General features: G+C 60.9%; 1 protein-coding gene across 2 annotated transcripts; it reads left to right on the top strand.

The window, feature by feature from the left end:
• The first annotated feature begins 31,227 nt into the window (after nt 1-31,227).
• On the top strand, nt 31,228-58,505 carry NKD2 (NKD inhibitor of WNT signaling pathway 2). 2 transcript variants are annotated; one of them, XM_072951659.1, is made up of 10 exons: nt 31,228-31,445; nt 31,544-31,579; nt 31,908-31,980; nt 53,246-53,306; nt 54,352-54,479; nt 54,863-54,958; nt 55,644-55,791; nt 56,173-56,257; nt 56,730-56,857; nt 56,990-58,505. In XM_072951659.1, the coding sequence occupies exons 3-10, from the start codon at nt 31,924-31,926 to the stop codon at nt 57,550-57,552; spliced, it is 1,266 nt and encodes a 421-aa protein (XP_072807760.1). In that variant the 5' UTR covers nt 31,228-31,445; nt 31,544-31,579; nt 31,908-31,923; the 3' UTR covers nt 57,553-58,505. The 2 variants fall into 2 exon arrangements, with proteins under 2 accessions (XP_072807760.1, XP_072807756.1); XM_072951655.1 differs by having other exon boundaries at nt 31,880-31,980.
• The last annotated feature ends 939 nt before the right edge of the window (nt 58,506-59,444 follow it).

Below are 59,444 nucleotides of genomic sequence, written 5' to 3'. Positions count from 1 at the left end.
AGCTCGTGTGCCCTTGTCCCCGTGAGCTTGCAAGTCGGGTCGCCAGGCTCGGGGCAGAGCCCTCTGGAAGCTGGCGGGTCTCACTGCCCCCCCAGACCCGCCGGGAGCTCCCCAGCCTGGCGACCTCCCCCGGAGCTCAGGCCTTGCTCACGTCTCAGCAAAGCTTGCAGCTTTCTCCTCAGGTCCCCTTCGTCTTCTGCTGGTTTTCACACCTCTAGCATGTCTGCTCCGGGGGACAGAAGTGCAGTTGGTCCTGCATGCTGGGTTTGCATCCAGCGCACTGGCTGCCCCTGGCTACGTCTGATGAGCGCGTGCACGTCACTCTGAAGCTGCTACCCTCAGTCTTTTACTTCTTGTCTTACTTCTTTCTCATTTTCCCTAGTTTCTGTAATACCACTTGTGAAAAATCTGTTTTTCCTTCCAACCATCTCTCTCTCCCTCTGTCTCTCTGACTCTCTGTCTCCCTCTGTCTGGCTGTGTGTGTCTGTCTCCCCCGTCTTGCTCCCTCACGAATGATGTGACCCACGCCGCTCTCAGGACGGTAGGAACCAGTGCTTTCGGGAGGCATCCTTATCGTTCCTGCTCTTAAGGGGAACACTTTCTGTTTAACCATTTAGTGTTACACTTGCTGAAGGTTTTTGGAAGACGCTTCACCCAGCGAAGGAAATGCCTTTCTGTTTCTAGTCTACTGAGAGCTGTTGTGGACGACGATGGCGAGCTCGCAGATGTTACTCTACAAGCCAACCACGTGGCTGCTCTTCTTTACTTGTTAGCGTAGCTCTAGGAACTGGAATTTTGTCTGTCTGGGCACTGCAGCACGCCCACTGCCTAGAGCAGGAGCCAGGGACAAAGTACCTCAGCCTCCCCATCTGGAAGATGGGTCCATCTCAGGCACCTAGGACCGGAAATCTGGCTTCTGGGGCAGACTGTGGCCACGTCACGGCAGCACCGGCTGGGCCCAGGGCTTGGGCCAGTGGCCGGCGTGGGCCGTCGGCGGCTGTCAGACAGGACGGTCATCCAGCTCCGCCCACTCTCCTGGCTCAGGCCACAGCCCAGGACGTGGGGGCCTATCACTTCAGCTCCTCTGGGGTCTCAAACTGGAGAGGTGGCCTTCGGAGGACTGCTCCAGCACGAAGGGGCCACGGGGTCCTTGGACTTGCCTATGAAGCCCCTGGTCCTGGGGGTCAACTCCACCGCACCCCAGGGCAGCCAGATGAGGAGGACTCAGGCGCTGGGGCTCCCGGAGGGACTAGCACGCAGAGGGGGCAAGGCAGAGAGGCCCCTTGGATTTGTCTGGGGCCCAGTGAGCAAACGTGGCCACTCGCAGCTCCCCCAGCCCGTGAGCGCCAGCAAGCCCTGCCACCCCCATTCTGACACTCTGGTCACAGCTGCTGCATGGGGCTCCCCCTGCCCAGTCTCCTGGGCCGGGCAGCCAGCACCCGCGTGCGTGCGTGGTGGCACAAATGGCCTGCCCGGAGCTTCGTGACAGGGACGGGCTCTCCATGCTGTCATTTTGTGGTTTGTCGACCATGCACCTGCCCACCTCTCAGTGTCAGTGCCCTGAGAGGCCGACCTCACGAGCACCTGGGCCGTGTGGCCTCTGTCTGTCTTCTCTTCCCTGGGCCCTGCACACCCCTCTGCCCCAAAGCCCATGTTCAAGGCGCCTCCAAGACGCCTCTAAGCACGAAAATGGGTCAGTGTGCCTGCGATCTCATCTCAAACCCAGCAATGCGTTCTCCGCCAGCTTTACAATAAAACGCCATCCCTGCTGCTCTGAGAATGGCCATTAGGCAGGGGTTTTCCTTTCTCCATCGCTTTTACCCAGTCCTCCCCGACGGCGACTCAGAGTCTCTGCTGAAACCGGAGAGGGGACATGGGTGGCAGAGCTCACTGCAACGGAAATCTCAGCCACGCCCACGGTGGCTGAGGGGCGAGTCTGGTGACGCGTGGAGACGTGCTGCTGCTCTCTGGGATGGGGCCCAGCTGACGTGCCGTCAGCACCTGGGGCCCCGGGGTCCGGGTGACCTGCCGCGCGGCCAGAGCCAGAAGCCACTCACAGCAGGTCCCTGCCTCACTCCTTTCTCCAGGGAAAGCAGGTTAAGCTCGGGCGAGGACAGAACATGTGCAGGACTTGGGGAAGTTTCACCACAAATGTCAGCTCGCTGTGGTTCTTTGTCACAATGTGTAATCACCGCCAGCAGTCAAAATTGTCAAAAACGTGTCAATCCAGTTACAGTTACGGGATGGCTCCAAACAAGGAGAGGAGAGCTTCCATGTTTCCAGGGGTGAAGGTACAACAGGAGTTTAAGGGGCACAAAAATATTGTTGCTAAACCAAACTTGGGCTCTCCTGCCCACGTTTATTGCAGGCGCCAAACAAGGAGTCTGGGTGCCGAATGTGTAAAAGACCCGAACACCCCACGGCTCTCAGGGGAGGGTTTTAAAGACGGGGGGGAGGGGCTGCGGGGGGCGTGGTCAGCTCGTGGACGCTGTTCTGAGTGGTCGGTGGGAGGTCACTGGGCGTCAGCATCATCCACCTTCTGGCTCCAGCTGATCTGGGTCCACGTGTGGGGGGCAGCACGCAGTCAGCCTCTTCCCCCTGGCGGGGCCTCAGTGTCTGCAGAGCAGCTCAAAGGACGAGGCTCAGAGCATTACCCACCGCCCTCGAGGAGCAACTAAAGGTCCTTGACTTTGTTTAGCGGCTGAACTATGACTAGTTTGTCTGGCTTGACTGTTTTCTTTCTGCATTTTCTCACTTCACTGATTACATTTGCTCTTTGGATCTTGGGGAAGCCTGGGAGGCTGAAGCTTTTCTGCAGACAAGAGGGCGGACACGGCGGGGCCCTACTTGGTCTCACTGTGAGGTTGCAGACAAACTGCAGACCCTTTTCAATTCTTTTTCAAAGAGGTTGACGTGAAAGCCGACTGGAGCCCCTGGCCCTGGGGGCAGGAACGCCGCCGGGAGGGGGGACGCGGTGACCTGACTGCTTGTGAGCTGTCGCGGCAGAGCCACGTCAGACTCTACGCTCACTTCAGCGTTCTCTCCTCATAAACAAGATCCACGGCAAACGCGGGGAACGTATGTTAGTAACAACAGTCGCTGAGCGCTGTGCACGCAGGAACTGTCTTCCAGTCAGCCCACGTGCGTCAGAACAGCCCGGCCCTCAGCGCTGTGAGGGGCGCCGCCTCCTTCCCGTTTACAGGCCTGGACACAGCACCCTCGGGGGCGCCCGCCGGGACGGGCACATCCAGGCAGCTCGTTCCGGATGAGGGGCTCCCTGCGTTCAGGGCCCCAGACGTGGAGAGCAGGAGTTACCCCACGGCAGGACGGGAGAAGTTCCAGGTGCCAGGGAGCCGAGGCCGCCGTCTGCTGCTGGCAGATCCAGTCCTGGGGGACAAGGGGGCCCGTGGGGCTTCCTCCTTCCAGAAGCACCGGAATTCAGAACCTGTCAGCAGCGGTTTCCTCCGGGCGTGGAGTGAAGGCGAGGTGCGGGCTGTCACTTTGCAGCTTTCTTTGAGCGCAGGCACCATATTTTTTGTAACTTGTTACTTTGGAAATAATTTTGGAATAGAGAGAAGTTGAGAAACAGTACAGAGAGTTCCCGTGTCCCTCAGGCCAGCATCTGGCGTAGCCTCGCCGCCATGCTGGGGCGGGGGCGGGGGCGGGAGCCGACGCGGGTGGAGCACAGTCAACCACACTGTGTCGGGTGCCAGCCTCCACGCGGGCCCCTCCCTGCCCCAGGTCCTGAAGAGGGCCCCGCTGCACTTCTGGGCCTGCTCTTGGTTTCCTCGCGACCATGACACCCACGAAGGTCAGGGGTTCGCCAGACGGCGCTCACCTTGAGCGACTATTACGCATCTCGACTCGACTGCGGTCACGTATCTTTGCAGGAAAACAACAGGAGCGCGGAGCCCCCAGTGCCACGTCGGGGCACAGGTGCCAGTGTGCTCTGACCTGGTGGCCCCGGGGAGGTGCGGTCTGCCAGGTTCCTCCGCTGAAGTGTCCCTCTTTCCTTTGTAGTCAATAAAGATCTTGGAGAGAAACTTTGAAACTGTGCAAGTATCCATTTCTCCTCAAAACGTTCAGCCTGCCTTGGTGGGTCTTTCTGCGACGACCAGCCCTGCAGTGCTGCACGGTGATTTTCTGTTTCCCCCACTCCTTCCGCATTTAAGACCAGGAGTCTCTCTGGAAGGAAGGGCCGTCCCTCTCCCTCGTTCACTGACACCAGTAAGGGCCACGGACGCTCACCGTCAGCCTCGGGTCCCGCCCCTGCACAGCCGGAGCGCGCCTGGCGGCTCAGACGCCCAGCTCTGGCGGGCAGGCTCGACCAGCTTGGCTCCTGTGACGTTCAACACACCCCGTCTCTTTCTAAGCACTGTCCTGCTTTCTGGCACAAAAGGATGCTCTGGGCTCATCCCACATTCTCCCCCAGCCCTGGAATCAGCCACTTCTCCAAGGAGCCCTGGTGCCTTTCACTGAACAGTGGTGTCAGAGGCCAGCATCTGGGCACTAGGTGTGCTCGTTGCTGTGGGCGCCATTGAGCAGAGAAATATTAAACAGCGAGCCAGCCTGTAATTAGTACTAAGTAAGTGTTTATTGAATAAACGAAAGAACGAATGAAGGAATTGATTCATCAAAATAGCGAAAAGATGTTTCTTTCTTATAAGAAATAATTTAAATGTAAATAAGCGTATGTTTTACTTGCATTGCTTTTGCTTCTCATCTCCCTCCTCCTTGCATTTGGAGAAAGAATTCATGCAGATGTTTTGACTAAATAAATCTGTAGCCCCTTCTCAGCTCCTTTCCAGCTATGAAAAGGCACCTCTCACTGTCCACAGGGATCCCTGGGGTCTTAGCAACATAAACGAACTTCTCAGCCGAAGCAGAGTGATCCCGACGGTGCTTCTTCTCCTAAAAGCAAATGCTTGCACGCTGCCAAGCAAAGGCAGGGAAGTGCGGACACAGCGTGGCCACGAGGCAGGGGCGCCAGCCCCGCTGGGCTCTCTGGAGTGGGGATTGTTCCAGGAGCGCTGGGTGCCCTGCACACCATCAGTGTCTTAGCTGGGGACACCTGCTCCTCCTTCTCGACCTGCATTTACGCTGGATTTCCTTTCCTTTGGTAGGTAGTTTATTCTAGGCGTATTTTCGCTGCATCCACAGCAATTACCCAAATCTTTCCGTCGCAGCTTTGCTCCGGGCAAGATCAGCTGCCTGTGGCCAGCATCGCCCTGCCCCCGCCGCGGCCAGACTTGACTCTGGGTGAGAGCGCTTGTCACACCACTGCCTGGCTTCCCGTTTCCATCGACCGTGGGTGCCGTGGGGGCTGGGGCCTCAGCCTCTGCCTGTGGGCGAGCGGCCGGGGGGCGTTGGAGAGTGAGGGGCACCCGCCACAAGCACACGGAATGCTGAGCGAAACGAAGTAAAAGCAGAATGAAGGCCTTAGGTGAGAAGCTGGGCTTACGAGAAGCGTTGCACTCAGAGAGCACCTGCCTCCCCACGAAGCCGGCAGGCGCAGTCAGCGTAGTCCAGGCCGCGCATTACACCACTTCTGTGGGCCGGGAACCACCCGGGTACAGAGACAGACAAGCAAGAGGGCCGCAGGCAGAAATGGCTGAGGTCGCCGCCAGGGGTAGGTGTCCCGGTGTTCTGATCCCCCCGCCCCGGGCCAGCCCACCGGGCTCCCATGTTGCAGTCGCCTGCCCTTCACCCTGAGGACGGACGCTCCGGAGACATGGCCGCAAGGGAGGGGGGCAGACCTTGGAATCCACCTGCATTGACTGTTTAAAATGATTAATTATCAAGGAGAGGATTAAAGCCAAAAGAAAATATAAAGAAGGAAGAACCAGCACGAAATACGAAAAATAAACAGGAAGAGTTTTTAAAAGAACAAAATAAAACTTTGATCAGTTCAACTGCTACAACAAAAATGCCACAGCCCAGAGCATCACGGGCAGACGTGGTCCTCACAGTCCCGGAGGCCAGGGTCTGGGATCAGCAGGGCCGTCCTGGGAGGACGCTGCTGGCCGGAGCCGGCCATGTTCTCTCAGAAAGGGCGTCGGAGCTCCGTGGGGCCCTGTCGTCAGCCCACCCACCAGGGGGACCCCGCCCTCACGGCCTCATCCCCTCCCAGAGGCGCCGCCTCCTCCACATGGCGCCAGGGTCAGGGGCTCAGCACGTTGCTTGGGGGACACAAAATTCAGTGCATAATGAACTTCCAAGACCAAAGCACGTTGTTATTTGAAATTAAACCACAAAGAAAGGGACCAGCAACAGAGCCATTGCAACAGAAAGTGACGCTTTGGAGAAATAAGACACAATGTTCGTTCAGAGAGAAAAGAGGCGGAGAGAGTGGACGAGAGGGTGAGACACATGGACGAGAGGGTGAAAGGTCCAGCTGGTTGTTCACGGGAGTTAGAGGAACAGAAAAGAAGCACCGTACGACTGTCAAGAAAGGGCAAGAGAAACAGAACCACCCAAAGAGACGCCGCGTCTTGCAGTGAGGATGCAAGACACGGGCGGTGAGAGCAGCTTCAGAGCGTTCTGAGAAACGGCGTGTTTCCTCCAGGCAGCGCAGCGACAGAGGGAGGCCCCCGGGGGCAGCAGCACCCGCGTGCACGTGCACACGCGGGCACGGGCGCGGGGGACCTGAGGTCCGCGTGCAGCGGTGGGGCGGGGGGCCAGACGTGCCCCCCGTCTCCAACGTGGTGATGGTTTCACAGCAACGTCTGTGGGTCGAAGCTCGCCGTGTTACACGCTTGAAATATAATCACTTTTTGTATTTTTGGAGATCAATTATTTCTCCCTAAAGTTGTAAAAACATTTTTTTAAGACAAGTCTTAACAGGCAGGTTTAAAAGCAGGTCAGACCGAGGAGCAGAGAGGATGGGGAGGCTTGACAGGGAGGTGTAGAAACACCTGCACTGAAGACCAGAGAGAAAGCGGCGAACACGCGAGCTCCAGCACGTGTGAGAGGCGACAGTGGCGGGATGGAAGTGGCTAGCACCGTGTGCACTGCAGCCCCAGCCGTGGAGTCGCGGCGCACGGCCACTCCAGCACCAAGGTGGGCGCCCAGGAACCCAGCAGTGCCAGGTCACAGGAGAATCGCTGGAAACCAGGGGCAAAGGGGCATTTTAAAAGCCAGAGGGAAAGCAGAAATACACTCCACAAGGAGCAATAAAGTAACAGACTCAGGAAAGGGCCCTGACGTCTTCGTGCCCTGAGAGAAAGAGAGCACGTGCTCTTACGCCCACAGCGCAGCCTTCACAGCGCAGGTGGGACGGGCCGCTCCAGAATGAGGACCAGGCGGCTGTGGCCAGGGACTGGCCGGACGGAGACACCGGCGGGGTCACCCCGGTGGGAGGTGTGTCCCGGGTGGAGGCACGAGGGTGCGGGTGATGTGAAGACAGCGGAGAGGGCGACCCACCCCAGCACATCCGAACGGGTGTCGTGAGGACTCAGAGCTGCAGGCTCACAGCACCTCCCGTGGGGGGCCGTGTCCCGGGCTCTGATGGTCACCCTACCTGGTGACGTCGAAGTTAACAACCAAAGGTCCCCGTGGGTGGGTCCACAGTCACCACGGGACCTTAGCACACGCTTATTAGCAAATGTAATCAACTGCCAGAAGACAAAGATTCGCAAAACATACTTACGTGATTGACAAATCAGGGAATTCAATGCATGAAACAAAATTTCAAGAGTACGCAGGCCATTTAAAGCATTGACCACAAGCTGGTGTGAAGCGAGTCTCCCGGAGCTTAGACGACCGAGGGCCTCGAGTGCATCTTCTCGCCGCGGTGGAGAACAGAACAGGATGTCAGAAGCCCTCAAGTGTTTGGAATTAAGCAAGACCCTTTCGGATAATCTGCGGGTCAAAGTGAATCACAGTGGAGATCAGATCGTATTTGAACTGAATGGTGAAAACACACAAACGTGAACTGCGGCACGCAGAGATTTTACAGCCTTAAATGAACGTTTGGGGGGAAAGAATTTAAGGACGGTGGCCCGATGGCCCACTCTGTGGAACTAAAGAAGACGGAAGGAAGGAACAGCCAGCGAGAGGAGCGGGCAGGGCAGGGCAGGCGCTCACGGAGGGCAGACGCACAGTAAGGTTGCTTTCAAAAAGGTGGCTCTGTGAAAAGACCTGCAGCGCTGATGAAGCCCCACAGCAGGGGTGGACAGGAGAGCAGGCCTCGAGGGCGCGCCGCCGCCGCCGGCGGGCGGCAGAGGCTGTGAGAGATCACTTGCGGACATTTCTGCCGCTGCATTTGAAAACACAGAGGACATGGACGAGTTCCCAGATAAACACGATTTTCCGAAACTGACTCAGGAGAAGGAGAAATTTGAATCCCTCGATGAAGTCGATCTGTAATTAGAAGTCTGCCCCAGAGAGAGTTCGGCCTCGGCTGCTTTCCTCGTGAACACTTTCAAACTGGAGGACGCAGACCTGGGAGGCCGCCGCGCTGCCCTCACCCGCCTTCCCCACCCCCGGGGCCTGGCCCAGGCGGGAACGGCCGTGTGCGGGGTCACGGCCTCCCTGCAGCCCCAGCAAGGCCACGACGAGCTGGCTGGGGCCCCTGGAGACCCACCCACTCCTGGCGCCGCGCTTCCTGCGCTGCAGTGGTTTTGGCCGGAGTAAGCGGAGCCTGTGGCCCAGCTTCTGCAGTCCCACCCCGAGCGGTCACGCTGCGAGTCTGCGCCAGCCCCACCCCAGCGGCCCTTCCCTTGGACCAGGGCTCCTGGACCAATGGGCTCTGCCCTAATGCTGAAGGGCCTGCATCTCTGGGTGAAGACAGCCCAACCCTGCGGCCACACAGGGTCCCTCGACCCCATGGCTGCCCCGGCGAGGTAGGCTATTAGACTGTGTCCACGTGCACACACTCACGCGCGCTCGCTCGCTCGCTCACTCACACAGGGACTCCTGCCTGCAGCCACCTGCACGGCTGGTGCCGTCTCACAGCCAAGCATCGCGTGTCCTCACCAGCGTCTCGTTGGGACAGTGTCTGACACAGGCAGACATCACGGGACCATAGTCTCATGTATGTGCCCTCACAGAACTCGCCTCTCACCCTCCACGGCGCCCAAGGGGACCTGCACGAACCACGAAGCCCCCGGCAGAGCGGCATCGGCTCCAGCAGTGGGGGTCGTTCAGCCCACGGGACGTCCGCACAGGACGCGCTGTGGCAGGGACCCCGCTTCAGCTGCTTCGCACCGGGTGCTCCCCGGGAGTGGAGCAGCATTTGCTGAATTTGCCTCTGGTCCCGTTTTCATGACTTAGTGTCAGTTCTACCAAGATGGCCCTGAGCCCGGCTGCGAGGACCCCGGCCCCAGATCTGTCTGGAGAAGCGTCCAGACGGGCAGGGAGCGGGGACTCTGGGGAAGACGAGTCTCCAGCGCCCGCTCCACCGCGCCGGAGACGCCGCAGGGGAGACCCCAGGAGCCAGGGCGGCCATGGCACAGGGTCACCCTCCCTCCCACAGGGCCGCCACCCTGGAACCTGCAGATACAGTCAGGGCAGTGCCCTCCCCTCTTGGGAGTTGTACCTCCCTCCCTCCCGGCTTCCAGGCCTTCCACAGCGGGACCCGACTTCCCTGACGTCCACGTGCCACCTGGCCAACGCTGGTGGAGGGGACAGAAGGACAGTCAGGGACGGGGTCCGGGAGCCTGGGCCTTGCACGAGCTCCCCCCACCGTGGGCACAGCGGGCTTGGAGCAGACTCGCAGGGCCGCGGGCGTCTGCGAGGGGCCGGAGACGGCTGGGCCTGGGTCACGTGGGCAGGCGACGTCGCCCGCCTCCGGGCCGGGTGGCGGCACCTGTGACTCTGGGTTGGCCGAGGAGGCTTCTAGGAGCAAAACGCCATCTCCTGAGCACTAATGAAAACGGGAAGAGAAACACCAGTCTAAACGATTCAAAGGAATGCGGGCTGAGACAGAATGTCTGGGGCCGCAGTGACGTCAAGGCATCCGGCCAGCTCAGCCCCTGTGGACAGAACTCGGGGACCAGGGCCTCCATTTGTGCCTTAACTGACCTAATGTACTGGTGCCATGGAGACCCTGCAAAGAGTGACTTCCTCGGGGGAGGCGCGAGGCAGAGGTCCTGGGTTCGATCCCCCGTACCGCCCCTGGAAATAAACCTGCTCACCCCCTCAACCAGAGTGAAAAGGAACTGATAACACGGGAACGCATACACATGGAGAGAGGGGCTTCTGACGGGACTTTCAGGAGAGAGCGGGTCCCCAGGGAGGCCTGCGGTGGGCTCCTCCCCGGAGCTCGGCGCCTCGGGCTGGGTCTGCGCGGACGGATGCGGGAAGGCGCTCTGGGAGCCCTCAGCCTGGGAGGCGCAGCCCCCTGGGCCGCCCACCTTGCTGAAAGAAACGCAGCATCTACGTGCACGCTTTAAAGGGCCTTCGTGCCTTCCCGAGTCACCACGAGCTCGCGTCCCGCGGTGGCGGGTCCCTGCGACAAACACTGAGAGGAGCCTGTGTGTTTGGACGCGAGCTGAGGACGGGCCCTCATCGTCTTCACAGACGGGCTTTCGGTTAACCCTCCTCCTGTCTCCTGTTTCCAAAGGCGTTTGGGGAGGCAAGTGTGTTGGCAGCAAGGCCCTGAGCCGAACTTGCCAGAAAAGGGGGTTTTTCCCAAAAGTCAGGTTCCCTAAAGCAGACGTTCGTTCGAGTGCCGCCTGGCCGGACGCCGGGAAGCGCGTGAGCGCGGCCCGGCCTCCGGACGGCGGCTCCCCGCGTCCACGGGCGCCCTGCGCGTGTCTCCCCGGAGCACCGAGGACAGGCCGTCCCTCTGGGCCCGAGGCTGTGTCGAGCCTGTGGGGCGGAGTGGGCAGGACCGGCCCTCGTTCCAAAGTGTTTCGCAAGCCTCTTCCTCAAGATTAGACCCTGGGCCACTGGTAGGGTTTCAAATCTGAACTGGAAACAGATTTGTTGTTTCTGCTTTGATGAAGTTCTGCTGTTTTGTGGGGCTTTGGGGTTTATTCATTGTCCTCAAATTGCATTAATTATTTTTGAGCTCTGTGCTTCTGTCCTTGCCTTTAAGGCTTTGCAAAGGGCCCGACGTACCTGTAGAGTCAGACAACTCAGAGGAGCGGGTCCAACGGTCACTTTTAATTGGCAGCAGAATGTGGTGTCAGCTTTTGACGAACTCGCACGCTATGGTTTAGAGCTAATTTAACCTCCCCTTGAAGCTGGAGGTCAAAGCCTCGCTCACGCTTGACGTGGCATTTTCCGAGGAGAACGTCTGATTCCTAGTTTGAGACAAGAGCCTGGGTCTTGAGCGAGGCCCCGTGTTACTTCCATATGAAGGGGCAGAACTGGAAGGACGGGGCTTCGGACTCCCGGCAGGGCCGGCCCTGGTTTTCCAAGACCAGTGACAGCTGTCTTTGGTTTGTGTCCTCTCCGACTGCCACCTGGCCGGGGGCGTGTGCAGAGCACGCCCCTCACCCGGGTCACAGGGTGGCCATAATGGCAGCCCCCCACCCCAGCGGGGCCGGGTCGGAGCCCAGTCCCCCCGCCGCCCTCACTGCGGACGCCTCCCGGGTCTGCACAGAGCAGCCCTCTCGCCCGCTCACTCCTCTGTCTGGCTCCTTTCTTTGCTCCTCTCTCAGCGGTTCCTGGGGCGCCTGCTTGGGGGTGCTTCTTCCAGGCCCTGAGGGCCCAGCAGGCAGATAAAGGCCCTGCCCTCAAGAGTGGCCGTCCTCCGGGGGACACAGTGAGCGCAGACCGCATCCTGGGTGCTGGCCGAGGCCCACGTGGGCTGGAGGAGGGGAGCAGGGGGTGATCCCCCCACGCAGACCCCAGGACATACAGGACGCATCTGGGAGGCGGCCCCCGGAAGCAGCAGGGGTCTGGGTGTCCCAGCAAGGACAGGAGGGGGTCTTCATCGTCTCTGCCCTGGGGCCGCTGACCTGCACTGTGGGGCCACGCTGCCCTGGGCCGGGGCACAGCTGTCTGGCGATGCTGAGCATGCCTACGTGTGCAGCGTCTGTGCAGCGGCCGGGAAAGCAGGGCCCAGGGGAGGGGGTGCATCCGCATTACAGCCCCTGAGCAGAAACCGAAGGCCTGTGGGACCCGGCCCGTGGGCTTCTTGGGCAGAGAAGCCCTGTCCTGAGCAGGACCGGCTGGGTGGGCTGGAGGGAGCTGGGGCGGGTGGGCGGCGAGCCAGGGCTGCGAGCCCAGGCTCCAGCTCTTACTGGGAGCGGGGAGGAGCCTCGGGGTTTGGTCGGGGGTGTCTGGGCCTGGCTCTCAGTTTCAAGGCCCCTTGGCTCCTGTGGAAGACACCCTGTGTGGGGGCGTAAGAGCCCAGGGCAGCTGTCGGGGCCTGGAGGGGGCTGCAGTGAGGGGCCCGGGCCCGGCGGGCTTCGAAGGCAGAGCTGAAAGGACTGTCGACAGCTTGGACGGAGCGTGAGGGGACGGCCAGGACGAATCCCAGGACGTCGTCTGGAGGGGGAGGCTGCTGCCGCGGGCAGGGAGACGCGGTGGTGGACGTGCTGGGGGGACACCAGGGCGGGTGTCCTGGGAACTCACGTCTGTGGTCCCAGCAAGAGGAGCCAGGGGTGTCACGTGACCTGTGGGCCAGGAGGATGGCACCTGTCCCTGGACCCACCCCCCACAACCCCAGAGCAAAGGCCTGGGCATGCGGGCGCTGCGGCTGGGGACAAGGAGTAGCAGTCAGCAAGGAGGAGGGGAGCGAGAAGAGGGGCGTCCAGCCAGCCCGGGGGCCCGCACCCATCAGCTCCTCAGGTCTTCAGAGACTTCCAATGTGTCAGGATGCGTCCTGGCGCCTCTCGGTCGTCCGCTCGCTCCGCCCTCCCCTGCCGCGTCCTTGTGTCTGCCTGCGCTCGCGCGGACAGACACACTCAGCCTGGGCCGACCCTGGTCTGCCCGGCCCGGCCCCCTGTCGACGGCACTGGAGTTTTACCCTGTGTACGTGTGTGTGTGTTTCTTTTCTTGGCCTTAGTGTTTTCTTAAGACAACAACAAACTTTATCAAGATACAGCTTAAGTCTTTCTTTTCTCTCTTCATATGTCACACCTTTTCTGGGGTTTGTTCCTTTTTATTCTGAGGTTTTCGTTGTGGGTTTTGGGGGCAAATCTTTTGAAACCTTGTAAGAGCAGTTCGCTCTTTCAGCCGCTGTGCACCCGCTAGCTCTGCTTTCTCCTTGTTGCTTCTTTTCCCTGCTGGCGATGTCTTCCCTTAATCTGAAGGGCGGCTGCCGTGTTTATTTCAACTACCTTGTCTCCGCTAACACCTCTGCCTCAGGTGCTACAAGTGCCCTAGCTTGTGGCTTTTTCTTTGGTGATTTTTAAACTTTCTGGCGTTTAGATTCCTTGACTCAGAGCTTGCCTCCCCCGAGAAGTGAAATAAGCAGGCTCTGGAGGGAAACATGCCATCGAAAGCCTCAGTCTCCACGCACGGCATCCAGAACGCACTCAGAATTTCCAAGAAACAAAGAGGCCGTGTAGACAGAGTCAGACGTGAGCAGACATCGAGCTCCCCAGGCATGGGTGTTAAATGAACTGCTCTCAGGCCTTCTCTGCCAGTTTTTAACAATTAAATTAACTGGTAATATGTACACAGAAATGTGACAAGATGGACAATTCCACAGGAGAACTAAAAAGATTCTTCAACTCAGTGGAAACACTAGAACTAAAATCTGCGTCAACTGAGGCTAAGCCCTTGACGGATGGGTTTGGGGACGGGTCAGGGCGCAGAGCAGAGGCCAGGGGACCAGCAGAGTCAGCAGAAAACACCGCGAACAGCGGGGTGAGCGCTGAAAGGACGGAAACGGGGTACCTGCGCAGAGGGCGCAGGGGACACGGTGCGAAGCTGTGGCACAAGGGAGCCCCAGAGAGGAGAGCGTGCGGGGCGAGCAGTGCTGGAGGAAGCACTTGCCGAGAAGCTTCCCAAGCCAGGAAAGGGCATCAGACTGTCTGTTCGTGAAAATCTACAAACGTGAAGCAAAACAGACACAAAGGAAACGGCACCTGGGCGCACCGGCGCCCAAGGGTCGAAAATAAAAGCTGAGGAAAATCGTGAACTACGTGACATGCAGCTGACTTCCCCGCAGAAATGATGGGAGCTGGGAGACAACTGAAGGATCTTTTTTTTTTCCATTGTTTGGGGGGTTGGTCATTAATTTTATTCATCTACTTATTTAATGGAGGTAGCAGGACTTGATGGCAGGACCTCCTGCATGCCAGGCATGCACTCCACCACTGAGCTATACCCCCCACCCCAGTGGATTTATTTAAAATCCTGGGGAAATAACAGCTCACCTAGAATTCTCTGTCCAGTTAAAGTGCTTTTGGAAAGTAAACATGAAGTCAGGTTGTATTCAAATGAACAAAAAAGTGGGAGCATTTGTCAACAGCGATTTTCACCAAAATAAATGTGAGAGAAAACTTTTCAGGCAGAAGATAAATCTTGGTTTTTTAAAGCAAGAAAGTGAGGAAACTGGGGGAAGAAAAATAGACAGGGAGAAGTGAGTGGAGAAACCCAGATGGCTACTGACTGCAGCAGCAACAATAACGCCTCTTACAGAACTCACTGCACCTGAAGCCGGGCTGCAGAGCCACGGCACAGGCCGGTGGGCTCGAGGGCTGACGCCTGCTTGCCTTACCCCACCTGCGAGTGAGCACTGACGCTCCTGTACCAAAGGCGCGTGAGGAGAGGTGTTAAGAGAATAACAGAAAACAGCTTTGGGGGAAATCATAAGAGATAGCTGATGAGTCAAAGTCAAGCAGAGAGAGGTTTTAGAGGAATAGAGGAGACCACTGGAAAGCCAAGTGTAGCGTGGTAAGTTTGACACAAGTGAGCCATAAGCTACACCAGAATAATGTCCTCGTGATTTCGTTAAGTCAGTACAGTGTAGTAATTCTCTAATTAGAAGATGAAGGTTTCAGGCTGAGTTACACACAAAAATCAAACCAACGTTCCTCCAAATGACACACACATGCTCACACACAAACGTGAAAGGACGGGGAACGCTGTACCACGCAGAGACAAAACCCGGCAGAAATGCTGAGGATTTGAAAAACACGATAAATAGATTTGAGCTGAGTGGCAGGCACAGACCCTGCTTCTAACAGGCGGCTGCAGTGGGTACTCTGTTACAAGTGCACAAAACTGTGACAAAAAGATACATGGGGGAAATTTCCAAATGCTTGAAAACAAAGTCGTAAACTTACAAGTGATCCATTAGTCCAGGAGATGTCTCAGTGGAAATTAGGAAGTGCTTTGAATTGGATGATGATGAGAATATGAAGTATAAACACTTGTGTGACGTGGTTACAGCTGCACTGAGAAGGAAATGCGTGAGTTTCAGTACAAATATTAGGGGAAATACTGAATATCAAAGAGCTAAGTACTTGACTCAAGAATCTGGAAAAAGGACAGAAAATTAAACAAGTACACTCAATAAATTAGAATGAAGTCATGATAAAATCAGTCATTAATAAACCGTAAAGCATACACGAGAAAAAAATCAATAGCCAACGGCTATTTGTTTGAAATGGAATAATAAAAATAAAATAATAAATTCCTAGAAAGTTTGATCAAGTGGACTATCGGGAGGCACAATTAACAACGTCACAAATGAGGCTGAGACATCACTAGGGACCCCACAGACACCCATTCATGGAAGGATACGCTGAACAATTTCTGCCAATAATGGTGACAACTTAGACGCACTGAGCAAATTCTGAAAAATGCAACTTGCCAAAACTAATACAGGAAAAAATTTAAGTCTGAATAGCCCTACTAAACACGTTCCCACAAAAACTCCACATCCAGTTGACTTTGCCAGAAAATTCTTCCAAATGTTGTGGAAGAAATGACATCGGTCCTACATACTCTCTTCCGGGGGAGAAGAAAGGAGGTGAGGCTTCACAGCATGATTTAAGAGAACAGAATGGCCCCAGCACCGACCTCTGTAAGCAGGTGACAGGGCGGCAGTCTCTGACACGAGCGCGGACACGGATGTGTGCGTGAACTCGGGAGGGCACAATCAACAGGGTGGAGAAAGACACTCGAGACTCGCAAGACAGCAAAGCATCGACGAGTAAACCAGCATAGGCCATGGGCAATCGGATACAAGCAAGACACGCTGCACGCGGGCAAGCCCTGAGGACATCATGCCGACACCGTGTGGTCACGCTGACACGAGCTGCGCAGGGCGTCAGAGCCCTGGAGACAGAAGGCAGGAGGGGGTGTCGGGGCCCACGGGAGGGGACGGGGACTTACTATGCAATGGAGTTGGGTGTCAGCTTCGCAGGCGGAGGAGAGTTATGGAGATGGATGGTGGTGACTGTTGCCAGCATTTGGCATATACTTAATGCCACTAAACATACACTTGATGTTGCTGATGGTAAATTTTGTTATGTGTATTTTACCACAATATTTTTAATCGGAAAAAATAAGGGGAAATAGCTATGGAAGGAGAGGAAATACGTAAAAATCAGGCTTGATTCCTTTTCCATCTAAATCAGTGTAAGCCTCTGTCACATGGAAACCTTTATAGGAAAGAGTACTTTACCCAAAGGAAATTGAAGACATATAAACTTTAAATAGACTGCTTTCCATAGAAAAATTAGTGGAATTTGTCAAAGACCTGCATCTGAAAAAGGTCACCAGACCTGCTCTTTAAATGGTTTCAGAGCGAGACTAGGAATAGAAAATTCTGGATTCTCTTTATGAATTGCTTAGAACATCAATGCCAAAACCCAGAATGCACCAAACACAAAGGAATAGGCCAACCTCGCACCATGAATGCTGATGCGGAAGTCTGTCTAACATCTGGGGTGACAGGATCCAACAGCACGTCGGAGAGCGACAGCTGCCGGCCAGACAGGGCTTTCTCCCCGACGACCGGACGTCAGGGCCTGTAAACGCCGCCACACGTGCTCAAGGGCTGGAACCCCGTCTGGCATCTTTCAGGGACAACTTGTCTTTTTTGTAAAAATGGGGGCAGACTTGTGTTTCCTCATATGTGACTGAGAAGGACCCCCCCCCACCCGGAAGCACACGCCTGTCGCCTCTAGAAGGCGTGGGCCTGGGAGAGACCAGGGTGGGGGGGGGTTCCACTCTACACCTCTCTGTATATTTGCTAAACCACACGGACATGTTACTTACTCAAAATTGTTACCTAAACAAATAATAGCCACACCAACCTCTGCCGCCTGTGCAGCTGAGAAAGCGGAGGTTAGACGCCAACACGCTCAAGAACTGAAGTAGAAGAGGGACGTTCCTGGAAAACTAGGGGACGCCAAAATCAGTGCAAGAAGGCACAGGGAACGGAATCACCCGGGACTCGCCGAGAGCTGGAGCCCTGCAGCCCCAGCCCACCGCCCGGATCAAGTGCCTCTTCTGTGGGACGCCGCACAGAGGCCGCGTGCTCCCGCGGGACCAGGAGGAAAGGCAGGCGGCCCCCATCCCCGCCTGGTGTCGAACGGGCTTTGCAGGGTCCTGCCCGCAAAGAGCAGGGCAAGCCGTTGGGAGTGTGTGGACGTAGAATCGTCTGCAGAGACACCTCGGGGTCAGTCGACAAGCTGGCCTCGCCCAGGCCAAAGTCAGGCTGACGGTGTGGCCCGCCACGCCAGCACCAGCCTTCCATACACGAGAGAGAGCAGGGAAAAACTGCCCGAACGGACCGGAAGAGGGGTGTCCTCGCTGACACCGCCCCCCGCGGCCAGGCGCGGCCCGAGGACAGGGAGGTGGTTTGCGTGGATGGGCAGGGAGGCCAGGCCGTGGCCCCAGGCCGGGGACCAGCCATGTGCCAGAAGGGGGGCGCTGGGCCCCGGGAGCCGTGTGCGAGCTGCTCGGCCTGTCGGTGCCCTCACAGCACTGCAAAGAGGGCCGCGGGGCGAGGTCTGCAGGCGCGCGCACGGTCCTTACAGCTAACACCCCTGAGGGCAAGCTGTGCCTTCTTGCTCTTCCTTTCTAGGGCTTCCCTGGCTACTACTGGATTCTCTTTTCCAGATAAACTAAAGAATTATGTTTTCACAAGTTTCCAGAAATGACCGCTGGGACTTACTTTATGGACCAGCTTGAAGGATGCTCAGCTGGACAAAGTGCTCCACCCTCTCCTGTGGCCTCGGAGCATTTGTCGTGTTTGTCTTACTGAACGGTTTATAAAGCTGGGCACCGTGAGCCTTCAGAGCCCTTATGACAGGGTCTTCGCTGCACGTCTGACAAGTCACATTCCCCCAGGACCTCATCACACACAAGCGAAGGCCTGTGCGTTTCACACTGCGAGGTGTTCGGGGCATCACATCTCTTCGAGACTCTTTGTCCATGAGGTCCCTGGGCCAAGGGCAGGAGGGGACACCAAACTCTCGCTCAGGTTGGCTGGGCACCTGGGTGGTGGTGAGAGGGACTCAGACTCAGAAATGAGGAGCCCACACTCCCCTCTCGGGAGGCACCTGTCGGTTGCAGGGACCAGGTGTAGCTGTCGGGGCCCCAGCGTGGGGCAGAAGCACCCTCCCGGGTGGCCAGGCCGAGGCCACAGGCAAAGTTGGCTCAGCTCAGCCGCCCACTCCTGGTGGACAACGTGGACCAGGTAACAGGCTGCAGGGCCAGACGCCATGGACCCGCCGGGTCCCAGGGCCCACGGGGCCCCACGGGCGGCTCCCGGGCAGACTTCTCTCCCGCACTTGCTTATTGCTCACGCAGTCATCAAAGGGCAGGCGCTGCCTCCCGCAGCGAGTGTGACAGACGCACGGCTCCGACCGTCGTCCACTTCCCCCGAATGTCTGTCTGCAAGGCGCTGGGGGCGCCTGGCCTGCACGTCTAGCCTCTGCTCTGTGTGGGTGCGGCCTCGGTGCTGCAGGGCCCCGGCCGCCCCTGAAGACGAGATGAGCTGAACGGTCCCGTTTCCTTGACGTGTTTCCTTTTCCTCTTGACTTTTGTAGGAACCGTTTCTCGTGACTGCAGTCGAGATCTAATAAACACCCTCAGCCAAGGGAAAGGCTGCTGCTCCCGTGGGGCTGCGGCTCTGGGGAGGGAGGTCGCGCCGGACGCATCTGCAGGAGCAGCGGAGTCGGGAACGTCTTCGAATAGAGGATTCGATTGTGTCTCATTTATTTCTCTTGTGCTGCCTTGGCTGGTGAGCCTCGTCAAACGCTTTCCTGGAAAACAATGCATTCTTCTCTCCCAGAGCACTCCGGACGTCCCCGTGGCTCAGAAAGGGCCCTCTGTGGAGCCTGTGGGTGGGGGCGGGGGCGGGAGGCCCGTGGGAGGGGCAGCCGCCGGGCCCAGTCTTCCCGGGCTCTCTCACAGAGCCTGCCGGCCCGTGTGTCTGGCCCTGACTCTCACTGCATGGTGGCTGGGTGGCCCGGGCCCTCGGGGCGGCCTCCAGGCCCCGGCACCTTCGGCTCTGCCCGCCTGGGTGGCTGCGGCCGGGCAGCAGGGACAGTGACCCAGAACAGAGCGCATGAGGTCTGCAGATAGTGGAGACTTTCCAGTAGCTGGTGCGAATGGTCCCCGGAGTACCCACGTGGGAGGGAACGGGAACCCTGACCCGCGCTGCTGTCAGAAACAAAAATTTACAGTGGACCACAGGCCTACATGGGACTCGAGAAACAGACCTCTGGAGGAAACAGGGACGTGTCCTCATGACCCGGAGGCAGACTTCTCAACCAGGGCAGAGGAGCTGTGTTCATGAAAGAAGGGAGGGGTCAACCGGGCCTCAGTGAGGTTGAGAGCGTCTGTCTGTCCATCCGAGGCACCAGGGGAATGTCCAGCCCCAGCCCGGGAGACGCGGCAGGGACACGCGGGCACGACGTGGGGCGGTGCCCGGGGCTACCAGGGACGCTCGCTCCAGAGCTGGGCAGACGGATGCTGGAAACCGGGCCAAGGGCCCGAACCAGCACTTCCCAAGGGGGCTTTCCAGCGACAGGAAGGGGCTCAGTGGGCTGATAAGCAGGGACACACAGCTCAACCTGTGACAGCCGACTCTGCAGAGGCCGCGTGGCTGGGGGACCCAAGGGGCGAGGACGCAGGGCCGCAGGAGGGAGGCGGAGAGCCGCTCCAGCGGGAGGCTGCCTGGTGGCGTCTGCCCTGCTCCCTGCACGCCCTCCCCGCGGCCCTGCTCCCGCCCACGGCTGGCAGCCTCAGCGGGGAGTTCAGAGGGCGCCCTCAGACCGGCTCGCGGGGTCTGGAAGCAGCACTGACAACAGCGCCAGCCGGAAACTGGAGCAAGGATGCAGGGCACATGCAGGACGCATGCAAGACGCATGCAGGACGCGTGCGGGGGCAGCAGCACCAAATCTGCAGGGTGCCTGGGCCCCGAGGGGTCTAGTGGGCACTGGCTGGGAGGGGCCTCCGGGGTGGCTGGCACCGTGGTCCTTTTCAGTTTAATCAAACTGCAGTTGGAGCCCCCTTGCTTCTGAACGTTTACACTGCAGTTTCAAAGGATAAACAGACACACATTGTTTGCCGGTCCTTCTCCGAAGTGAGTAGCACGTCCACTCCCAGAGCCAAAACCACAGGTGTGTCTGGGTGAGGCCGGTGCCCCACGGAGGGCGTGGGCTGCTCCTGGCTCCGGTTCACTCCCTCGGGTTAAGAGAGATTGGGAAATAAAACACCAGGCGAAAACGTTCTCAGGGGCACACACTCAACTACCATTCCCAGATCTGGGCTTCAAGGGACGCAGGTGACCAAGTGACAGCCTGACCAGTGTGCCCAGGTGCCCCAGAGCTCCGTGCAGTGTCCCCGTGTCTGTGCTGAAGGAGCCTTCCGCCGAAGGATGGCTCAGCCCACACGGCTAGCCTGCAGTGGGCCCGCACTGGCCCTCGCCACTGTCTCGTCTCTCCCTCTGACTCTGTCGCTCTGTCTCTCTGTTGCTCTGTCTCTCTGTCACTCTGTCTCTGCCTCTCCCTCTGTCACTGTCTCTGACTCTGTCTCTCCAGGACCCACCTGACCCCTGACTCGCCACAGCCACTCACACGCCTTTCCGGAGACGCTGGGCAGGACTGACTGCTCCGGGATCCACAATGCAGGTGCGGGTGAGGTGAGAACGGGGATGAGGTCCAGCAGGAGGAGCCCCACCCAGGAGAGAGAGGTCTGCTCCCGGCTGATGTCCCAGCAGAGCCCCCTCCCCAGCTCCGTGCGTCTCGGGGGCAGCGCTGGAGCTGGGGCCCGGGTCCAGCCCCCAGCGGTCAGAGAAGCAGCCCAGCACTGGGGGTGCAGCTGCCAGACGGCGGGGTCGACCCGGTGCCCGGCACTGATGAGGAACACCAGCCCCAACCATCGGACTTCGGCGAAGAAGTCTGGTGCTCACTCCCTTTTACCTCTGAAGCTAAATGAGTGACCAAACCGCACCCCGCCCCCGCCCAGGCCACCCAGCTCAGCTTCCCGGACTAGTCTGCAAAGAACGAGGCCCCTCCCGGCAGCTCCCTAGTGCCCCTCTCCTCGGAGCCCCCCTTTCCTCTGCCCTCCCTGCTGGGGGCTGCCCGGTAGAGCTAGTCAGTTACCTTAGAACCAAAGCGTTGAGGACTAGTTAGCCAGCTAACCAGTCCTGGGAGTGAGACTCTGCTGCCAAGGGACTCTGGTCTGCAATCAACCCTAGGCTGATTTCTTGGAGCCAACGATCCCCGGGGGAGGGGTGCTACCATCCGCCTCCCCTTAAACTTGTACTTTTTAAAAATTTTTCCCATCTATTAAAAAACATGTGTTTATTGTAAAAAAATTTTTTTTTAAGTTCAGAACTGAAAAAAAGCCTCTCTCCTTCTTCTAATAGAAGTAACTTCTGTTAACAATTTAATATGCGTCTTTCCAGACACACCCCATGCAAATCAGATAGAATTACTTTTGTACAAATAGGATCATAGCAAAAATATGTTCTGAAACTGGCTACGTCTTTCTCTCAACAGTAAGTCTGGGGTGGGCGTTCTTCCTCCAAGTCTGCTCGGGTCCTGGCCGCTTGAAGGCTGCGCGGCGTCCCCCAGGCGGGAGTGGTGACTGTCCTCGTTCCCGCTGGGGGACGTGAGGCTGTTTCCAATGATTTTATCTATTTAAAAGCAGGGCTGTGATGAGGCCACAACCCCCACCATGTGCACACGTGCACACACTCGCACGCACACACAAATGTGCACACATGCACACATGTACACGTATGCGCACACACACACCTGTGCTCATCCCCGAGGCGTCTGCAGGAGAGGCTCCCATGAGCGGCACACCTGCCCCAGGGGACCAGCCCCGGCCTCTCTGTGTTGAGTCTTGGGCCTGACGAGGTCATCTGGGTCCCACTCAAACGTCCCCTGGGACAAGCCCGCCCACTGAGAGAAGTGGCCGCCGAGCCCAGGGCGCCTTCTTTCTCCTTCACATCTTGTCCGGCGCCAGCCCAAGGCTCCAGGCTTTGTTACCTGTCTATCTGTAGAGCTCGCTCCACAATCAACAAAGTGCCTGGGAGCGGGGCACTCAGCCTCACCCATCACCGGCATCCACGGTCGTCAGAGTTCAGAGCCAGGCTGAGGGCGCTGGTCTCCAAGAGGCAGGTGAGCGTGAGGCCCAGCCCGGCTCCAGCCAGGGCTCAGATCCCACGGGGCCGATGAGTTCGCGACGCCAGCCGTCGGACCTCAACCTGCTGGCCAAATTCCATGCAAGTTCATTCCGGGCAGCAGGTCCCAGTCTCCGTCAGGATGGCATGGTGACCACGATCACCCTGGCCTGGGATGGACCCAGCAGGTCTCAGGGGCAGGCCCTGGCCACACGGCCAGGTCAGGAGGCTTTGAAATGGGGAGGCTCAGGGCCCTCCGTGGGCCACGCACTGGGAGCTCCTCGAGGCGGTGCTGGCAGGACCCGTTCCTGTGACCATCCAGCAGCCCACGTGGCCTGCAGGGTGTGGAGCTGGGCCGCGGCCCGCGCGGACTAGACCGGGTGTCACTTGTCTCCCTGCTGCTCGCAGGAGGGAGGGGGCGGTTCCCGCAGCCTGCTTGCCAGGACGTTTTGGCCGCGCGGGAATCAGCGCGGCCACGCCAGCCTTGTGGTCATCCCTCCCTCTTTTCTGCCTCTATTTGCAAGTTCTTCCAGGGCAGCCTTGCCCAGTGGTTCCCAGAAACTGGCCCCCAGGCAGGGGGAGCCCATAACCAAGTTGTCCTCCATCTGCTGACGACGGGAAAAGGGCCCAGAGGAAGAAGGCTCCTTGTGAAGGTCCGAGGGCATCACGGAGATGCTGTCCCTCATTCTGAGACGGTTCTACTCTCTCCAGGGCACTGAGTGGCCGCAGCGACTCTGCACCGCACATGGGGGGGCGTCCCCGGGGCAGTCCAGGGCATGGGACCCCTGGAGCCTCCACCCACCACGGGGCGGCCCGTCCCTCCCCTTCAACACGGGCATCTGACAGCCTCAGAGGACAGAAGGCAGCACAGGGACCCGCCCGACCTCGGGGCCGGGCCAGGAAAGCCCCACTTCCCCCGGGACACGCCGAGAGCTTCCCCAAAACGTTCTGGTGTCCTGAGGAGGGGATGTGGCACTTGGAGCCCCCTCCCCCGGGTCCCTGTGCCGTCAGCCCCAATGGAGAAACTAGCACAGGAGGGCGTGGCTCTGGCCACCCCTTGTGTCTCCTGAGAGAACGCATCAGCCCGCGACTGTCAGAAGCACTTCCCACACGCCTCTCCTCCCCAGAGGCTGACGTCCACTTGCAAATCGCCCGACAGCTCCCTGACCTGACTCGAGTGAGCCCAACACGTCCAGTTCCCACCGGGCAGTCACGTGGGGGTATATTCATGATGCGGCAAAAACTCATCTTCTTAGAGGAGCCTCAGGTCTCCTTGGTCCAAGGCATCCCTGAGCATTTAAAATATTCAGTTCATGACTTTTCTATTGGCCACATGATATTGACTGAATGTTCCGTCCCCCCAAATTCGTACATTGAAGCCCTGCCCCACCGAGCAATGGCGTTTAGAGGTGATTCAGGAGAGTGGAGCCTTTGTCTGGGGTCAGTGCCTGTGTAAGAGTCACCAGGGCGCCGGCTCCCTTGGCTCTGCTCTCTGCCGGGGGCGGGCCCAGTGAGCAGGTGCCATCTGCACCCGGATGAGGCCTCTCCGGAACCCGCCCCAGCCGGCCTCCTGATTTCCGGCCTCCGGCCTTCAGGACTGTGAGAAATAAATGTCCGTCGTGTATAAACTGCCCGGTCTGTGGCTGAGACACACAACCTCCAAGGGTCCGTGTCAGTTCTGCAAAGAAGTGATTCTCTGGCTTTCATCTGCAAGGCAAGTTTAGGTGACTCCCCCTGAACTCCCGGGCACTTTTCATTCACTCATTCATCCACACAGCAAGTAATTTCTGAGCAACTGTCCTGTGCCGGGCAGTGGCCCAAGCACTCACATTCCCAGGCTCCACGGACCTTAGAGTGGCCAGAGGCCACGAACACACACACACAGGGGAGGACGGCCTCCCGGCGGCCACCTGAGCGAGGACGCAGGGCGGCCAGCATGTGAGCGGGATGTCCCGGGCCCCCTCGCAAGGCCGGGCCGGCTCGCCTTCCCTCTCCAGGACCTCTGTGTGGCAGCGTCCCATCTCTGGGGGAGGAAGAGGGAGCTTGAGCCCCCAGCCCACTCCCCGCCTGGGCCCAGGAAACCTCCTGCCTCCTTCACAGGGGTCCTTTGGGGTCAGGGAGCTGGCGGGCTCAGTTCCCACCAGGAGGGCCTGGAGGCTGTGGGGAGAAGCCCTCCCTTTGCGGGCTGCTCTGAGCAGAGATCCAGCCCACACTGCCCGCTTGAGGAGACGGGAATGAACACCTGTGCGCGTCCTGATGCGTGAGGGCAGCGAACGGCAGTTTCCCGTCCGGTTCCACGGGTTTTGGGAAAAAACCCATGTCGGCACTGACTCTGAAAGCCCTCAGACCTGCGACTGCCACTGAGGGCAGAGACTACGTGGACACTCCCTGGGGGCCCTGGGGGAGGCACAGGTTGGGGTGCTGGAAGGTGACAACTGGGGGGCCCCCAGGGCGAGGGCTGGGGTCCTCTCAGCACGTTGGCATCGAGACTTCACAGATGTGTGGCTTGGGGCTGCTGTCCACCGCGTGGCCTGCACAGGCCCTCGCAACCCGTCAGCGGGGTTCCTGGGAGCGGGTGTGACGAGGACAAGGTGCTTTCAGAGTCTGCAGGGCGCAGACTAGTGACTGAAGACGCGTCAACACAGCCCTTCTCCCTGAAAGTGCTGAGGACTGGCTTTATCAATAGCAAAGCTGTCCTGAAGGCTCCATGACCTGGAAGGGGCCCCCACGGGTCCCGCCTCCTGCTGCCTCTGCCCTCCCAGCTCCCTCGGGGCCACCTCGACGCCCAGACGTGCAGGGCGGCAGGAGCCTCCAGGCGGGGCTCAGGGCGCAGCTGCCGGGAGCCTGAGCCAGTCACAGTTTCCGGTAGGTCCCGGCTCCTCTACCTGCAGTGGACAGGGCACTGCCAGTGCTCCTGCCTGCACTGGCCCTCCCGGGGGACCAGGACACGGAGAGGGACTGAGCTCAGCAGAGGGAGAGGGGCCTCAGCAGGAAAGTCGAGTCCCGGGCAGAATACCCGCCTTGAAGGCAGGAGGCGAATGGCGTCCCACAAGGGCCGTGGCCAGGACACGCCAGCCGGTGCCAAGGGAGGGGCCACGCAGCCTCACAGGGTCACGTCGCAGCACAGCACTGATGCAGACAGACGCCCACTGCACAAGGCTGGTGACAGGGAGAGGCTGTCCAGAGAGCGGACTGTCCGGGACTGGAGTGTCACAGAGCACCCCCAGCCCATTCCCACCCACAAAATGACAAAGGGGCAAGGCCACGTTGCGTCGTGAGTGGTCACAGTGGGCTCCAGGCCCGAGTCTCTGGAGTGTGCAAGCCGGCGTCTCTGCGGGGCCTGGAGCTGGTGGCGACAGGGTCCAGAAGGCCCCCCTTGGAGGCTGGCCAGGGAGGGGAGGGTCCAGCAGGGATTGAGGTCGCTGCGTCCCTGGTCACTCTTGAGCTGGGATTGCAGGCGGGGTTGGGGAAGAGTCTGGACTCAGGTAGGGTGCCCATCTCCCAGGCCCAGGGATCCGGCCCCTCCCCTGGCAGGAGCACCCTTGTCTCTGGGGCCTGGGGAGGAGTGGGCTGGCTCTGGGTCAGAGCCCCACCCCTCCGCCCACTCTCGGGGGTTCCTTGCTCATGGGCACGCCCTCTTCAGGGGGAGGGGCCTTTACACCTCGGCAGTGTCGGGGTGTGGCCAGTGCTCAGTCAAAGCTGTGCCCCGCAGCGCTGGTCAGACCGGGCACTGCTGCTAACGTGTGTGTTGCAGCTGAGATCACAGGTGAGCATCACCAGGGAGCAACCCAAAGACTCTGAGCTTGGAGGTTCTTCCCGAGAAGTTAAGTGACTGCTGCAAGCTGGGAGCAGAGGACTTGCCTTTCCTGCGTCCGCGCTCCCCGCTCCCCAGGCGGCCGGATGGAGACAAGGCCAGCCGACAGGTGGGTGGAACTCAGCTCGGACCGGCTCCCGACAAAGGGCCCAGGCCCAGCCGGACGGTGGATGCAGCCTTGGCCCCCAGGGCACCGCGGGCACAGTTGCTCAAGCTGGCTGGGAGGGGTGGACCCAGCCCTTTGGTCGGGACGCCGAGGAAGCTGACAAGCTGAGGACCAGGATGGTGCAGTTGGAAGATAAAACCTTCAGTGTTTTTTATGGAGGAAAGGGCTTTGGAGGCTAAAGTGCCAGGTCTGGCTGGTGAGCCCGACCGCTGGACGGATGCCCGCACTTCCCAAGCCGGTGCTCCAGGCCCTCCTTCCTGAGCTCAAGCAGCGAGTGCACCCGAGATCTGGCAGTCAGGGCTCCGCAGTGAAGGTCCTTCCCCGAGCTCCCGTTCCCTCCCGGCCCCTTCCGGGCTGTTGCTGAGGCCGGGGAACTCGATGGACACTCAGAACGCCCTTGATCTTGCATGGACGATGAGGGCTCAGTGGAGTGAAGGGGAGTGCACATTGTGGGGGCCGGACTCACCCGCCTGGGAGGCACCAGGGTGTGGCTGGCACCTGGGCCCCAGAGGCCTGAGCTGAGGTATGGGGACCCTGCTGCTCCTCGAGGCAACAAGATGCCACCTTGAGCCCAGAGAGCCCAGCAGAGGGGGCTAGTGCCCTGCCCGGGGCAGGCGGACGGTGCAGGGTGCCCAGTAGGGACACCGCTGCAGGCTTGCCCAGCGGGAAGCATGGTGCCCCAGGCGGCATCTCCAAAGTCAGCACCCCAGACAAGGGATCCTGGGGGATGGTTCAGGGTCTGAATGGGGGCACGGTCTGCTGCCTGTCCTCTCATGGCACTCACCTGTCTGTCCAGCTGATGGCAGCCCTCAGCCGAAGGGAGGGGGTGGCGGTGGCCATTCTTCGGAAACGTCCATCCATGCCGTTTTTTGTGCCCATGTGGGACACCTGGCGGCCCTGCTCCGTGAGGCTGGGAAGCCACGGGCCACTCTGCATCCAAACAGGACCAAGTGGAGGACTCAGGACATTACAAACAGTCAGCATGTCTGCCTGGCCTCCTTGAAGGTGATTCAGGATTTCTGGTCCGTACTCCTGGGCACAAGACACAGGTGAGGGCACACGGTGCCTCTGTCCTGGCTGAGACCCACGCTGGGTTTGGACTCTGAGGTGGCTGCCGTCCACGTCAGCCCAGCACAACCCCCTCTGCCCCCATCCCCCCAAGCACAGGGGTGGACATAGAGCAGGCCGGCCACCACTGAAGAGCTGATCGGACTGTCCTTGCTTCTTCCCCGGTTTCTGTGTGTGGGTGGGGCTGCCAAGGCCATGTCTACACCCGGAGGAAGTCCAGAGTCTCTGGCAGAGAGAGGCCCCAGAGTTCTTGGTGGGTGAGTTCCCGGTCCTGTTGCCCCAGGCAAGTCCCACCTCTGCCCACCTGGGGCTCCGGTACACGAACCTGTATGGGGTTTAGTGAGTCTGAGCTGTGTTTCTTGCAGTCAAGAATTCCTGGCACCAATAACCTCGAGGGAGTTCCCAGGACAACTGGCTGTGCCCTGCCTCTTGGCTGCAGCCACGTAGGCCGAAAGTCAAAAATTAGGACCCAAAGAAACTAGAGGTACGCCACCAAAAGCACAAACAACCAAAGATAAAACAGACACACTGGAAATATCAAAATTAAATGGACACCATCAAAGAAGTGAAGACAAGCTGCAGTATGGAAAAAATATTTGGAAATCGTATACTCAATAAGGAACTCGTATCCACAATATGTAAAGAGCTTTAACGGCCAATAATAAAAAGGACAAAGATTTTAATAGTCAATTCTTCTGAGAAGGCGAGCAAAGGACAAGGACATGAAAAGACACTGGACATCATCACCCATCAGGGAAACGCAAACCCAGACCACGTGAGACACCACGTCACACCCACCAGAACGACCAGAATCAAAACATTCGAGAGCAACGAGAGTCGGCGAGGGCATGGAGCCTCCCATTTGGCTGGCGGGCTGGGACGTGGTGGGGAGATGGAGTGGCCACTGGGAAGAGCATCAGGGCCTCAGGGAGGTCGTTCCTCACATGTGAGACAGACGCCCCATGTGACCCGAACCCCCTGCAGGTGGGAACCCACGAGACTGGAAATCTGTCTACGTGGGTGTGTGCACGAAGGTTCACAGTCGCCTGAGGGTGGAAACCACCCAGATGTCCACCAGCAGATGGACAGAAAAACAAACAGGGTCCCTCCACACCACGGAACTCTATTCAGGCATGAAGACAGTGAAGCAGCGACACTGCGACCTGGTGAACCTAGGGCACCTCACACTGAGCGAAGAAGCCGGACACGAAAGGCCATGCATCACACGAGTCCCGGAAATGTCCAAACCCGGTGTCTCTCAGAGACTGACCGCAGGCTGTGGCTCCCTGGGACGGGGGTGATGGGAAGGCTAGGGGTGATGGGTTTCTTTTTGAGGCGACAAAAGTGTTCTGAAATTGCCAGTGGTGGCTGCACACATCTGTGAGAACCCTAAAAATCATGAACTGAGCAGGCCAAGTGGGTGAATGCAGGGCATGTGAACTCAATAAAGCTGTTAAAGAATAAATTTAAAACAGTCACAGGTATCAGGTCAATGTGGAACATGGGTGAGGTTTCTGCCACCCAGTGCTGTGTGACCGGGTGGACGTGAGGACAGATGCCCAGCAGCTCAGGGCAGGCCAGCCTCACTCTGCTCGCCATCCCAGGACCGTTGCTCTCCTGTCCCCCTTCTCCAGACCTCCTGACATCCACAGAGCCTCTGCCAGAAGGAATGAGACTCAGCAGTCCGGCTAACACACCTGGACGGGCGTCCCAGCCAACAAGCCCTCTGTGGGGCATGGGGTACCCGGCTTCGCAGCATCTGCACCAGTGAGCACACAGGCGTCTCGCACGGCTCTGTCCAGGAATATATCCGCACACGGGGTCGCAAGCCCATCGCCGAGTTGCTGCCTGGCGTGGATATAAACAGTGCATTCGGAAGGGCTGTAATCTCCCAGCTGTCACTTTCCATAACGCACAATGGCATTGTTACTATTATTGTCACAAAAACACGGATAGGACCCAGGAAACCACAAGATGACAAACCATCACATCCTAAATTGGGGGTTAAAGGCCACATGGGGGTTGGAGGCAGCGAGAGAGGGCTGGAAGGGCATGGGAGCGTGGCCGGGAGAGAGGGTCTTGGATCTCACCCTGGAGTTGGGTGCCACGGGGAAGGCGGCTGTCCCCAGGGTCAGAGACTGGGCTGGCTGCAGGTCCACCCAAGACCCCTGCCTCCCAGTGCTGGGAGGTCTGCTTGCCCAGAGTGCCCACAGTGTGGCTGGGTCCTTCAGAAAGGATGGTGGGAAGGGCTGGCAGGCTGGGCTGCCCATAGCACTGTTCCCACGCCCTGAGTTCACGCCTCTGTGTGCGGCTTGGTTCCAGGGTGGGGGTCAGCACAGGACTCCAGCTCAGTCTCCAGTCTGTCACTGCCAGCGGTGCACCTGGGAGAATCACATGGCACTTTGGACAGCAGTAAAATTGACAGCAACACCTGCAACTTGATGGCCTGAAAGCTGGACAGATGGTGTGTGTGAATCGCCCGGGTCCCAGACTTGGCTAGATGTGAGCTGCGGGGCTGCAGCGGTGAGCAGGGGAAGCCCAGCTCCACGGAGGGGGCGGGCCACGCCTGGGTGGGGTGTGCCCTTGGCCCAGGCAGCCCACCTCCAGGGCTGCGAGCCATCCAAAAAGCTGGAGATGTGGGAGTGACCACGGGGTCACCGGCATCTGCGGAGTCGAAGCTGCTGCAGGAGATTCAGGTGCGTGTGTGTGTGTGTGTGTGTGTGTTGTGGGGGGTGTTCAGGTGAAGTGAGGGGCGTAGCAAGCTGGGGTTCAAGGAGGAGGTGAGAAGGGGTGGTTTCTCCCAAGGCGATCGGAGAAGGTAGGGGCCATCGCAGGGGAAGGAGCTGAGAGGGAGCTGCGGGAGGGGTCGGAGCAGCTGGACTCCCGGAGGGAGGCAGACTCAGGAAATGTGCACCCGTCCCTCATGTGGAGGAGGCCGAGGGCAGGTGACCAGGCCTGGGGCTCCCAGCTTGGCTGACACCCTCCCCCCACTGCCCAGGAGTTCAGCCAAGGCCAAGAAGAGGGGGTGCAGGGGGAAACCCACCCTGGGGTCCCACCCCAGTCCCTTCCTGTCCTTGATTGACGTGAGGTAGACAGGCTGGAGCTGGACCTTCCGGGAAGGAGCCAGCGGTTCGACGTTAGCCGGACCAGGGGTAGCAGTTGGTTTTTCCCACAGACCCCCTCTTCCGTCCTCTGTCCCTCCAGCCGACTCTCCCCCACGGGCCTCCCGTGGGCTCCCATCCCCCACCCCCCAGGAGACCACTACCATCACCGCCAGACAGGGATGCGGTGCCCCAGGGTTCTCTCCTGCAGAGGGCCCTTGGGCTCCTGTAGGATGCGGGTGCCTGACCTGGGGTGAGAGGGGGAGGGGGTGGGGAGCTGCCCCTGAAAGCATCCGCGCAGGACCGCGGAGTCCACTGCAGCCCCCAGCATCCTTATAGGCGGCTTTTCCCGGGTCCTTGTCGTTGGCGGGCGCCGTCCCCTCTACGTCCCGGCTTGGCACGCGCCCCAGCGGGGGCCCGGACTGGGCAGGGCTCCCCTGCGGAGGTGGGCGGGCCGGGCTGGAGGCGGGCGCGAGTCCGGGGGGCCGGTGCGCTGCGGGCGGCGGCCGCGGGGGGCGCTGCGGGGGCCGCGGTTAAAGCCCAGGCACGGGCGCGCGCGCACAGAGGGAGCAGGGCCGTCGCCGCCGCCGCCGCCGCCGCCGCCGCCGCCCCCGCCCGCCGGCCCGCCCGCCCCGCGCCCCGCGGCTGCACCCGACCCGCGCCCGCCGGGTCCCTGCGGCCGCCGCGGACGCCTGGCCCCCGCGCTGGACCCCAGACCCGCACCTGAGCGCGGCGCCGGGAGCGCGGGCGGGCCGGGGCCCGGGGGAGACATGGGGAAATTCCAGTCCAAGCACGGTGAGATGCGGGCCGGCGGGCGGGAGGGCGGGCGGGCGGCGGGCGCCGGCCACTCACTGTCCCTTCCCCTCTCCCCCTGCCGTCCGGCCGCGCCGCAGCCGCCGCAGCCTTCAAGCGGAGAGAGAGCCCCGAAGGTGAGCGCGCCGGGCGGCCCGGGCGGGACCCGGGGCCAGAGCACGACGCGGGCCCTGCCCTCGAGCCCTCGGGTTGGGGGACGGTGCCGCGGGGCCTCTGGGAGCGCGCAGCCTGCGCCGCTCCGGTCCCAGACCCCGACCCGGGCGCACGCCTGAGCCCTGCGTCCCAGGCCCCCGCGGAGACGGGTGGGCGCGCTGGGCGGTGGGGCATCGCCAAGTCGCAGCGCCCCCGGGCCTCACTGCGCGTCTCCTTCCCTTCTCGGTGCCCTGTTTCCCGCGCGTCCGCCCACGGGGCCGCAGGAGACAGCTTTGTGGTGTCTGCGTACAGGAGTGGCCGCAGAGGCATGGAGGAGGTGGAGCAGCGCGGCGGCTGCGCAGAGCACAGTGCGAGGGACAAGCAGGTAGGCGTGGTGGGCCTGGCCCCACTGAGGCCAGTGGATGTGAGTACCACAGTTGCCCCCCTGGCTGGGACCCTGGGTTGAGAAGGCAAAGGCCCAGATGGCCGAGAGGGAGTGACTCCTGCTGGGCCAAGAGAGCCGGTCCCTTCCCACCTTCAGGTCCCGGGCGGGGGTCCAGTGGCACAGGCCTCAGTATCCCCCTCTGGCGCAATGGACAGCAGGGCTGAGTCCTGCTTTCCTTTAGGATGGATGTCCTGCACAGCAACGTCAGGCAGAGTTAAAGGCCACCCTGCTGCTCATGTGCCGTGTGGGTGACCGCTGGCCTGCAGGGAGGCTCCTGGGAAAGCCAGGCTCCAAACGAACAGCCGAGGCCACCCAAACAGCAGGGCCGGCAGGGGCCACAGGGGTCCCACTCAAGTGGTCTGTCCAGAAGCAGAGAATGCCCCGGCCTGGGGTGCCAGAGGGGCCCTGGGGAAACTAGACTGCACACACTGGCCACGAGGAGAAAAGGGGACGTCAGATGGGGCTCAAGTAGGTGGCCACGCAGACGGCTGAGACCCTCCTCGCCCACTGCTTGCTCCCCACCCACCCCTGGAGTCCACAAAGCACCAGCTCACAGGCGTGTCCACTCCCTTTACAGAAGGACACTCTACTGGCCAGCTGATAAATGATAAGTTTTGAGTGTATCTGTAAACACGGGTGTGGCATCCTGAGAAGGGGCCCAGATATGCCCTGAAACCACATACTAGAGTTGGTTCTTGCTTTCTGGGAGTGGAGTTTTAATCCCACATGTGTGAAGGTAGGAACTGCGTTTTAAAGTGCTTGCTGGGTCCATCTAGTGAGGTTGGACAGACTTGCGCTCCTCATCCCCTGGGATCGGGCGGGACCTCTGACTGATGCAGTCTGCCTGGGAGGTGGGTGTTGGTAACAGCGCGTGTCTCCTACAGCTCGGTCCTCCTGCTACGAGGAATTCAGTGGTCAGCGGCGTAGGCTGGCCCTGTTCTGCCAGCCGTGGGCCTGCGGCCTTCTTGGGAGGCGTGAGCACCATGGCCTGCACTGTCCATTCAGGCCCTGGAATCGCGGGCAGCGTGCTTGTGAACGGGAGTCTGGCCGCGGTGCAGCGGGGCGGCCCCCGCACCAAGGCAGGGCTTCCCTAGGGCGGCGGGCTCACGGAGAGCACGCCCTTGGAAACTGCGAGGTGGCAGGGACGGGGCTGTGCTGTTCTTCTAGGCCCACGGGGACCGCCCGCTTGGGGCTTTTTCGGGAGTGGTGAGGCGTGTGGCTTGGGTTTTTCCCTTATTATTCTGTTCTCTGCTGTGGTCTGAATGTGTGTTTTCCCCCAAAATTCATGTTGGAAACCCCCAGTGTCATGGTGTCGGGGGGTCCTTCCAGGAGGTGTTGGGACCTGAGGGAAGAGCCCTCATGTTGGGCTGCGTGCCCAATGAAGACCCCAAAGGGCTCCCTTGTCCTGTCGCCACGAGAGGTCATAGCCAGAAGGCAGCCTCTGGGTCAGAAAGGGGCTTACCAGGCGTGAGTCAGTCTGGGTTGTTTGGGCCGCCGGCGAAGTGAGACAGCCCCGGCTGGTGACAGGTTCTTCTAACACCATGATGTAGGAAGGCCAAATCTCAGAACAATAGATGGTCCTTTAAGTAAAATACATTTTTTCTTTTTCCACCTTTTCCCATCTTTCCCTCATATGGGCACGGGGCTGTGGTTTAGAACTCCTGGCCCAGGTGCCCCTCACCCCAGCACACACAGGCACCTCGCTGCTGTGTCCCTGTCCCCTCCCTTGCCCGCCACCCCTGGTTCTGCCCTGGTGCTCAGTCAGAGGACACTGGGCTGTCGAGTCTTCCCTCCCTCCCTCTTCTGGCCCTGCTCTTCGTGTGGTGTCCAGAGCCCCGTCCACTGTCCCTGCCTCCCCAGGTGATGCTTGGGGAAGGCCAGCACCCAGTGCCGTCTGCCTGGGGCCCAAGAGGGGACACATCCTCCTCTCCTGAAGGTGCTTCCCTGCAGGTCAACCCTGGTGGGTCGCGTTGGCACAAGAACTGTGGCAGGTGACCTGGCGGAGATCACGTGAGTGTCCAGCAGGTAAATGACTCTCGCCTGCCCTCGCCCGCGCCCCTAGGAATAGAGGAGATGAGGCTGATTTTGCCCATGGTTGTTGGTGCTGGCTCCCGGTGCCGGCTTGGCGCACGTCTGAAGCAATCTCTGATCCGTGTTGGTGTTTTCTGGGTGGGTGGACTGCCTGCCTCACCACCTGGAGGAGTCCTTGTCGATCCTGAGCTGCGCCGTATCACTCCATTGCCAGGTACCCCCAGAGGGTCAGCACTGTGCCGGGTGTGGGGGTGATGAGGATGGTGGCAGGAGTGGCCCAGGGTCTAGGAAGTGGCGTGCCTGACCTGGCACTTGTGCTGCACTAAACTTATGAGGAGCGCGGGGCGGGCTCATGGCAGCGGAGCAGCCGGGGTCAGGGTTACTGGTGGGGTCGGCACCGAGCAGCGGGGGTCCTGGCGAGGCTCTGTGGAGGTTTGCTGTCCCTGTCCTGGAAGTTCGTCCTTCTCCGCACACACTCGCTCCCCACGTCCCCGTCTGATTTCTCCAGCACTCCCTGAGGGGCGGGATAGTTCAGAAAACAGGAGTCACCAGTAACAATTGAGATTTTGTTGTGAATAGAACAGATTTCTGTTAAGTAAGCCTGAAAAGGGGACCTTCCAGCCAACTCTGGAGGCTCGTTTCAACTGAGACTTGAGTTGGGGGTGGGACTCCCCGTGGCTTCACACATGGCCCGGACGCCACCCAGTCCCCAGTCAGCACAGAGCCGTGGTGCGGGGAGTGACCACGCGCTGGCAGGAGGCACAGGGCGGGACAGCGTGTGCGTGTGCGTGTCCTGCCTTCTAGATGCCGTCTGGCCGCCGCTCGGAAGGAGTGATGTTGCCTGTGTGGCATTCAGCAGGCAGGCAGTGAGCACTGTGGCCACAGTGCGGCTCCACAGGCTGGCCCCTGATCTTCCACGACCTGCGCTCTGGGGACGCTGTGACCTCTAGAGTCCCAGCCCGTGTGGGGTGTCTGGACGCCATGCCAGGACCTGCCAGAGAGCGTCATTTTCTCTTAGGAGCCCACTATGCACTGGTCCTTGGGTACTGGCAGCCCTGTTTGGCCCAGTCATGAGCGAGGCTGACATGGACACACACGGAGGCTGGGGGCTCATCTGGATTTGGGGGCACTGACATCAGGCCAGGGAGTCCCTCCCAAGGTCGGGCGGCATCCGTGCCCTCACCCCACCCCTGCTTTAGGAACTGCCCATGGCCGCACTGCACCCACTAGACCGAGGATGCGCCAAGTGGTCCCAACTAGCCCATAGGGGCTGCCTGCGGGGGACCCTAGAGCCCCTGGAGGTGAGGACCCCTTGGGGGAGGCGGCTGCTCTGTCTCCAAGGGCGAGTGGCTGACCTTTGCCTCGTGTCTGCACCTGCAGACCTGGGTGGCTGCTGTCTGCGGGGAAGAGACCCCCGGGTTGCGGGGGTACAGGAGGTGGGGCCGTCTGTGGCCATGCAGCCAGGAGCATCTGACGCCCAGGAGGGCCTGAGGGCAAGTGGACGGGCCAGACCATGTGTGCAGCCCCGCCCCGCCGGGGTGCCTGTGAGGAGTGTGCAGGGACATGGACCAGGAGAGGCTGCCGGGCACCCCGACCTCAGGCAGGGGCAGTGGACCCACGCTGGCTGTGGGGGGCAGAGGCCGGGTGGCAGAGCCCGGCTCCCGCGGTAGGAGGGTGGTTGGAGGGGGCTCCTCCCCAGATGCTGGTCTCTCGAGATGCTTTCCTGGTGGCCAGGGTCGCTTCGGCACGTGAAGGCGTGCTTTCTCCTGGGCAGGCCTTGCGTGATACGGGCCCTCCACGTCTGCGTGTGCACTTGGGGGCTGCTCCCGAGGAGCCCCGGGTGCAGGTGAGGGGCTGTTCACGGAAGGAGGATGCGGGAGCGCAGGGACACCTGCCCTGGGGACGTAGTTCTGGAGCCGGGAGCTCACACGGCGAGAGGAGGGGCCCGTGGGACTGAAGCCGGGCTCTGTAACAGCCGACTTTGCTGCTGGGTGAGCGGAGAGTTCGACTTCCCGAAGTAAAAGGAGAGACCTGACGTCACCCTGCTCTCGTCAGGGATGTGACTGGCCACGTGAGGACACCCGGGGATGCGTCCAGGCAGTGCCTGTCCCTTCTCTCCTCATCTTTATGTGGGGAAAAGGCGTTTGGATGACTTTGGGGGGTTCTGTTGATGTTTCCTTTAACAATCGATGCTGGTTTGCAGTCTTCAGAAGTCAGCCCTCGGCCCTGGGAGCTGTCTGGCCAACCATGCCCGCTGTTAAGGGGGTGTGAGCGCAGATCCAGACGCAGGTGTCGGCGCGGCGTGCAGCCAGGCACCGTCTCGGCTCTCACACCAGGCGCTCCAGGCCGGAGGGCGCTGTGCCCACCCCCTGGGGTTGGCAGCCCCCAAGGAGCCAGGTGCCCAAGCAGACATGGCAGGCGTGAGGTCGCAGGGGCCCCTGCCCCTCCTCCTCCCTGAAGAAAGGAAGCTGTGGCAGCCGCAGCCTTAGCAGAGGCTGGGTTTGCCGACACCAGTCCCGGCCGGGCCAGAGTGCAGTCCCGCTCACGAGTCTGTGCGGCGGCCGAGGCTCGAGGGGAGCCATCTGGGTTGGCTGCACAGTGTCGCCGTCGGCGACGCCCGCATCAGAAACTCGCTGGGTTTGGAAGAAAAGCCTGTGGCATCTGGAAGTTCTCCAGGAACCTCCCCCAGCCCGAGGCAGGCCTGCCATGTGGATCCCTGTGGAGCCCTCTCCTGGGCGTAGGTCCTGGCCGTCTGGGTGGCCCCGAGGAGGGGGAGGGCCCAGCCTGCCTGGCCGACGTGCTGGTGACAGCCCAGCACCATGCGCGGGTGTGCTCTCCTCAGCGGGCCCGGTGCCCTTTCCATCCAGCAAGGCGCCCGTGGACATTCTGCGTGAGGGGGTGGGATTGCCAGTGTCACCGCAGAAAACCCGGCTGGTGTGAGCTTCCCAGGGGAGGTGGCCTTGGCGTCCGGCTGTGTCTGGGTTTCCTGGGGCCACAGTCACAGCAGGAACTCCTCGTCCTGGTCCTGGGGGCTGGGGATCCAGGGGTCCAGGCCCTCCTGCCGGGCCGTCCGCACAGGGTCGTTCCCGAGACGTGATGTCCTCTTTGTCAGAACAGCCTGCGGAGCAGGGTCCACCCTCGTGACCTTGTCCTAAGTGAGGACCTCTGCAGTGATCCCAACCCCACACACGGCCACGTCCTCAGGAACTCGGGGCACAGCAGCCCTAACAGGCCACAAGGTTTTCTCAGCTCAGAACTGGCTTCCACCTCCCCCCACCCTGGCCCCCTCCACGTCCACCCCGTACCGGCCCCACCGCTGCTGGGCTGTCCCTCTGTGACAGCCGAGCGTGAGGTGTCCGTGTGGCCTGACAACACGAGGCCATGCCCGCTCTCGGCCTCGGCCCCTGGGCTCCTTTTCCTGGCACTTTATTAACAACCATTTCGCTGTGCTTTTCTCCAAGCTCCACCCCTCCTCAGGCCCCTCCACATCCCTTGGTCCCGACACTTGGGCTGTCTGTCTGTCCACCCCGAGATGCACTCTCTCCACATCACTCACCCCAGTGTCACCTGGCGTTCTTGGCTCTGCTGTCCAGACCAGGCCAGTGGCTTGAGTCCCTGAACCAGTGCGTCCCCAGGATGGGGTCTCCTGGGGAGAGAGGACTGAGGAAGGCCTGGTCCGCAAACATCAGGGGCTCCCACAGCCACTCTGACCAAACGCTCCTCCACCCCGGCCAGGCGGCTGCTGCACCCCGGCTGCAGGAGCTGCCTGAGCGTCGCTGCTCCCCGCCAGGGTCCCCTGCTTCCCGGAGGTCCCCCTGGAAGGGCTTCTGGGAGGTGGGGCTGGGGAGGGGCCGCGTGCCTGGCTTTCTGGTTCCAGTGTCCAGAGCTAGAGCTGGCTGTAATCCTGCTGGCTGCTGTGCCTGGAGAAGGGCGGCTGCCTCTGCGCCGTTCCCCTGCCCCCTCCAGCAGCGCTCGTGAAGGCCCCCACCCCCCAGAAGCTCCCTCTGAGCCCTGAGTTCCTGCCCTGACTGGAAGGCAGAGAGCCCGTGGGCTGGGTGCTTCCCACACCCACGGCCTCGCCGTGCCTGCTGGGGTCTCTCTGCAGCTCCTGGCCTCTCCCCTCCCCCTTCTCCCCAGCTCCTCTCCTTTATGTCCAGACCTGTGGGAGGTTGGCCAACCCCGCCCGGAGGCCGGGGGCCCTGGCCGTCCCAGGGCTTGCCGCTTCCTCCTGGAGGCTTTGGGTGATTCCTCCTGCAGGGAGCTGGACCCCTGGTCTCACTTGTGGTCAGAAGACACTGGACGTTTGAAGGTAGATTATCCTGGAGTTTCTGGGACTTTGATAGCTAATCAAGGTTAGGAATGCCTTAAAATTAAATGTTTTGAAGTAATTATGTGAAAAAGCAGCCTCAGGCTCCCTGTTTTGAGGTCCTGGGGCAGCTGTGACGGAAACCACGAACTGGGTGGCCTAAGGCAGCAGCTCCTTCCTGTCTCTTGGTTCTGGGGGCCAGAAGCCCGACATCAAGCTGTCGGCAGGGCCGCACTCCCTCCGAGGCCCCGGGGGAGGGTCCTTCCTGCCTCTTCCAGCTGCCGGGGTTCCAGGCGTCCCTGGACGTGTGGCCACATCTCTGTGGTCTCTGCCTCCGTCTCTATGTGGCTTCTCCTTTGCATTTCTGTGTCTCTCCTCTCCTTACGGGGACCCCATCATTGGATCAGGGGCCTGTACTCAGCCAATCACAGCTACAGAGGCCAGCCCGTCTCCAGGTGAGGCCACACTCTGAGGTTCCGGGGGGGTGTGGGTTTGCGGGGCACTGGGAGAATGGTGTCTGGCACCGGGATTCCACTCAGACGTGGAAGGGGCTTGGACAAGGAGCGCCGGCAGCAAGGCTCTTCTGACCGGATCTGTGCATCTTCAGGTGATGCGTCCATCTGAGATCCTTATTCTGAGGCCGCCCCAAGTGTCCCCACGAGCGGCAGAGTTGCTCCATTTTAGTATTTGCTGATTTACGACTGTATCTCTGGATCGACTTCTAGGCCCAGGAAACCGGCCCCACACTTGTAGCATGAAGATAAGTTCTATGTCCTGGCACCAACTCAGGGACAGTCACCGTTTAGCTCCCAGTCACGGCTCCCAGCCTGTCGCCTCTCTGAGACGGATTCCTGATTCTGTGCAGCTGGCCTGGAGGGGAAGGTGGCTGGCAGGGCCTCGCCGAGAGCCCAGCCCAGCCCAGCTCAGCCCACACCCAGGTTGTTAAAAGCCGGGTTGTGGATGTGGCTGTGTCTGCATTTGAAACAATTTGATTAGCTTGCAGCCATTTTAAGAGCATTGAATTACTTCGCTTGAGAAGGAGACCTTGGGGGTCTGCTGTAGGCTGAGTAAGCTGCTCAACCAGGTGGGTTATGAAGGTCTCGGCTGGGTGAGGCTCCAAGCAGACACAGCTGCAAGGCCCCGGGTGGGCTGGGCTGCAGACCTTCCTGGGCCTTGCTCAGCAAGGCCTTGCCCGTTGGGGTGGACCTGCTTGCTCTGGGGGCTTCAGGACTGGCCTTTCGTGTGCCTGAGAGTCTGGAACCTGCTTTCGTGGTGCGGAGCAGGGTTCCACACTGCAGGGGCCCGTGAAGACTGGGACACAACTGCACTTGGCCCGTAAGTCCTCTGGGAACCCAGAAGCCTCCTGAGCCGCCAGCCCCATGCAAGCTGCAGATAAATGTCCTCTCTTCACTGGAGGAACTTGCTCCTGATGGGTGTGGGCACCTTTCCTGCCGGCCGCAGTTCACCCTTGGTCAGCTCACAGTCACTTGTCCGGAGCCTGCGGTCCCCCCACTGCCTCCCGAGCAGCCCAGGTGGGCTCCGTGCATCGATAGCCCCCTCCTGGAGGTTGAGATGGGGTGCAGGGTGGGCTCCACACCACGGTGGACGGCCAGGACCTGGACAGCGCCTGCTGAGAGCACTGTGGCCAACGCTGGTCCACTCCCAGCGGGCTTCCAGCACCTTTTTGCCAAGTAGCAGGTCAGACATCAGGGCCTCTGTATTTGGAAGCAATCTTGACCTTACTGCCTCTGGCCAGGAACCTGGGGGAGGTTGGACTGCCGTGGTCCCTCCCAGAAGCTGTTGCAGGTGCCATCCTGGGAGCTGCAGGCAGGGTGTTGGTGGGGGGAGCCCTGCTGTGGGGCTGCAGCCCAGCCAGCAATCTCTGTGGCCTCAGCCAGTCTGTGTGTCTCAAGGCCCAGCATCCCTGCTGGTAGCTGGGAGGTGGAACGGGATGCTCCTGGGAGGCGCTGTCCAGCGGGACCGGGCGTGGCCTATATCCACCATGCCCTTGACAGTCACCGCTGGCCACGTCTGTGCTTGGAACATGGCTAGTGTGGCAGGGAGCCGATTTCTAATGTGGTCTCACTTTAATAAATGTAAATGCATGCCACGTGGACAGCACGGCTCCAGAAAGCACCATTTGGCATCCAGCAAGCCCCATGTCTCCTTCCTCTGTGGCTGGAGTTTGGAGGCGGAGAGCCCAGGCCATCTTGGCGGGTGTCACTCCTGTCAAGGCCTCATCACCGAGGTGGGCACAATGAGTGTCCTGAGGGCATGTGCAAACCCTGCTCATTTTTGAACACTCTAGAGGCTTTGGCTTTTAAATTGGCAGGAGGCTTTTCAGATGTAAGAAAGCCAAGCAGATTGTAGCACTAGGGTTCTGCAGTTCCTGCTTTTGCGCGGCAGGTGACGCACCCAGACGTGCACGTGTGGAGGCATTCGGGGGCACCGACCACCTCCTTCCTTGCCAGGGCCACGAGCAGGGGGAGGCCACTCTTGGTGGTCCTGGGGCCCAGGGGACCCACCGCCACCTGCTTCTCGCGCACAGAGGTTTGTTGGCAGAGCAGCAGGAGGGCTGCCGGGAAGCCACCTCGCACCACAGATGAAATTGGCCAGGACACTGTGAGGCCCTGATTTGTAATCTGCGGTGGACTCTACTGCAGGGAGTGTGGGAGGGACAGTCAGTGCCTTGGGTCTTCCCACTGACGTGTGAGATCAGAAGTGCTGGTTTGTGGGTGAGGAGGGAGGGCAGTGAAAGGATGTCGTGGGAGGTAAAGTCCTGGGTCCGGACTCCACAGGCATCGGCGCTGACGGGCCATGTGTGCCTGGGAGTGGGCTGGTGGGGGGTCCTGCCCGAGCTGCCTGAAAAGCTGATGCTGAGGGGTGTTTAACCCAGCCAAGCTGGGGGGCTGTGTGTGTGATTTTCAGACGCGAGTTAGTGCCAGGTGGCGATTCCCCGGAGGAAGGAACCCAGCCAGGTGCCCAGATTAAAGCTGCAGCCTGGAGGCCGTGGTGTGGAACAGGGGAACCAGACAGCTCCCGAGGGCCCTGGCGACCCACTGGAGGGGAGGGGTTTGCAGAGAGTCGGGGAGCACCCAGGTCCCTGCTGGGGGCTGCTCTGCTGGTGTGTGAGAGGTCGGGAAAGAACCGCTGGGAAGGGGTGGCACCACAAGCCCTGGGGCTCGGGGGTGGGGGGCGGGGGGCGAACGCTTTGCTTCCGTCAATCAGAGCAGAGCAGGCAGGTCCTCGGAAGGCGTCACCTTCGCAGTGTGGCTGAGCACCTAGACTACAGGCTTAAAAGCAAACCTAAGGCCAGAAATCCGCACTCAGTAACAAAATACAACATTATTTGAAGGAATATAGCCAAATCCGGCACAGACAGCAGAAGTCACAATGTCCAGCACACAACCGAAATTTTCCAGGCGTGAGAAGAGTAGAGAAGTTACGATCCATCGCTGGAAGAGAAGCATTGCGTAGAAGCAGACTGAACCACGACCGTGACGATGCAACTAGCAGAGGGCGTCAGGACAGCAGGGACGGACGCGCTGCATGTGCTCCGGGAGGAGGAGGAGGTGTGGTCACGGGAGGTGAGAAGGGGGAGAGGGCGCTGGAAACCCAGAGCGGGCGTCTGGAGGTGAGAGAACCGTATCTGAATGAACAGTCCGCGGGCAGCAAGCGACACAGCGGAAGAAAAGATGAGTGACCTGGAAGCCGGATCAAGAGAGAGGCCGGGACGCAGCGGGGCAGGAGGGTGTCAGCCTTGCTGTGTGGCCCTGGTCACGGGGTGACCCCTGCAGGCCGGCCTCCAGCCGTCCACCCAGGAGAGTGATGCTGTTCACTGGTGCCTCCTTTCATGGAGGGCTTAGGTGATGTGCCCAAAGTCAGAGCACGAGGGACTGTGGGGCCGAGACTGCCCCCCTCAGCAGACTCCCGGTCCTGCTGTCCAGGCATCTGTGGCTCACATGCCGGGAGGAACAGTCAGGTGGCGCATCGGTGCATGAGAGAAGCCGGAGGGGATGTCCTCCGCTGACATGGTGGCCTGAGTACAGCGGGGAGGTGGCCCTGACAGAAGGCCTGACCTGGGGAGGGTCAGGGAGATGCCCCCGGCTCTCAGCTGAGGTGGCACGTGCAGGGGACTTGTGAAAATAGGGGAGGGAGGAAGAATGACCGAGGCCCACACCCATGCTCCCTCCTCCCAGTGTCCACATGGCTGCTTTCCAGACCTTGCGTGGCTCAAGGAGGGTTTGAGACGGCGTCACCCACTGGGGCAGCGGCAGTGCGCTGGGGAGGAGGACCCCACACCCAGCCACCTGCTGCCTCTCGGGAACTCCCAGCCCCGTGTCTTCCCAGCTTTGGGGAGGCAGGTTGGAGCCCTTTCTCTCCTTCCATTGGTTTGTCTGAAACAATTTAAGTTTCTCTAAACCAGAGCTGGCTTGGCCTTCAGGAAAGACATGCTTTTTGGTGTTTCTCAATGTCTCCCCTGAGGCCTGAAATGTGTTTCTGGCTTCTTCCAGAGCTCAGGGAGGGTTGAGGTGCGAAGTCAGCTGTGTCTGGGGTCCTCGTGCCAAAGCAGTGATGCCATGGCCCCTTGTCCCTGGGGTGGTGGGGGGCAAGGCGGCAAGTGCTCTCCCCACGGGCTGAGCCCGCCCGGCTGAAAGGCCTCACCTGGGGCTCTGCAGACCTGTGCCGACCTGTCTCTGGCCAGAGTGGCCACCCTCCAGGGAGGGAGCTCAGGCAACGCTGGCCTGCCGGCTGTGGTGAGATGGAACCACCTAGAAGTGCCTGGCCTGGTGCTCAGGGGCCCGGCCCTCATTTCCCGTCCTATGGCCTGTCCTGGAGAAGGACGGTGCCCGTCCTCCAGGTCCTGGGACAGAGGCACATCATGCCTGATGCGAGGCTTCGCGGGGACCACCCGGAGCAGGGCTGCAGGGCCTGGCGGGTCTCTTGCTCCTGGGCTTCAGCCTGTGCTCCCCAGGGTGTCCAGAACCACACAACTGCCCAGGCCTGGCACCGCTTTTGAGACAAGAGCATCATTTAACAAAGACGTTTTTCCAGACACCTACAGATGGCCAACGGGTACACGGAAAGGTGCTCAACTTCACTGATCATCAGGGAAATGCAAACCAAACCGCAGTGAGATACCGACTCCCACCTGTCAGAATGGCCATCATCAAAAAGACAGCAAATGACAAGTGCTGGCAAATGTGCTGACCAAAGGGGGCCCTCATGCACTGTTGGCGGGAACGTAAATGGGTACAGCATGAGGTTCCTCAAAAAACTAAAAACAGAGCTACCGTGTGACCCAGCAGTCCCGCAGCTGGGTGTGTATCCAGAGCAAATGAAGACACCAGTCAGAAAAGGCGCGTGCGCCTCGGTGTTCACGGCGGCTCTGCTGACAGCAGCCAGGACGTGGAGGCAGCCCGAGTGCCCAGTGACGGATGGCGGGACAAGGAAGACACGGAACACGCACACAGCGGAACGCCTTTCAGCCGTAAAATGGGTGAGATCGCGCCCTTGTGACCAAGGAATGGATGTGGAGGGCCTTAAGCCAAGTGAAATAACTCAGAGAAAGACAAATGCCACATGATCCTCCTAAACGTAGAATAAAGCAGACGAAGTCGAGCTCATAGGTACAGAGAGCGCGTTGCTGGTTGCTGGAGGTGGGGGGTGGGTAGGAGAAGTGGGCAAAGGGGGTCAAAGGGTTTAAAAGGGCACGTGTGGGTCTCCTCAGAACACTTTTTAACTTTCACACGTGGGGTCTCAACTAAATCGCGTTAAGGGTGGACTTTGGTTTCTGCCTGTAAAAGCAGCTACGGTTCCGTCCCTGCTCCTTTAAGACCCGGCTGTGGCTGGGGTGAGGGTGGGGCAGACTGCACTCCCCTTTGACCCAGGGGCCTGGAAGCAGCAGCAGAGCTGGTTGGAGGGTGATTACCTCCAGGGAGTGTTTCTACCTGACGCTAGGGGGGAGCTTTCAACGGAAGGGAAACCCTTATTACTTTTCTTCGTGTGGTTCAGCCCACTGGGTCCTGGGGCTGTAATCACATACACACCCGTGACTTTTCCAGTCTGTTTATCTCTGCTGCGGCCCGGACGTCACGTGTGAACGCACGGAGCCTTCTAAACTGAAAAAAAAAACCCATAAAATGCATGGAGTTCTTTGAAATTACTCTTCCTTTGAAATAGGAGACATGAGGCTTTAATATGAATGCAAGAAAACAGAAAGTCCAGTGTTTTTTCCTGAGAAATAATTCAGATGGAGGAAGATGAATCTGGGTTTGCATTTAACACCCAGGGGCGTTAAACTTCGTCTAAACAGAACGATGGCGGGTGCGATGGTTCAGGCGCATGGGGCGTGGGTCCTGTCAGTGGTGTCTGTGCTGTGACCTCTGCGGCCGGGAAGCTCCGAGGGCAGCGGCAGAATTTGGAAGCTCGATCACCCATGATTTGCCTTTTTCTGTGAAGTTACTCACTGCTAGCTCTGAAGACAGAACCAGTAGCAGGCGTGACTGGGAGAAAGTCAGGTCTGCAGATGAGCGGCAAAATGATCTAGTGTTAAGCTAAAACCAGAATTCCAGGGTGCTGAGAACTGAAGTCACTGAGGAAGTTCCTGGCGTACTTTATGGCCACTTCTCAGTTTTCTGGGGTGGAGATTGTGTGTGTGCGTGCATGCACGTGTGTGTTCACGGGTATGTATGTGTACATGCATGTGTATATATGTTCACAATAGGTATCTATGGGCCCACACGTGTGCACACATGTGTATGTTCGTGCATGTGTATACATGTTTGTGCATATGCATCTATGTGTATGTGTGTGCACTCACGTGTGTTCACAGTGTACACGCACATGTCTGTGTACATGTGTGTTCGTGCACATGTGTGTATGTGCTCGTGTGTGTGTGTGTGAGTGTGTGTACACATATGTAAGGTGTTTATATATCTTCTCACTGGCCTCCCCTTGGTTATGGTTTCCCTGCACGGGTCTCATGGTGGAGTTATTTCCCCAGCAGGTGGCCTGGATCCCCCCCCAGGAACTCATTCATAACCGTGCCCTGCAGGCCTGCCACTGGCTGAGCTGCCCGTGGTGTGTCGCCCTGATGTGTGTTTCCAGGCCCCCTGCACGGGCATAGCAGCCTTTCTGCGGCAAGGTCCGAGTGCAGGTCCTTGGGGACCCTCTCAGGGGTCAGGGTGTTTTTGGGGGTGACTGCCAACAAATAAACCTCCATAGACCAGGGCACGTGGTGTGTGATAGCAGAACTATGAACAGCTGTGGTGGGGTGAGGTGAGGATGGAGGTGAGCATGGAGACAGGAGCCATTTTCGCTTTCTGGCCTGACACAGGAAGCAGGTTATGGCAGCGTGCTGCCGCGGGAGGTCTACAGATGTTTATTTCAGGAGAACCTTTGATCCCCAACGACTGAGTTTCTAGATGTAAATTCCACATTTGGTTACTCAGCCTGGGTACACGGCCCTGACCCGGAAGCACCGATGGGCGAAGCCCAGGGATCTGGAAGCCTGGTGTGAGCTTGGAAGGAGGAGGCTGAAAGCCTGTGTGTGTTGTGCAGAAGCCGCGCCCGGATGCTGCGTGGTCCTTACTCTTTCGCTTTAAAATCAGAAATTCACAGCCACGTGCACAGTGGCCCCTGAATGGAAACCCTCTGTGGGCCTCACTGTGCCGGGACTACTGAGCCCATAAAACAGCACGTCACATTTGAAACTGTTCAGCCGCCGCAGCCGGGACTCCCACCGCCAAGCCGCCCTGGCGTCGCAGACAGACGCGCTGCCCCAGCGCCTTCCAGTCCGCTCTGCCGGCAGCCCAGGCGGAAAGTGCCTCCATCTCCCTCGCGGTGCTTCTGATGAGGAGCCCGGGGCAGGTGCACCCCCGCCAGCCCTCAGTCCTGCATTGCCAGAAGCCCCACCCCCGACTTGGTTAAAGAGGCCCCGGCGTTCTCTGCCACCTGAGGCCACTGTTCCCCCTCCACCTGCTGCCCCACCTGCCTCCTTCCTCTTCTTCCCCCCAGCCCTCACTGCCATCACCCTGCAGCACGCTTGACCTTTGACCCTTGACCCTGGTGCTTCTCCCTCTCCCCGCCTTGGGGTTTCTCAAGTCCCACCCCTTGCCTTTTCCCGCATGGTCCAGTTCTGTCCAGTGCGTGATGACCGCAAGCCTCCCCCACCCCTCACCCCACACCAGTCCTGTCCACGTCCAGTGTCCTGACAGCCCTGAGCAGGAGTTCAGGTGCCCCCGACCCCGGCCCAGGTCATCCTGGCCTGAATGTCACATTGTCCCCTGCTCCCCGCCCAGCCCCAGGCGCCTCCTAAACTGCCTCCCCTGGCCGTGCCCCTTTGCCGTGCAGGGGGCAGCCCACGGGGGAGCAGCTGGTGCGGCTGCAGAGAGGCGCCTGGGCGCCTGGGAGCACATTTGCTGGTGATGGGGTGTCGGAGGAGAGGTCCAGCTTGTTTCTGACTTTGGGGAGACACCTGGTGATGGCACCTTCTAGATCATATACGTGGCTCTGGGCATGGGACCTGCAGGCCCTGTGGCCCCAGACATCTGCCCAGCATAGAGACCAGCCTCTCCTGGGGGACCTGGGGAGCATCCCCGCCCTCCCCCAGAGGAGCCCCTCTCCCCTCTCTCTCCCCCTCTGTCTTCCTCCTCCTCGACCCTCACTTGGACTCCCATCCACACTGAGTCCCCTTCTGCCCCACTCAGTGCCCCTCATCTCGGGACTCGGGAATTCCCCCAGTCCGCGGGGGCGGCCGTCACGGAGCCAGGATTTCCAGATCCCTAGAGGTTTTGCACATGAGGCACAAGGCAGCTGCAGCCCCCGTGGAGGGGGTCACACCCTGTTTTCGGGGAAAGGAGGCGGTTCCAGGAGCAGTGGCAGGGGGACAATGGTCATCCCCACGTGGTTGGCGGCACAGCCCCACTCTCCATGGGGGACGCCCTGGAGACTTGTCACAGCAACACATCCTTGAGGCTGTTCACAGAAAGGAAACTGCGCTCTTGGTCCTCTGGACTCAACACCCACTGGAATTCTGAGCGGAGTCAATACCGGATGCGCCAGCCGAAGCTCCCTGTTCTTAGGGGTCTGTGAAGGGTCCACCTGTGGAGCGGACATGCGTCTCTCCTCCTTGCATCTCTCCTCGCGTCTCCAGCTGTGACCGTGGCTTTGAAGCCAGGCCGCAGTCTCTCTGCCCCCTCAAGCCAGAGGAGCTGGTCGTTGAGCTGGGGTTCATGGCCAATATATTTCTGCATTTGTCTCCCGCCCGGTTTCGGGGTGTAGCCCCCCTCGAGCATGTGCATGGTAAGAACCGCTCCTGCGTCCCAGCTTTGCTCCCCTTGAAGGACGTGGAGGCCGTGTGGCCAGGCAGCTGGTTCCGGACTGGAGACCAGTCACAGCTTCTGGACGACGCTGGACTGAATAGCAGCCCTGAACACGTGCTCATACGCCTTCCTGGAGCCTATGACTGACACCCGACAGAAAAGGGGTCTTGGCAGACGGGATTAAGAGAGGGATCTTGAGACGGAAGTTGTCCTGGTGGCACTGACTGCCCCCACGTCTCTCTGTGAGGGCGAGGCCGTGGGGCTCCGATGGACCACATGGGAGAGACTGTGCGACCACCAGCTGAGGTTGGAGGGACGCGGCCACAGGCCCAGGGACACCAGGGCCCCTGGGAGCCTGAGAAGGCAGGAAGGAGCCTCCCCGGAGCCTCCAAAAGGAGCTCCCGTGACACCTGGATACCAGGCTTCTGGCCCCGGAATTGGAAGAGGGTAAATTCCTTTTGTTTGAAGCTGCCCCGTTTGTGGCCATTTGTCACAGCAGCCCAGACGCTGACCTGCTGTCCCCCAGGCGCTCTATCCCTGATAGCTCCTGCTTACTGAAGCCCAGGCCCCCCGCACCCCTGTGCTTACTTGCACGGAGCACCTAGATTGAACTATGCTGGGTCTTCAAAGGGAAGCTCAGGGCAGGTTTCATCTGTTCAGAAAGAAGAGATGCCCACCCTTCTTGGGACAAAGCCAGGCCTGGACTAACCGCAAGGGCTGCCGCCTGGAGGCCTTTCGTTCTCCTGGAGCTTCTGGGGGGTGTGACAGAAGCTCTTGGGGGTCAGAATGTGAGCCCCAGGCCCGTTAGCCACTGAGCACCTGCCACAGACCCGTGTCCACGCCAGGACCTCGGGTGGATCCTGAGTTCAGAAGCCGAGCCCCCAGTGGATGCCGGACACACTCCCAGCCCGTGTCCAGGGCTGCCCAGCTGGCTCTGCTTGGAGGCATGATCACACGCCATGCAGCCAGAGGAAAGGGGGGGCCAGCCCGTGGGGTTTTCACAGGGGTGTCCCCTCCCTGGGGCCTCATGTTTCCAACAGACCATAAGGTTGGGCCAGGGCACTCAGAGGTTTTTAACCAGACTGTAGCAGGCAGACGATGGAGCGGGTCTTCTCACGGCACTCGCCTGGCCCAGGTCTCCATGGGGGCAGCAGTAACTCCGGCCGCCCCGGTTTCCTGGAGGACTTCCCGGGAGCCAGGAGATGGGAAACGGAGAGCTTTTGCTCTGTCAAGAGTGTGGGGTTTCCAAGGTCAGCAGGCGGCCCTGAAGACCCAGGAAGGTGATCACAGATGCACCAAAGTCTGAAGGAATATGTGAACGTTGACAGTGGAAAAGCAGATGCATTCAGGAGGTGGTTATTTGTGTCGTCGAAGGTTTCCCCTCCGATCACCGGGACATCCCCACGCCCATGTGGCCTGAAACAGGAGTCCATCTCCTGCGCCTCGACCAGGGTGTGTGTGGCCCCCCCAGACCTGGCACCACAGGGTGGACAGCCCAGCGCCGATGCAGGGTGGGGACCCCTGGACCTCCTGGGAGGCCGGGAGCTGAGATCTCGGGGGAAATCTCCGACGTCTCCGTGCCCATGGGCAGCAGTGGGAAACGTCTGGTGGGCCTGACCTGGACAGATGGGCTGTACTGGGCCTCAGAGCAGGACCTATCCAGGTCAGGGGCCACCTCCCGGGAGGACAGAGAACTCAGTTCTGTGCTGTGGCTCGTGAAGCAGATGGCCTCGGGAGTCTGAGTTTAGGACAGAGTCATGGCAGGCTGTGTGGGTGGCGGCCTCTGGGGGCAGTGACCCACGAGCCTGGGGTCTCCCCGAGAGCCCCTGCAGGGTGAGAGGGGCAGGGATGGGACCGTGGGGGCCCTGATCCCATCCCCGGGGCCAGCAGGGCGCCCGGCAGGCGCTGGAGAGTGAACGCACGATGCTGCAGGGCTGCAGGAGGTGGGAGCCAGGAGGCGAGGGGACAGCAGCCCAGGCCGGGCCCAGGGGTCAGCAGAGCCGACATCACATACGGTGCCAAGGACCCTCTCCAGGCAGGAGGGAGGGGCGAGGGTGGGGGCCAGAACGGAGTGACAGGCGGGGTTGGAGGGTTTTATATGCAGGAGACTGGGGCTCCTTTCTCGGGGGGCAAAGGGCATGAGGAGGGAGGTTGGCGCTGGGGGGGTTCTGCAGCAGGAGGGGCTCAGAGCAGGGCCGGGTGCACGGTTAGCACGGCTGGGGCATCCCAAGAGGGGTGGGGTGGTGCTGCGGGAGGGGGCCTTGCCTGGGGACGTTAGAGATGGGCGTCCGTGTGCACCCCAGTCTGGCTTGAGGGCCCTGGCTATCTGGACGCTTGGGAGGTCACCGGCGGGGAGCGGCCGCACTCCTGGCTAGCAGCCCTGCAGTGGGTCTCCGACGTTGCAATTAAAGCTCTCGGCCCTTCTGTGTCTCCAAAGCAGAACGGATTAACGGGCATTTCTGTGTGACCAGGACGGATTCGACTGAAGTCACCAGTCACAGGGACGAGCAGGGTTGCTTCTCCCACAGACGCCCTCTTTTCCCGCACGGGCCCCGCCCTGCGCCTCAGAGGTTGCTGCTGACTGGGGTCCACGCTGCGCCGTCTGACGTCGGGCTGAGTGTGGGTGAACGTTTCCTCAGATGCCCCACGCTTCCGCCGCCTCAGGGACCGTCACGGCTGGCCGTCGTGATCGCTGCGACCCCGGGGTCATCCCGGGCCGTCGGCATTGTGTCGCTGTGTCATTATTGTGTAATTGTAGCATTACTGTGCTTTTTGTTACTGTGGTGTTGGGAGCGTCTCAGGGTCCCACCAAGGGTCTGTGCAGACTTTCTGTCTTGAGCCTTCCGCCGGCCCAAAGCGTTTATACCCTTGTCTGTAACTAACACAATCGCCAAAAGCAAGTGCTCACATTATTTTAAAAACAAGATTGGAACGTATTTTTGAACTTTCAGCTAATTCAGCCTTGCGTGTTAGGGTGCCTGGCTGTGCCTGTCTCCCTTTGGCATCTCGGCTGCATCATGGGAGCGACTGAGACTCCCAGGCTGCAGCCCGCCGCTCGGGCTGCCTGCTGCCGAGCCCTGCGGGAGCTGGTCTCCGGGCTCCGGCCGTTTCACCCGTGACGTTGGCTCTTTCCGCAAGAAATGCTGTGCTCCGCCCGGCCTCAGATCCTTCCATCCAGAGTGGGCGGCTGCCGCCGATATGTTTACTTCTGTGATTGTAACCAGATGGGCGTGGGAGGCTCGGGCTGGGCTGGGATCCTCTGGAACTGTGCAGGGTCTGGGCGTCTGACCCCCGGAGCCCGGCTGGACGCCTGGAGAGGGCACGCGGTGGAGGTCTCTTAGTGATCAGGAGTTTTATTTCTTATTAAAACAAACTCCAGCCCATTTCCCACCTGGCACCCTAAGAAACCACAGAGGCAGCCTTGTTCTGAGGGGGTGACGCGCGTGGCGGTTCAGGGCAGCGATTAGGAGGGAGGAGGATGCGGGGGGGGGGCTGTGGGAGCTCCGGAGACAGACAGCAGGGGTCCCCCTCCTTCCTGGGCCCGGCGATGCCAGCTCCACCCACTCATCCCCTCGAAGCTCCGTCGGCACGGCAATGCTTCCTGAACGATCCAGGTCCTCCCGCAGTGGCCCTCGACTGGCCGGCTTCCTTCCCGCGACGTGCACGGGGTCCCCTGGCCCAGGGGGCATCTCGTGCAGACAAGCCTGTCTCTGCCCCCGGCTCCGCCCTTGCTGCAGCCCCAGCGAGCCTGTCGGGGTTCCCTTCCCGACACAGAGGGCCGCTGGGCTGGTCCTCAGCACACTGGGCAGCGTGCGCCCACAGTCACAGGCGTGTGTTCGTCTCCTCGTTCCCACATTCAGGTACTTCAGGGTGTTTTGTGTTTGTTGTCAAGGAACCTCGTCCTTCAAAAGGACTGGTCTGTACATCTGGGCCAAAACGTTACGGGGTTTCCATGGTTGGGCTTCACCTCATTTGTGCTCAAGCCTCAGACAGAATGAGCTGGAGGCGCAGTGCTGCATTTGAGGGCGGCCTGTGTCCCTTCTCTCCTGCCAATGGACATGGCCCCCTCGAGGGGGCTGGCGGGCCTGGTGCGAGGGTGCTGGGTCCGGCTGGTGCCACCGGCCCCGGTGAGAACCTGGGAGTGGTGACAGCGTCACGGCCACATGGAGCCTCCTGTTTCCTGCAGTGAGTGGGGCACCGCAGGCCAGAGTGAGGGTGCCGCCAGGCCACACATGGGGTCACATGCGCCCGATGAGCCGTGAAGGCGGAGGCCCCTCCACGTGTGGTCTCCCTGACGCCAGCTAGTCCCTGGACGTGGTCCCTTCTGGGTGGGCCTGAACACCTGGGCACGCCCTCCAAGGTCTGGGCCAGCCGGTCCTGGACTCAACCTCTTGGTGAGAATGCTCCCAGTTTGTCCAGATGACAAGGAATGCCAGCAGGATGATCTGAGACAGTACCAAACCGTGGAGGTGGCGTCAGGCCCTTCTGTGGACAGGGTGGGAGCCAGTCCCCTCCCCACTGCCTGTAACCAGGGTGGCAGCTGATCAGAGCCGTCCAGCAGGCACTGCAGGGACTCTGACCAAGGTCCCAGAGCACCTGGGATGTCAGGTGACCTTGTGGGGTGACCCCACTGGGCCTCCTGCCGTGCTGGGCCCGGGCCAGGGCCTGAGCCCGCGGGAGAGAGGAGAGACCCTGTGACCCGGCTGCGATAGTGCCCCGGGGCCTGGAGGGCCGGCGGGCGGGCAGCTGTGGGGGCCCACGTCCACATGCACACAGCCTCCCCTGTGCACCCCTGGCCGTGCTCTCAGCAGCTCCACACCCTCGGCAGCAGAAACGGAAACGCTGGGAACCAAGGCCTGCCCGGTTCCCGGGGCGCTGCCCTGCGACCGCCTACCAGGGACCGGGAAGCGGCCTGGCCACGCTGCACCCGCCTTCTGTGTCCGTGCTCTTACTTTTGTGGCCTGTCCCCGAGGACCACGTGAACGTCTGTCCTGTAGTTTCCCGGCGGAATTGTCCTTTGGATTTGTTGGAAGTCTGGTCCCATTTTTCCATAACTGCTCTTGGGGCGGCTGTGGAAGCGGGGGCCTTCCATCTGGGCCCTCGGCCGCCCGGGGGGGGGTGCCGGCCCCCGGGTTCACGAGTACATGGGGCAGCTCAGCCCAGTTCTTGTCGGGCTCCGGCAGGGGGTGCCACGGGCGGGCTGGGGAGCAGAGGGCGGGTGGGTCTGCTCGCAGCCTGCTGTCTTGTTCGGCACCGCCTCTCCTGGCAAAGACTGGCAGTGAGCCTTGTTCTCAGGGTGGCCGCGCAGTTGTGGGCACTGTTGCAGGCGCCCTATCTAGTCCTGGAGACAGTTCTGATAGAACCGGACAACACCATGGGACGTGCGTTTGTTTTACTTTAAAAAACCCAAGGCTTAGTGAGGTGTGGGGAGGTTGGCGTTTCTGGATCGTGATTGCCTGACACCCCAGGGCGTGGGGTTCGGTTCGGTTCCCAGATCTCGTACTGGAACGTCCACAGTCTGCCCTGTTCTTTCTCCCTGCAGGAGCTGCCCAGCGGGGACCCCAAGGAAGGACATTTCCGGGAGGACCAGGGCCCACTAGAGGGTAAGGCTCAGCATGCTGTGTTAGTGTCAGGCTGTCCCAATGGTCAGCATGTGAAATGCAGCCACCCTGAGTGGCCCCCATGCACGGGCGTCCGCGGTGGAGGGTCCTCTGTGCGGCACGGCAGATGGTCACCAGGCTTCTCTGGGGGACGGGTCCCAGGGTGAGTGTCCCTATCGTGTGGGCAAGGAGTCGCTCCGGGTGCCAGGAGGCCAACCAGCAGGGCTGCTTCAGAGGGGCCCTGAGAGCCCTAGTCAGGAGCTCGGGCACCGAGCATCCTCCTGGCAGCTGGACGAGTGCCATTGGCAGGTGCGAGAGGAGCACACCCGGGCGCCCACCCTGGGGAGCAAGTGCGCCCGGGAGCAAGAGCTCATGGTCCACCCTCACCCAGAGGTCAGGGAGGGTGCTGCCCAGTGCACAGGCCTCCGTGGACTCGGGTTGAGGGTTGTTGGGCGACCGGGCCGTGTCGCTGGGCAGGGGAAGCCAGACAATGCCGTGATTCTCCTGGGGGCCCCGTGGGCAGGGACCTCCTTGTGGGCCTGCAGGCCTGCCTTCTCCCGGCCCTGTGCTTCGAAGCGACTGCTGGCCAGGTGGGGCAGAGGCAGAGAACACACCTGACCGTGACTCAGCCAGGGTGGAGGGAGCTGGGGACACACCTGGCTGTGGCTCAGCCGGGGCGGGGGGATCTGGGGACACACCTGGCCATGGCTCAGCCGGGGCGGGGGGATCTGGGGGCACACCTGGCCGTGGCTCAGCCAGGGTGGAGGGAGCTGGGGACACACCTGGCCGTGGCTCAGCCGGGGCGGGGGGAGCTGGGGACACACCTGGCCGTGGCTTACCTGGGCAAGAGCTGCTCAGGTCTCTTGGTGCCTAGTGTCTGGCAAGGCCAGGTTCTTGGCTCAGAACCGTCCTGGAGGGGCCCAGAGGCTCCGCAAGGACTCGGGGGCTCTCGGGCCACCCTTTCCCACGCTCTCTGCCCTGCAGCATCAGCTGGGCTGGGCCTGGGCGGGCGGCCCTTCTCACCTGTCTTGTCGTCTTGTCGCTGCAGTGGTGCTGCCGCCTGAGAAGGCTGAGGGCCGAGAGGGCCTGGGGCAGCTCTTGAGCCCAGAGGATGGAGAAAGAGCGGCAACCCGCGAGGGCCCCCGAGGCCTGGGCAAGAAGCGCCTGAACGTTGACGTAGGTCTTTGCTCCTGCCTCCCTCGTGGGGCGGGGCCGACGGCCGGGATGGACGTCCCTGCGCCCTGCAGCCTGGGCCGCTCCCCTGAGGTTCAGCGGGCTGGGGGAGTTACAGGGCCCTGGGCTGGGCTGCTCCGGCGGGCAGGCTTCAGGGGTGGAGGTGTCGCCGTGGCTAGCCAGTGTGATGCCAGGTACTGAGCGATGTCCCCGGGCGTCCCTGCAGCACAGGGGAGTGACCCAGAAGCTGACTTCACAGACCATCCCGTCTCCCCCACCCGCTTAGGAGGGGAGGGGTCCGTTTTCCTGGAGTGAGGCGAGGCTCGGGGGTCCCTGCCCAGGGGTGAGGCCAACACTGCTGCCTCTGCCCCTGTGCACCCCCATAGGCGCTCCAGTGTGATGTCTCAGTGGAGGAAGACAGCCACCAGGAGTGGACGTTCACCCTGTACGGCTTCGACCACAGTGGGAAGGCCACCAGAGAGGTGACTCACTGTGTCTGCATCAGACCGTCCCCGCGAAGGGCACTGGTAGCAGACGGATGACAGTGCCGGATCTCTGTGATAGGGAGATGGGCTGAGCCTGCCTAGGGTGGGAGGAGAGGCCGGGACACTTCCCAGGAGGCAGGCTGGGGTGGGTGGGTGGGAGGGGAGCCACCATGGTACCCAGGTGATGGATGGAGCCGGCTGGAGTCCGTGTCACCTCCCGTCACCCTATGCAGCCTGCATCTGCCCTGGCCAGCAGCCCCTTGGCCAGGCGGTGAGGGTCCTGGGAGTGTCCCTGGTGCTCGGTTCTGCTGGGCTGTGTGTCTTGGAGGCACATGGTGCTCCTGGAAAGGAAACAGGCACATAGGATGACTGAAATAAGTGTGTTTATGTTAAAAACAAAACTTTGATAGTTTACCAGGTTGCTAATTTCTTTGAACATGGATTCAGTTTGAAGTTTACAGAGTCAGAGAGATGTGCCTCCAGCAGGGCCGCTGACTCGGGCCTCCCGGTGCCCGCACCAGGCTGAGGAGGGCTGCTCAGATGAGCTGCCGTCTCGCCGCGCTCTGTCAGGATGCTGAGCGAATCAAACAGGCAGGCAGCCTGGAGGCGGCAGCGGGCAGCATGACTTGGGCAGTGTCCCCTCAGTCTGCCTGTGTCCATGACACACCCATGCCACCCTTAGGACATGTCCAGCCTGATGCACACCATCTACGAGGTTGTCGACGCCTCGGTCAGCCACTCCTCGGGCAGCAGCAAGACCCTCCGTGTGAAGCTGACTGTCAGCCCGGAGCCCTCCAGCAAGAGGAAGGAAGGCACCCCCACCGGCCAGGGTGAGGGCCAGGGCTCTGGGGCTGCAGCGGCCCCCCAGATCAGACGCCAGAAGACCCTGCTCTAGATGGCCGCCCACACTCCCTGCAGCCACCCCTCCTGCCCCCGGCCCCCACGCTGCGTTTCCCCATCGCTCCTAACTCCTGCTCACTGCGCCGTGGGCTCCTTGTTAACCGTGTCTGCTGTTCAGTGTCCCCATCAGGACAAAAACCTCTGTGGTTTCCTGAACATGGAAGGCGGGGCTTGGCATCTGGCAGGGCCTCGAAACTGTTTGGTGAAGGAATGACTGAGGGCGTGAGTACTGGAGAGAGAGAGAGTGAGTGAGGGAGGGAAGAGTGAAGAGGGATGGAGAGAGGGAGGGAACGTATGCCCGCCTGTTGCAGACCGGGAGCCCACGCGCTGCAGGACAGAAGGGGAGCTCACCGAGGACCCCAGGGTGGCGGACAAGAGGCTGTCTGCGCACGTCAGGTGAGGGGCTGGGATCCAGGTCCACCCTCCTCAGATGGGAGCAGCCCACCCTGTCCTTGCTGCCCACCGGCCTCAGGGGCCGTCTGCTCCAGGTGGCCCACCAGGATGGGCACCGGGGTGCGGAGGCCTGGACGCCGGCAGGGAAGCCTGGGCACGCCCTACAGTTGGGGTGGAGGCCAGCGCTCGGGCCGGGGCCGAGAGGCCGGGGGCGTGGAGGGGAGCAGTGGGTTGGCCTGCAGACGCCCGGTGCCCTTGCCCCGGCGCCCTTGCCCCGGCGCCCTGTGGTCCCACTCCTGCGCTGTGGTGGTGACTGGGGTGGCGGCCGCAGAGCCCCAGCAGGTGTCCCAGGTGAGCCCAAAGACAGCACAGGCCAGTGGGTGCGACTGTGGTTCTGGTGGTGGGAGCCTCTTGTCCCGGTGGGGGTGCTGGTCGGAGCCTGAGGAGTCAGGATTGCTCCCTGTGCCCCACGCAGGAGGCCCAGCGCGGACCCCAGCCCCTGCTCCGAGCGGGGGCCGTACTGCGTGGATGAGAACACTGAGCGGAGAAACCACTACCTGGACCTGGCTGGCATCGAGAACTACACGTCTAAGTTTGGACCCGGTAGGTACCGGAGACCCAGCCCCCGCCCTGCGCCGCCTCCAAAGGTGGGCTCAACAGGCATGTGGGCGTGGGCCTGGTCCAGGTGAGATGTCCAGGCCCTGCAGAGGGCCTCACAGGTTCCTGTGTCCTCAGGGTCCCCCCCAGGGCAGGCCAAGGCCCTGCACCCCCAGACCAGGTCCCGCTCCCAGGAGTCGGACGCGCACTCCGCGCACCACCGCCGGTGTCCTGCACCGGCCGACCGTGCCCTGCTGGCCGCAGAGCCTGTCCCCCGCGCCCTGGACCTGCAGCCCCGGCTGAAGGGGCAGGAGAAGCAGTTCCTGAAGTCCCCCCCGGGTGCGGGGAGGCCACCCGGGGCGCCCAGCGGGGCGGGGAGGCCCGGGAGAGCCTTCAGCTACCACCCGCCACCACCCCCATCCCAGGCCCCCCCGGATGGCCACCGCCTCCCGCAGCCCCCGCCCCAGCCCCCGCCACCGCCCTGCGGCCACAGGCGGTGCCGGCAGAAGGGCAGGGAGGGCCCCTCGCCTCTCAGGGCTGCGCTGGGCCAGCCCGCGGTGCTGGAGCACGAGGTGGTGCGGGACCTGCCGCCCCTGCTGCTGGGCGAGGCCTGTGCGGTGCCCGTGGTCCAGCGCCACGAGCACCACCACCACCACGAGCACCACCACCACCACCACCACCACCACCACGCCCCCTCCTAGCGCGGCCCCGGGCGCCGAGGGCCGCTCGGAAGGGCCCTTCTTCCCTCGGCTCCTCCCGACGGGCATCCCTGCCGCTGACGATCGTTAACAGCACACCTGCGCTCACAGAGATGCCTGAACCTGCTTTCGTCATGAAACCAAAGTACAGCCCCGCGGCGCCACTGGGTCTGCTCAGACGTTCTCGGCGTGTCTTCCTCTGGGGCCTCGCGCTCGGGGTTCTTCAGCTTGTGGGGCCGGGGGGTGGACTTGTCGCCAGCCCTGAGTGGGCAGGGAGCTTCGTAGGCCCCCGGGCTCATCGTTCTTGAAGCCGGGAGCCGTGGCCTGAGCAGCAGCTGCTTCTCCGGGCCCACACGTGCGGTGGCCAGTTCCGCCACACGAGGCCGGCACAGATCACAGAGGAGAAGGGGGCCGTGCGGGCGGGCGGCGGGCGGCCTAGGAGGCTCCCCAGAGCGCGGCAGAGCAGTCAGGAAAGGCGGAGCTGGGAGGAGGGTGCCGGCCGGGCTCGGCCTCAGGGCAGCGCCGCCAGCACCGTAAGTGGACACAGGTGGTCAGCAGGGCCGGGGAGGTGAGGGCTCTTCCTGAAACCCACTCGCAGACAGTTGGGCAGTAGGTGGGTGTCCCCTCCTCTGTGGACTCGAATCTGAACCATCGGGTCCTCGGGACACAGCTTCAACTTTGGACAAGCCTGAGTCCCTCCGGGAGGTCGGGAAGAGGGTGGCAGACCAGCAGGAGTTCCCAGAGCACGGGCAGTGCTGGTCCTGGGCCTCAGCCGGGGGCGTCCCCGGGGTGGGAAACTGCTGCCGCTCCGTCCGAGATGAGAGACTTGTGAATTTGTGCAGCTGGCTTTGTCCTTGGCCCCTCGGCAGTTTTCAAGGATAAAGCAACTTGGTGGTTGACTTGTGATTGAGTTTTTCCCAGTCATAATAAAAATATGTGCGTTTTGTAACATGTCATACCTTGTTTAAAGTGAGTTTCCAAACAGAACCGGGCCGTCCTGCACCAGCACCGGCCACCAGCACAGACAGCAGGCGGCTCGGTGGGGCAGGCACACGCTGCAGCGGGAACACGTGTCTGTGTCTGCTGATACGTGGGTGGGAGGAGGGTTAACACGCGTGCAGCACACTCCACTCCACACTCACGGGTGACTCCTCCCCACTCGCTGCCCTAAAGACACAGCCAGAAACACCTGAGCCCCAAACTGGGTTCGTGGCGCGGGGACACTTCCCGCCTTCGTCGGGGGCCACGTGGACCAAGGCTCCCATGCTGGCGCTGGCTCCTGGTGAGTACGTCGCCCGGAGGAGCCGGCGCTCCTTCCCCTCTTCTCTCAGCCCTCTCCACGGGGTGTTCGTGGCTGCTGGAAAGTCCCTCGGGGTTTCCGAGTAGCTGCCATCTCCGTGAGCCGCGCCCGCGTGCTGGGAGGGCTGGGGGACGCGCACATCGTGGTGCTCCGGGTGTTGCAGAAGCAGATTCAGGCCGTGCCTGGGGGGCCAGAGGCCAGCGGCCAGGCGGGAAGACTGGACAGGTCCATGTTCCGGCCACATTCTGTTCACTCGCTGTGAGTACTGCACGAAGAGGTGTTTGCAGAGATCTTATCACCCCCGCCCCTGGTCCCTTTCCCACGTGGAGAGCTCTCGCACATGAGGGGACCTTTCAGTTGGCCCCAGCAGACCCGTCCAGCCCTGCGACTGTCCACTCAGCCCTTGGGTGCATGCTGGCCGACCAGCTGGCAGCTGTGATGAGGCCTGAGCGCTGGCCTCTTTGACTCCAGACCCTGGTTTTAAAGACAAAATGTGACAGAAACACCATCAAACAGACCAGAAGCTGAGGGAATGCTGCTTGTGGGGCTGGGAAGCAGGGAAGCCCAGCTCCCCGACACCAGTGGGCCCAGGACG

Source organism: Vicugna pacos, chromosome 3 (assembly GCF_048564905.1).
Source record: "Vicugna pacos chromosome 3, VicPac4, whole genome shotgun sequence".
Classification (NCBI taxonomy): Eukaryota; Metazoa; Chordata; class Mammalia; order Artiodactyla; family Camelidae; genus Vicugna; species Vicugna pacos.
This window is presented reverse-complemented; position numbering and strand designations above follow the sequence as displayed.

Excerpts from the sequence above, each read along its gene's own strand:
- NKD2 (XM_072951655.1), top strand. The coding sequence starts at position 31,421 with ATGGGGAAATTCCAGTCCAAGCACG. Across the intron at positions 31,580-31,879 it reads GCGGAGAGAGAGCCCCGAAG|GAGACAGCTTTGTGGTGTCT; the intron begins GTGAGCGCGCCG and ends ACGGGGCCGCAG. Across the intron at positions 53,307-54,351 it reads GGACCAGGGCCCACTAGAGG|TGGTGCTGCCGCCTGAGAAG; the intron begins GTAAGGCTCAGC and ends TTGTCGCTGCAG.